This window comes from Nicotiana tabacum, chromosome 19, assembly GCF_000715075.1.
Source record: "Nicotiana tabacum cultivar K326 chromosome 19, ASM71507v2, whole genome shotgun sequence".
NCBI classification, from domain to species: Eukaryota; Viridiplantae; Streptophyta; class Magnoliopsida; order Solanales; family Solanaceae; genus Nicotiana; species Nicotiana tabacum.
In genome coordinates, this window is record NC_134098.1 from 90420200 (window position 1) to 90492288 (window position 72089).

The 72089-nt window shown below is 37.3% G+C and overlaps 6 protein-coding genes and 1 pseudogene across 10 annotated transcripts; 4 read left to right on the forward strand and 3 right to left on the reverse strand.

The window, feature by feature from the left end:
* The first annotated feature begins 6737 nt into the window (after window positions 1-6737).
* LOC107771257 (uncharacterized) lies at window positions 6738-11644 on the forward strand. Its single transcript, XM_016590598.2, has 5 exons — window positions 6738-7121; window positions 7932-8090; window positions 8182-8354; window positions 9069-10962; window positions 11070-11644. The coding sequence occupies exons 1-5, from the start codon at window positions 7005-7007 to the stop codon at window positions 11124-11126; spliced, it is 2400 nt and encodes a 799-aa protein (XP_016446084.1). The 5' UTR covers window positions 6738-7004; the 3' UTR covers window positions 11127-11644.
* A 1230-nt stretch (window positions 11645-12874) lies between these two features.
* On the forward strand, window positions 12875-15905 carry LOC107771258 (leucine-rich repeat protein 2). Of its 2 annotated transcripts, XM_016590599.2 has the most exons (7): window positions 12875-13032; window positions 13275-13407; window positions 13514-13585; window positions 13837-13980; window positions 14074-14145; window positions 14289-14360; window positions 15571-15905. In XM_016590599.2, exons 1-7 carry the CDS (start codon window positions 12951-12953, stop codon window positions 15650-15652), a joined length of 657 nt encoding a protein of 218 aa, XP_016446085.1. In that variant the 5' UTR covers window positions 12875-12950; the 3' UTR covers window positions 15653-15905. The 2 variants fall into 2 exon arrangements, with proteins under 2 accessions (XP_016446085.1, XP_016446086.1); XM_016590600.2 differs by lacking the exon at window positions 14289-14360.
* Window positions 15906-18078: 2173 nt separating this feature from the next.
* Window positions 18079-22065, forward strand: LOC107771259 (uncharacterized). Its single transcript, XM_016590601.2, has 4 exons — window positions 18079-18614; window positions 20381-20609; window positions 21284-21408; window positions 21616-22065. Exons 1-4 carry the CDS (start codon window positions 18279-18281, stop codon window positions 21697-21699), a joined length of 774 nt encoding a protein of 257 aa, XP_016446087.1. The 5' UTR covers window positions 18079-18278; the 3' UTR covers window positions 21700-22065.
* A 1027-nt stretch (window positions 22066-23092) lies between these two features.
* LOC107771265 (uncharacterized) lies at window positions 23093-24382 on the forward strand. The gene has a single exon (XM_016590606.2). The coding sequence runs from the start codon at window positions 23121-23123 to the stop codon at window positions 24132-24134; it is 1014 nt and encodes a 337-aa protein (XP_016446092.2). The 5' UTR covers window positions 23093-23120; the 3' UTR covers window positions 24135-24382.
* A 1303-nt stretch (window positions 24383-25685) lies between these two features.
* On the reverse strand, window positions 25686-29660 carry LOC107771260 (uncharacterized). Of its 4 annotated transcripts, XM_075238183.1 has the most exons (4): window positions 29503-29660; window positions 26843-28893; window positions 26448-26573; window positions 25686-26323 (listed from the first exon to the last, which is right to left on the reverse strand). In XM_075238183.1, exon 2 carries the CDS (start codon window positions 28876-28878, stop codon window positions 27817-27819), a length of 1062 nt encoding a protein of 353 aa, XP_075094284.1. In that variant the 5' UTR covers window positions 28879-28893; window positions 29503-29660; the 3' UTR covers window positions 25686-26323; window positions 26448-26573; window positions 26843-27816. The 4 variants fall into 4 exon arrangements, with proteins under 4 accessions (XP_075094284.1, XP_016446089.2, XP_016446088.2 ...); XM_016590603.2 differs by having other exon boundaries at window positions 25686-26315; window positions 26448-28893; XM_016590602.2 differs by having other exon boundaries at window positions 26448-28893.
* A 1608-nt stretch (window positions 29661-31268) lies between these two features.
* On the reverse strand, window positions 31269-35507 carry LOC107771261 (putative polyamine transporter At3g19553; annotated as a pseudogene).
* On the reverse strand, window positions 34331-35152 carry LOC107771262 (uncharacterized). The gene has a single exon (XM_016590604.1). The coding sequence runs from the start codon at window positions 35150-35152 to the stop codon at window positions 34331-34333; it is 822 nt and encodes a 273-aa protein (XP_016446090.1).
* Window positions 35508-72089: the final 36582 nt, after the last annotated feature.

A 72089-nucleotide genomic window follows, 5' to 3' on the forward strand; every position in this document is an offset into this window, starting at 1 on the left:
TGTATAGTTTAGTGGCATATCTGGCCCTTTTCCCTTGTTAAAATCACACGTAGTGATATATTTTTTAGCCAAAAAAAATTTAAGTAGAAAAAATGTGCTCCTAATGTTGGCAATCGTTATGATTAATTGTCAGCGATGGAACATCATTAGGCATTATTATTGAAGAGACACCATTATGTCAATGACGAGATATCATGATCAGATTCATTATTGTAGTTTTTCACCTTTAATTTTGCATGATTATATTCTCAACTCGCTGGTCCATGCGAGGGTACATTAAACATAACATGAAAGCATGAATGGGAATATATAAAAGTTCAGTTCACTTCGATAATTAAGTAAAGTAGAATATTTTTTTTTACAGTGATTGCAAAATACGTAACATAAATGATTTAAATCGGGAGCAGGAATTAGGAAAAATAGCGTTGTAGAAAAGCATACTCCATTGTATAACATTGACAAATCCAGGATTTTAATTTGGTTTGTGTGGGTGCTAAACATTTTTGATGTAAAGTACTATCAATCATATTGTATAAGTACAAAAGTATTGAATATGACGATAAAAAAAAATTAATAAGAAAACTCATTATTTTAATATTATGAACGCCGCAAAATTATTATGAATAAGGCAACAAACGAGGAAAAAAATAGGTGAGTTTTACCGCTCTAGAGGACCACTTCGTCTTCAAACGAACTTTGGAGTACATTTTTAAGTAGATTTTCTTTTTCTTTCTTTACAACAATAAAAAAAAGTTCAGTGTAATTTCACAAGTGAGAATCTCTCAATTTTTCTTTCTTTGTTATAGTAAATTAAATAAAGTAGAAAAATAAAAAAAATAAAAAAAGAGTTAAAACAAAAGTCAACGGAAAAAAAACTAAAAAAATAAGTAGTATTAGATCAAGATAGTAGCTAGTGAAAGAAAAAAAACTAATTGGAATGGGGCAAAAGAAAGAAGCTCGACGATATACAAGGAAAATACCTATTAAAAAGGACCTGTTAGAAGTGAGAATCTAACTCTCACGGCCAACTTTCATAGCCTTCTAGGCTCTTAGCACCTTCTCTTTACCAAAGCACCCATCAAACATTTTGTTATATTTATTTCGTTAATTTTTTAATATAATTACACATACTCTTTGCAAAGGTGAATGGGTGTTTAAGCCCCCAAATTTAATATGTAGATCCGCCCCTAACTATATACTGTATTAGAATATACAATATAGTGCTCCGTTGCAATGTAGTGTTGGGAAGTGGTAAGTTTTTCAGCGGCTAGCATGATTAGCAGCTGCTAATTTAATTTGTGCTTTCTAATTCATGAAAACCTGAAATTAGGGTTTCAATTTGAGCATGCATGTCTCATTCTATGAACATTTTGCTGGCCGCCTACTGTAGTGATATAAGTCAATTCTCTGCCGTTTTGTTTATCTTATTTATGTAGACCAGTGAAACAAATAAATAAATCTTCGAATATTTGCATGAATGATTAGTATCCATGTATTGTGTCTTGTATTATATGTAACCACATTATAACATTCTATTTGTCCCTCCTTCAACATGACAAACCACTAACTCTTAAGTTCTACTACATCTATTAGCTTAACTAAAATAGTATGAGCGGGGTGGCACGATTTTACAGTTTAGACTGATTATAATTAACAAACATTATACAGAACCTAGATGGTCTGGTTAATTAGTAACAAAAAGCTGATATAATAAAAGGATCAATTGCACGTGAATGTGGATACGTAGACGAAGCTTGTACTTTTGTTTCAACTAAACTATTTAGTGTCCGCGTTTTATTTGTCGATTAATTCAAATTCGTATTAAATTCTAAATAGGTTCATCAACAGGATAAAAATATCTATCATAGGTTCTTTAGTTTAAATTTGAATTCGAATCCTATAGTTAAAATTAGTAAAAAAAATCTCAACCATATCAGCACTTATTAATTTAATAGTATATATACTTGACAATAGTAATAAAGGGTCAATTCGTAGTTGATGGATTCTGAATTCTACTACCAATCATATCATGAAAGAATAGTACATGTTCTTTATGTACTTTAAAGAACAACATTGATGATAAAGAGTATCGAAAATCTTCTTTATCTCCGTCCTCTGATGGTGCCCCTGGGTATCCGCGTACCAAAAGTGAAAGGTCTATAATCTCCAATTCAAAACATATGGTACTGATTATTTGACACAATAATACCTTCCTCATTCTATCCATGTACGGAAAACATTTAGGTGTCGTATAAATATCTTTTTAAATAAAAGGACTTAAAGTTTACGAAAATAATTAAAATATATGGTGAACACTCCAAAGCGTTTGAGGTTGAAATTTGAAAGAAAAAAAAGAAGAAGTATTTAAAGTTGAAGTTAAAAAAAAGTACTTATTTGTAACTTGTGAAAATACGCTTAGACATGAATTTTACTTGGAAAAAAGTTAAAATTTCTTGAATAAAAGCTAAGTATTATTTTACTATGAAATACTTCTCAAATCAGTTTATCAAATTAAACTTTTTTCAAGTTGTAATTAAAATAATTGCTTAAATTGTAAAGCAAATAGTATTTATCTACAGATAATACCTAAATTTGAAACCATGTATGTCCAAACGGTTAAAGAACAACAACAACAACAACAACAAACCCAGTGCAATCCCACATGTATGATTTGAGGAGGGTAATGTGTACGCAGACCTTACCTCTACCTTATGAAGGAAGAAATGTTGTTTTCGATAGATCCTCGACTCAAGAACAGTAAAAATGACACAATAAACCAACACTGACAATGGCAAGAAAATAAGATAACAGAAACAAATAGCACAACATGTAATAGCAAAAAAACTAGGAATACAAAGCTATAAGAGAAGTGCAAAAACTACAGACAATAATGCCACGTCGTCTAACAACAAGGAACTCAGAATAGGAGAATACAAGACTAGCTAGTACTAATACTACTAGTACGACTAGAAGAAACTCTCGACTACCTGTCAACCCACAACTCTAATTCTCGACCTCCACACCTTCCTATCAAGGGTCATGTCCTCAGTAAGTTGATGTAGTGCCATGTCCTGCCTAATCACCTCTCCTCAGGACTTTCTAGGCCTCCTTCCGTCTCTCCTCTGACCCGCCATGGTCAACCTCTCACATCTCCTCATCCGGGCATCGGTGTCTCTCCTCTTCACATGCCCGAACCATCGCAGCCTCGATTCCCGCAACTTGTCTTCCACGGGGACCACACTCACCTTGTCCCTAATAATTTCATTCGTAATCTGTTCTTTCCTAGTATGCCCACACATCCATCTCAACATCCTCATCTCTACTACTTTCATCTTCTAGACATGTGATTTCTTGACTAGCCAACACTCGGCTCCATACAACATAGTCGCCCTAACTACTACTTTGTAGAACTTGCCTTTAAGTCTAGGTGGCACATTCCTATCATACAAAAAACCAAACGCAAGCCTCTAATTCATTTACCTCGCTCCAATACGATGCGTAACATCCTCGTCAATCTCCACGTTCCCTTGAATAACAGACCCAAAATATTTGAAGCTATCTCTCTTGGGGATGACTTGTGTATCAAGGGCCACCTCCGCTTTTGTTTCCTGCGTCCCCACACTGAACTTGTACTCCAAGTATTCAGTTTTTGTCTTGCTCAACTTGAAATCTTTAGACTCCAGGGTCTACCTCCACAAATCCAGTCGATTGTTAACCCCACAACGCATATCATCTATTAGCACTATGTCATGATCTGCAAATAAGATACACCATGGCACCTCCCCTTAATGTGGCGCGTCAGCACGTTCATCGCCAGTGCAAGAATTAAACTTGTACTTTATCATAACAAACAAAAAAAAAAAAGACGAGATTACAAATAACCACATAGAAAAGTGCCTTTGCCTTTTTACTTTTTTTGTGGCTTTCAAGATTAGCAAACTTCATTAGGAACCTTCACCCTAGAGTAGCACAGAATCATATTCTTTTCCTTCGACATAACACTTGAAATATAGCTTAGCTTGTCAATTAATGTGTCCTGTATATATATATAAGCGCCTTAATACCCTACAAACATTACATTGCTACAGCTTTCTAGTTCGGTTTATCAAGCGGAGCAGATGCCTATAACTGCAGCTGGAATCACTACGTTTCCACAGAGATTACGACTAATTAGGTTAGACTGCTTATTTCTTGTTCTCTCAATTGGCCTGCTTAGAAATTTTTTTTCCTTATGCATCGTACTATCTTAGTTAGTGGTACTATTAGCTCTTTAATCTTAAATCATTCACAAATGCTAGCAGGATATATATCTTCCTTGAGTTCACAATAATTGATATACAAGTACCTCAATTCTTGCAATTAGCACTGACATGACATTCTATGCTAAACGCCATCCTTAGCCTGGATATACAAACACCTATATATTTTGCATGTTGATTAACTTAATTTTGACAAATTTACTATAAGAAAAAAGAAACGTACACTAAAACTATTGGATATCTCAGATTGCTTCCAACTTACGATTCTTTTTAAACAAAAGTCACTAAACTAATTTTTGTCACTTTCTTCGGAACATAAATTTGGTGGGAAAAACTCATTAAGTTTGACCAAAAAGCCAAGTAGGGATGCCAAATAAGTTTAAACGTAAACGTGGCTTTTATCGTCAATAAGCATAGCCAAATATTTACCCTCGTATACATATATATACTTGTGACTAAAAAAGTTAGAATGGTTGATGCAGGTCACAGCAAATGCATCAAATTAAACGTAGGATGAGCAGTACGTTTTCAGGGAGGGAGGAAATATGGAGGAATGAGGAGGAGGAGGAAGAGGAGGAGATAAAGAAAGGGTCGACGTGGTGGATGCCACATCCTCGAACAGGAATATATTTTCCAGTAGGCCAAGAACGAGTAATGGATGACATACCAAATGGTGCTGCCTCTCTTCCTCAGACTTATTGGCTTAGGAGTGAAGATGGTGTTGACAAACCTGATCCTGATTTTCCCATTGCCCATCACTTTACCAATTATACGCATCGCTATTGATTTAAGGCCAAAACATTTTCCTATCTTCCAAAAATAACCAGTGCTAGCTCTTACTACTACTAAATACTACGTGACAAAATAATGTATTATTACATGGTTTCATAAGTAATCCACTGTATGTATGTTTTGAAAGAATAAATAGTCAGATACATATCGTAATACAGTCAAACTTCTTTATAATAACCTCGTTTATTCCGATATTTTTTTATTGCTATAATAAAGTGTTATTATAGATGACATATATTATAACATAATATAAAAATCGATTCCGAGCAAAACTTGACTTTTATAATGAATAAGTCCATTATTCAAATGGCCAGTTAATTATTTGAAATTACCTAGTAAAGTTTTTTTCTTTTCTTTTTTTTTGTAAAAAAAGTCACTTAACTATTTCTATAACACTCAAAAGCTTACTCAACTAGATTTCTCAAACTTTCGGTGGCCAAATACCTTACCCTTTAAAGTTTAAATTCATAAAGTAAAAAATGAGAAAATAGTATTCAAGCCTATATAACGCTAATGTATATTAAAAACATACATCTATCCTAAATAATTATTTTTTTGTATTACATGCATGAAATATATCCTTGATAGGACGAAGTTTTAAAGTAAGTTATATAAAATTAAATATTATTATATCTCAGTAAGTAGACTTGATCGAGTGAATTACACTAGGATATAGTGATTAAGAGACGCAAAGAAAAAGACAAAAAAAAACTATAAGCAAAATGCGAACCTTGCAAATCACTTGATTATGAATGAAATTACAACCACTATGAAATTGTAACACTAATCTTACACTCTCTGAATATAATAAAACAAACAAAATACGAAATAGTATTTCGTCAATATCTATTTGTTTGTCTTAATCTGATTTGATAGGACGAAATTTTAAAGTGAGTTATATATTTTATTAAATATTATTATATTGCGTAAGTAGACTTGATCGAGTGAGTTACACTAGGATATACTAGTGATTAAGAGACGCAAAAAAAAGGCGAAAAAACCACTTGACTATGAATGAAATTACAACCACTATGAAATTGTAACACTAATCTTACACTCCCTAAATATAATAAAACAAACAAAATACAAAATAGTATTTCGTAAATATCTATTTGTTTGTCTTAATCTGACTTGATAGGATGAAATTTTAAAGTAAGTAGACTTGATCGAGTGAATTATACTAGGATATACTAGTGATTAAGAGACGCAAAAAAAATAAAAAGACGAAAAAATTATAAGCAAAATGTGAACCTTGCAAATCACTTGACTATGAATGAAATTACAACCACTATGAAATTGTAACACTTATCTTACACACCCTAAATATAATAAAACAAACAAAATACAAAATAGTATTTCGTCAATATTTATTTGTTTGTCTTAATCTGACTTGATAGGACGAAATTTTAAAGTAAGTAGATTTGATTAAGTGAATTACACTAGGATTAACTAGTGATTAAGAGACGAAAAAAAAAAAGACTAAAAAACTATAAGCAAAATGTGAACCTTGCAAATCACTTGATTGGGAATGAAATTATAACCATTTTGAAATTGTAACACTAATCTCACACTCCCTGTTTTATTAATAGGAGTATGTTTTTTTAATTCCTGAATTTATTAGGAGTGTCTATTTATTTAATTTTAGATGAAATTATAAGGGGAAAAAGAGGGGGGAAAAATATAGTAGCGTAGTACTATATAGAAAAAGGACCGTTGCGAGCGAAAGGATCGGTTGTAACGGATAGTTTCCTTCAAAAGCTATACCCTCTCCTTGGAATCCAAGAGTCTCAGCCCAACAATTTCTTCACTCCCTCTTTCTTCAGAAATCAATATCAATTCATATTCAAGAAACGCTCTAATTTCTCTGTGTCTCTGCTCCATTTGATCAATTACTTTTTTATACTTCTACAAGCATAGTAAAGATTTTATTTCCATCAACTTAATTATTGGAGAATGGATTTGGGCTGTTTTGATATGGGTTGCATTGAAAAGAAGCCGATGAATGACACTGTTTCTAGTTCGGAGAACAGTCCCTCCGCTTCTACAACGGCTACTTCCAAACTCGGAAAGGTACCACCCGTTACCCTTAGGTTTTTCCAGCTCTTAGATAGTAATTCTCTTTAGTTTTAGAAGATAATTTTCAAATTTCCTTATGTGTTTTTATAGTTAGGTCTGTTTCTGATTCTGGGGGATTTTCCAAAACCCTTGTTCTTAATTAGGAAGAAAGATTTAATTTGACCCCCCCCCCCCCCCCCAATGTTAATCTTGATTCTAATCTATCGTTAGCCACTTGGTTAAAAAATGTGATTTTGTATGTGGGTATAACGGTAATGACGAAACTTAACTCTTCGGTGTGATCGATTATGAGTGGGAAAGAAGTCAGTTGTTAAGTAGGCTTCATGAAAATGTAATTATGTAAGTTTAGGTATATAGTATGATATATCAAGTCTTCACTTTAAAGGTGTATTTCCGTTGTTCATTTATATTCTTGTTTTTGAGGAGTGCACAACAAGGCTATCAAAGTAAGCGACCAAATGAGAATATTTGCTTTGAATTTTTTTTTAGATTTTCACTTAGGTTGGTGTTTTCCAATTTTGGTTTTTAGTTTTGTTTTTTTTGCATAGTGCAGATTAAGGCAACGAAAGAAAGTGGCCGGTCAAATTTAATTACTTTTAAACAAAATCACATAAATGATCACTTTGATTGGTATATTTACAACTTTGGTATTTTCATTTTCTTGCTTTCGGGTAGTGCAAAATAAGGCAATCAAAGAAGGTTGCCTGTCGAATCTAGTTGCATTGAAAGTTTTTCTCAGATGTTCGCTTTGTTTGGTGTTTGTTCAGTTTTGGTTTTTCATTTTGTTGTTTTGGAATTGTGCAGACTAAGGCAACGAAAGAAGGTGGCCAGTCAAATTTAGTTTCTTTAAACAAATCTGCATCACAAATTAGAAAGCCCCCTCATCGCAAAACTTCGCCTATAAATTGGTTCCCTCGCAAGAAAGTGGATTCGTATTTGAAGAGGAAAATAAAAATGCTCCAGGTATATTTATATGCTTGTGCATTCTTTTTTTTTAATCGTCAATATACAGAAGGGTACTGATGGTGTTTTTGGCCTGTTACGAAATTTTCAGGAAGTGGATGGAATGAACTCAACCCTTGATGAGACTTTAGGGGATGCTAATCCTCACTACTCTAGAGTATTGAGAGAAAAAATTGCAGTAAGGGAAGCTGCTCAAAGAGCTGTGGAAGCTCGGAAGGCTGCACTGATTGAAGCATCATGGTGCCGAATACTTCAAGCAGCAAGGTGAGCTTTTTAATATTCACATACGCGTAGTTGTTGTTACACTTACGTTAGATCTGGAGATTGAGGCTCCAAAAACGGTTCTTCCTGATACTATATCTGAAGCAGTTGTTTCAATTCCTTAAGGATATGCTACTGAAACAGGTTCTTGCTAATGGGAGAAAAGGGGGGTTAGAACATGGGGGCTATTCTTATTTTACCGGAGGGGTTAGTAGTGTTTTTGGTTAGTAGGTAATCGTGTGTTTTCCTTGTCCAACACAGTAGTATTAGGATTAGTCTTGTACTTCTTATTTTTCGAGATTTTCTATTACTGCATGTTGTTTCCTTCGCTTAAGTTTTCTTGTTATCCTGTTGATGTTATGGTCGGTTGCTACTGCTTCTTTTTGCATCTTTCCTTGTGCCGAGGGTCTATTGGAAACAACCTTCTCCACCTTCTCAAGATAGTATACGCAGACTCCACTCATGAGATTACATTGGGTTTGTTGTTGTTGTTTGAATTAGCTACTCCTCATCGTATTTTATTCTGGTTAGAGATTTGTATATCTGTATAAGAAGAAGTTTGAATTTTAAGTAAATTGATTTGCTAATTATTTGGTATTGGAGTGAAATGTGCAAATTGGATACATAAAATTTATATAGCCAATCCTAACTTGTTTGTGATAGAGACATTGTTGAATGATTGAAACAGAACTTACCTTTTCCGTATCTGCCATCCAGGATTGATTGTAAAGAAGCAGAACAACTGCTGATAAAGGCAGAAAGATTTTCTGCAGAAGCTTTTGAAGCTGCAACAGCTATTGGAGTAATCTTGTATGACATTCCTGATTGCTCACAGAAGCATTACAAAATAGAAAAGTCACCGGCAAAAGGAGGAGGACCTACAACTCATACAGTTGGAACATCTTTTGAAACTGCATTTGAGGTGGATAAACAAGTAGCAACTGCACTTAAGGCTGCCCTTCTTAAGCTTGCTAATTGCCCTTCCATGAATAAAGATGAAGTCAAGGAACTGCTGCTCAGAATAAGTCAGAACCCTGAAACAGACGATAATCATCAAGAACTGTCCGAGTTCTCTTCAGAATGTGAATCAGATACGGCTTCTGAATTTGAGAGCCTTTGTTCTGAGGTCACCCTTTGTTCTGAGGTCACAGATTCAGAGACAAAATCTGTGCAAAGGAAATATAAAAAGAGGCAAGCATGTGAAAAGTTTAATATGCCAAATCTTGAGGAAATGATGCTGGAAAGACTTAGATGTTTGCAAGAAGATGAACTTGCATCTCTTGCCACTATAGTTGCAACTTGTGGGTTGAACGCTGCTCTAGCTGAAGCAGAAAAGAGCAAACCGCATGTTTCAGGGTCCGCTGCTAATGACAAATCAGAATTATCCATTGGAGAAGGAGCAGTTGAGGGATATAATTTGGATGGGAAGACAAGCAGGACAAATGAGGAACTTCCGAGCCTGGATAAGTTTCTGGTGAAGCGGTTAACAAGACTCGAAAGGGAGGTATTAGAAGCCAAAAATGCTAGGAGTGAAGCTGCTGAAAAAAGTGAACAAACGCGAGATAAATCTGGCAATAAAGTGGTTCATGATTCAGGCCATGATCTGGCAAGTATTCTCAAAAAGCCTTCTTCAAAATTTGAAAAGGAAATTGAAGAGGCCAAGAACAACTCCGAAGTGTTGTTAAAAAGCAAGTGTAAAGCTTCAAATAGCAATGTGCATTCATATGAGGTTCCTGACTTTGGCAGTGTGCTTGTTAAGCACTCCTCGAAGCTTGAGAAAGAGATTGAAGAGGCTAAGAGGAAAATTGGTGAAATAGAGGGCGATAATTCGAACAGATTGGGTATTGTGGCAATTGGTCGAAAAAAGGAACATGAAATGGAAGTTCCTAGACTAGAAGATTATCTGGTGAAACATATGACAAGACTTGAAAAGGAAGTTCAAGAAGCAAAAAATAGGAAAAACACTGCAGAACCGATTGCCAATGTGTCTGAAACTACCTCATTGGTAGGAAAAGAAAATGTTGACCAGAATGTAAATCATGATACAAATACAGATGGAAATCCTTGTAATGGAGAACAACCATTAAAGGCAGCAGGCAAATTGTCAATCGAAGATGAAAACAAAGAAGCAGCGGATAGTCTGGACAAGATCCTAGTAAAGCCAGTTCATCGTTTGCAAAGGCTTAAAATGCAAGAATCATCCACAAGAAGTGAATACGTTGCACAGAGACGTCAAAGAAAGATTGAAGCTAATGGTGCAACAGACTGCGAAAGTTTGGATAAGATTTTAGTGAAGCACGTCTCGAAGCTTGAAAAAGAGAAAATGTCTCTTCATGCAAAGGAAGAAGACAATTTGATGAATGTAAAGAAGAGGGACACGATTGGTAAACAAATGGGGAGCAGTGAAGGCAGTTTGGACCAGATTTTGGTGAAACACAAGTCCAGACTTGAGAGAGAAAAGATGGCCGCTGTTAAGCAGGAGGATGATGATCAGGTAAGACATTCAGTTACTCGGAAAGAGAAAAGGGAGAGAGAGTTGCAAGAAGCTTGGGGAGGCTTAAGTCTTGGGAACTCTATGCGTCCTCATATGTCTAGACTTCAGCGGGACAAGGCAAGTGCACTATTCTTTATTTTATCATATACTGATTTATAACCAAAACTACTGCAAATTATGTTCTTTTTGCAGCCTCCTATGACATTTTCATGTTCTTTCTGTAGGCTGCCTGGCAAAAGGCTGAAGAAGAGGAGAGGAAGAGAACCGTGGAGGAAGTGTGAAACTCTGAGCCATTTCACTTTCTTTTAATTATGCTTGTGCGACAGATTAAAGGATGAGCATACAGAACCATGATATGTTTTTTAGATTAGAAATTTCGTAAATTCTTTGTTTTCCTTCTCCCATGCTTTTGTACATTCTCGTATAGTGGTCTCGTGCTAGATGGACTTTTTTGAGGTCAATACAGTTAGAATGCTACTTTGTTTCGCTTCAGAATGTGTCACTGAAGGTTACAATTTAGAGAAGAGTGCTGCAAATCTGTACAGAACTGGTAAAGCTGTTGCCATGTGACCAGGAGGTCACGGGTTCGAGCGTTGGAAACAACCTCTTGCAGGAATGCAGACTCTTGTGGTCCCGGCACATAGCGGTAGCTTAGTGCACCGGGCTATCAGTTTTTATTTATTTATGAATGAGTTGTGAAACCAGTAGAGATGTTTGTCTTCATCCCTGTGAACTAACAAACCTGCTTTTATTACGGCAGTTATGAAAGCAAAGTATGAATTTATAAACTTGAATGAGCTGAACTTGGCTGAATTGATTCTGATAAGCTTTTTGACGTGTCATCACTTTTTTTGTAACATTTGTTCGCTTTCTTTTGGGAATCAACCCGTTAAGTCAGCGTCCTCACCAGTGACATGTTAAGGCCTAATATCAGAAATAATTGCATCACATAAAGGATAAAGTGAGAAAATTTTGGCTGTATCTCATGTAGGCATTCTACTATAATGATCCAAAGTTGAAGTAAACCTAAAAATCATGTCTTGAACAAAAAATTTAAATCATGTAAAGGAAATTTTCTCAAAGAACGTGGCAATCTCTTGAAATCAAAATGGACTTAACCAAGAATAGAAGTTATAGAACGCCATGAAACCAAATGATTCATATCCTTTTAGTCTCGCAAGCTAGTGAGATTAACTCTTAGTTGTTGTTTATACACTTACAAAGTATGATGTTTGGCAAGAGTTTTTTAGGAATTAATGTGATCTTTCCCTTTTATGAAAGTCGGTATCTTACTTTCGAAAGAAAGTCTCAACTCACTTGAAGTTAGTGTAGGAAGAAATGTGAGTTTCTTGTAACCTTTAATTTTAAGAGAACTCATAATTTTCTCCGGGGAACAAATTACTCAGCATGGGACATCAGATATAGTAGAATAAATAAAGAAGCTTCATATAATCAAATCTAGCCAATTTGAAACTAAGACATCATTATTTGATTTCATCAATTTGGGTCCTATAAAAGTTAGTACTAAAAGATTAATTTCTACTTTAAGGAGTATCTTTTTCCAAAATGATCATTAAATATAAATACTTACTATAAAATCCAACTTTTAACTTACAATACATTTTTCAGGGTGGAGAATTACATGATAAAGTTAAAAAAGAAATCTTTTAGCTGGCACTCTGTTTTTTCCTCATCTTTTGCCAGTTAGTTCTTAATATTAATAAACCTTAAATGTTCCAAAAGATTTTTTTTTTAAAAAAGGTTCCGACTTATAGGGTAGAAACAAATTTTTTATTTAATTAACTAAGAAATATTATTGAGTTTGAAATTTCAGTTGAGAGTTGAGAGTTTGTTACACACAAAAGTCATAATCATGAATTGATGAAAGGTAGCCCCTACTTGACACGCTTAGAAAAAGCTCACAGTGATAGTGTGAACATTCATCCCCAGTACAAACAAACACTGTCAATAGTAACAAGTAAGGACAGCTTCCAAATTTGACTTGACTTCTCATATAACACACTCTTATTGGTTTTACTTTTACTACTACCTGTACTTTTGCCTAGTTCTTGACTTCTCACTTCCACCAATTTTCTTCTCTCTCAATGGCTTTTCCTTCCTCCTTTCTCTTCTTCTTTGTCACCATCCTTCTATCTCTGTCCCCTGCTTTCTCCACAAATTCTGAAGGTAAATTCACTAAAACTTAGCTATTCTACCCCATGTATTTCTTTTGTCATTCCTAGGGTTTAAAGCTTTTAGCTTTATGTTACCATGTGAACCCCTCTTTGGTTTTCTTTTCTTTTCATTCATTAGTGTATACCTTTTTTTCAGTTCAAGGGACTTGAGTTAAATCTTGAAATGAACTTATATAAACGTAGAATAAAGGTTAAATCTTGAAATGGAAAAATCTTGTTGTGTTCATCTTTCAGGAAATGCGCTACATGCTTTGAGAAGTAGACTCTCTGACCCCACAAATGTTCTACAAAGCTGGGACCCTACTCTTGTTAATCCTTGTACCTGGTTTCATATCACCTGCGACTCTAATAATCATGTTATTCGCCTGTAAGATGCAACACCAGTTTCTAATTTCTGTCACTTTTTTCTTTTGTTTTGTGTTCCCTATTGGCAATTCATATAAGTAATTCTTTTTATGTTGAATTTTTTGCAGGGATTTGGGCAATACTAATATTTCTGGAACATTAGGACCAGAGCTTGGTGAACTCAAGAATCTACAGTACCTGTAATTTTTTCTTTTTACCTCTTTTTTTTTGTTTCTTGTCTCAGCTTTAGTATCTCCTGTTGGCTGAACTGAAACCGTGGAAAAAGTAACTGAAAAGGGGCTTTTGTTAGACAAAGAAATGCGTATAGATTATTGTCACAAGATTAATGTTGTTTCTGTCTTCAAGTTTCTTGTGTGCTTCTTAACTTGCAAGTTTACTACTTTGTTGTGTGTCTTGAAGGTGACGGGCAAACTTTTTTCCTAAATTGCAGGGAACTTTATAGGAATAACTTTGGAGGCAAAATCCCAAAGGAATTGGGTAATTTGGAAAATCTTATTAGCATGGATCTATATGGCAATAGATTTGAAGGCAACATTCCCAAGTCTTTTGCTAAATTGAAGTCTCTTAGATTTTTGTAAGTATTGTCATTCAACGATTCATGAGTTTGACAATTTTTGGCAGGCATTGATGTACTAAAGATTGAATTTTTTTCATGTTATGACTACAGGCGGTTAAACGACAACAAACTAAGTGGTCCGATTCCAAGGGAACTCACCACCCTCCCCAACCTTAAAGTTTTGTAAGTTCTGTTTTAAATGCAAACCTCGAGCCGCTTGAAACCTTCTTTTTAGTTTCATATTTTGCTACGAAACAGGAAAAGACAATCAAACAATGTGGTACTGATTTCTGCTTGAGTGAATCTTTTAAATCTCATTGTTGCAGTGATGTTTCTAACAATGATCTTTGTGGAACTATCCCTGTTGATGGCCCCTTTGGAAGCTTTCCTATGGAAGGGTATTCGCTCCTGTCATTTTTTCTTCCTTCTTGAATATTCACTTACAACATGTAACATGCTCTAGCTATCCCCGGATATGGAAGTGGTTCATTCTATTGGTGAAAGTTATTTTAAGCTTCATTTTGTTAGCTGTTTCACTTTTGGGGGGGGGGGGGGGCAGTTCTATTAAAAGGCCAGTTGCATCATGCAATAATTGTGTTTTATGGTTCATAGACACAGGTTCTAAATGCAGAGCCTTGCATTATTGATCTGATCTAACCTATTGCAAAGATAATCTTCTCTCAAGTCATTAGTTAGTAGTTTGGTAAATTTGGTTGATTGGTACTGATTGGTGAAACTCTTATCCTGGTTGGTGTGAGTGCAACTACATGACTTTATGAGACTGTCTAGCCTGTAAAATGTAAATTGCACATCTACTGTATGCCTCGGATCTTTATGGGACTATTGGTTGTTGGTCTCACAAACTATTTCTATTCACAGACTTGACTTGTTGAATTAGGATGATACAAACGACCCCAAGTGTACCAGTTCCTCAAATTTATCATCTTGGATCATGATAGATCATGGTAATAAGTAGAGATGTGATATTTGTGCCACAACCAGACTTATAAAATCAAAATCCAAATCCTAAACAGAAAAGAAAATGAGCTGCCCTGGTAGATTCATATGTTTTCTTAATGTTGTGTAATGTTATGAGTTCTACTACTTCTAGTGAAATGAGCAAATCAATGGTTCTGCTTTATACTATGCATTTTTCTTTTTGGGAAATCGGTGGTCTCCAAGCTAGCTTGCCCCTCGATTAATCTACCATGTACCTACTATCTCCTACCAGCACAGGTACTAGGCTTCAAACAACTTGGTCATTATAGTTTAGACAGATGGGAAGAAACCACCCGACATTTTTTGCATCTAGTGGGATTTGAATCCTGGACTTCCATGGCCTTTTGAAATCTAATTCTTTTAGTCTGAAATAGTAAGGTCCTCTCTGTCGGGAACATCCTCTCTACCTTCTCAAGGTAGGGGTAAGGTCTGCGGACGCACTACCCTCCCCAGATCCCGCTTGTGGGATTACTGTATTTGTTGTTGTTGTAGTAAGGTCCTTTCTGATGAGAGTCTGAACTGCCTTCTGACTTTACCTTCTTATGTGATCATGATTCAAAATTTGTGCTTTGAGACCTAACAAGTGATAACATTTTCCTCTTGTTTCAGTTTTGCACACAACAGGCTCAATGGACCTGAGCTGAAAGGACTAGCGCCCTATGACTTTGGATGCAAAGAGGTCAAACTATAGTTTGATAGCAGCCCTCGGAAGGCTGCTTTACGGTATCATAACATACCTACAATATTTTATGTATTGTATATGTAGTTTGACAGTGTTAAAAACCTGAAGCCCAATACAGGTCATGTTAGCATCAGCTAGCATATAATGTTCTTTAAAACCATCTCTAAAACTCAACTTCCATCTGTAACTTGGCACCAGAAAATGGCGCTGTCTAGCTGAGTTTTAAACTTGTTAAATTAAGTGGTCGATGGTTTTGAAATGAGTTTTCTTCTCAAAGTGTCATTAGACTTTAGTCGGATCAATGATCTCAAGTATAATTTATCTTTGTTTTGTGCCAGAGAGGTACAATGTAACAGCCTAGCCCGCCACCCCTGACTTTACACATAGTCTCACACACAAGAGGCATGTTGGGCATAGAAGTTAACAAGTCTTAGACCCTAGTGACGCGTTTTAAACCGGTGAGGGCATGGGCCCAAAGCGGACAATATCACTAGCGGGCTGGGCTGTGACCTACAACGTCAATACCCCATATCCATGGTTGAATTGATAATTTCAATGGTAGACATAATGCTATTGGTCATAGCATAAGAAGAAAAATTGAAGCTAAACATACAAATCATTTCTTCCCATTTAACTGAACCGTTAGACGACTAGAGTTAGAATATCATTTGTAAAAATTGCTAGTCTAAAGCGGATGGAAGAAATGTACTTTTTAAATTGTCAAATTGACTAATTTCCTAGGGAAATTTTGATGTAAATCAATCAAAATGTCGACATAAAAGAACAGATTCCGCATTAGTTTGTAATCACAAAGTTGACCCTTTATAAAAGTAACAAAGTTTATAAATCACAAAACAAGATTCCCATGTTAATAAGTACGTGACTACTATCAAGTATGAACAAGACAAAAGTAAAATAATTCTTGAACGCGGGGGACTACAATTTGGCAAGTGAAGTGAAGCTAACTTAAAGAACGGGGGTCGTCCTAGAATTTTGCAAGACTTAGAGGACTCAGAAAGCAACGAATGAAGTGAGCTGGAAGTCCTAAACACGTGTTAAAAGGAGGATGGAAGTACGGAATCATGTCTTGTTGATGACGTGGCTGTTACCTTAAATGCTGGAAACCCTTCAATGCGATTCGGCGTGTGAGCCGATTTTCTGTAATCGCTGTTCTAAACAAATTGTTTACTCTCGGGTATTGCCTTTTCTTTTTTCCTTCTCTTTCTTTAAGTAAATATTTTAATTTAATTTAAGTAATTGCATTAGCATACCAAATTGCTATCACTATAGAAATAACGAACGTGATTATATAGTTCATCATCCACCCAACTTCTTTTATTTCGCAAAAGAGATAGGACAATGGACTTTTTCCCACTTTTAATTGGAGAAAAAAAGGGAGTCAAATAATTTTGATAAAAGGTGTAAAAAGTAATACAAACACATGTTTTTGTTTTGCAAAAGAGATGGACGATATATATATTTTTTCATTTTTGAAATTTTGCACTTTTAATTGGAGAAAAAAGGGAGTCAAATAATTTGGACAAAAGGTGTCAAAAGCAATACAATGATATATATGTCTTGTGCATACGCACATAATTAACAAATTGTAGCATGTGTAATACTATTATTTGTGCATGTCGATGTGTTCTATTAAAACTATATTTTTATTGAGTGAGTTATGTGTAAATTAGTCTACTACCATATAGAAGCTCAACAGTTTCCTTCAAATGTGTATATTATATCTTAGGTCATTATTCACAATCTAAAGGTTTGAACAAAAATGTAATACTGTATAATAATATCAAGTGAACGCAACAATATGAAGCCACTATTAAATTTTTGACGCCTAGAGAATTATGATGTCATAAAATATTTTAAAATAAGTATCTCGAAAATAAAGTCCAAGTTAAAAGTTCAATTGTAATTACTTTTCATTTTTCGATCCTTATAAGATACTATTTGTAATTTCTAATTCTGTGAATGAATAAATTCCTCCTAAATCCTAATTCCTAATCACTCATTCATTTAGAAAATCAAAATGTTATTCATTGTTCAAGCGCCATTTTAGTAGATAGAATTTAAAAATAAAGTCCAAGTTAAAATTACTCCTTTATCTCAAAATATGATCCAATTACTCGTATATATTGAGAAAAGCAAAATATCACTCCGTTCGTTTCAATTTGGTGTACATTTGAATAAGCATGAAACTTATGAAATTTAAGAAAAATATAAAAAAAATTAAAACTTGTAGCTTTAAATATATCATAATATTTATATGCTATTATAAAAGTTAACTTAATTTAAATTTAAAAATGTCATTGAGCCCTAATGTTAAGTGCGAGTGGGGATGTACATGTGAATGTAAATAAGGGAAGTGCTAGGTAAACGACGATGACCTTACCTTATTTTGTCTTCTACACTTCGCTCCTATTTATTGGCGGCCATCTTTGTAGCAAAATTGCTTACTAGTTCCCTTCCTCTGCTACACATCTGACCACTGACCGCTCCCCTTCTCTTCCCCTTCTCTTTCCTACTACAAAATATATACCCTTTTTCAACAACTCAGCCTCTTCTCTTAAATACAAACCACAAAATACACCTGGGATTTCTCCATTTCTTCTCCACAAATACAAAGATGTGTGCTTTTTTCCTCAGAAATGGTTCTAAAGCCCTCCACCATCTCTGTAAAAAAAACCCCATTGAACCTTTGATTTTCAAGAACCATATTGTTCATCACCAACTTCAACATTCTAAAGTCTATTCAAGATTACCTCAATCTTTTTACAGGAAAAATAAGGAACTTGTTGAGTTGTCAAATCCTAGTTTTCTGTCTTTCTTTTCAGGGGTTTCAGCCTCTGCTTCAAAAGTTGGGTTCGTGGGTTGGTACTTAGAGAAAATAAACTCTCGACCCATTCTCACCAAGAGTATTACTTGTGGCCTTATTCTCACTGCCGCTGATTTCTCCTCACAGGTACTTTATTCTCAGCAAAGCATAAAGAAATTAAACAAAAAAAAAGATTCTTTATTTCAATGGATGTTTCTTGTTCTGGTTTGGCATAATGCTTCTGTTCTTGTTTACTTTATATATAGGTTTTAAGATTCTTTGGAAGTTACTTTGTTGAAAAAAGCATTATTAGGATTAAGAATCATGTATGCTGTATGAAAATAATTTTTGTCATGCCAAAAGCACCAAAATCGTCCAATTGTTGTGGTTTAGTGACAAAGGGTTTACAATTGCAGAGGGTTATGAAATAGTTGTTGCACATAATTTGTGTGTTCTTTCTTTTTAACTTCTTAATCAAACGAGAAAAATGATCTTCCTCCTCCGGATACCTTTTTCACCTTAGTTAAGCATATAGCTGAAATAGCGCGAACCGTTGTTCAACCAGGAAAAAGTAGCTAGATGATGCTAAGTTCCCATGGAGTTATCCTTACTATTATGTATAGGATAAGTGATCTTAAACCTATGAGTAAGGACTTATCCCAGCAGCTCTTAGATGTCTCTTCTGCATCTCAAATGTCAATGCATTTCTTTCATTCAGAGAATAGTGTGCTGTAGCAGCCACGGTCTATCCATACTGACCATACCTTCATTGAATCTTTCACCTATAAAGTTCAGAATTAACTTGCAATTACTTCCTAGTATTTTTCGGTTTTTTTACATTCCGAACTGTTATAGTCTCACGCAAATCCACTCTACCTAACATATGCACTATTCAAAGTCACTTTTGGCTTCTGATTCATCTTCATCTAGAAGTTCGAACTATAGGACATACACTATTCCTCCTGTTTGTGGCCTGTCTCCACTGTGGATCCAAGTGATAAAGGCATCTATAAGAATAGGACTTTTTGAACAAGTTCGTGAGGTGCTTCTGCCGCATTGGTTATCATACAATAACTGGAGCCGACTTAGGAAATGACTTTACTTAAATGTCAGATGTCACAGTGCGAGATGAGGATGCGACTTGTCTGGACTCTGGTCTTGCAGTGTGACATCCTGTTACTAGAATGAAACACAATCTTGACTTGTGATGAAGACTCCTTCGACTCGCTTGGCAAATGTGAACGTTAATATTAGAAAAAGATGCCTTAAAACATGTTATTGAATTGAGTTGGAGGTCCCTTTCTTTCCTACTACTTGACCTGAAGTTTATAGATTCTTTCGCCTGGGATTCCCTAAGTAACCAAACAAAAACCTTACACAGACGAGCTATTAGAGTACATAATTGAGCTTTTCGCCATTATGTCTTTCTGTCCAGCATCACTGGAAACCGCTCTTATGCATCTTGGTCGGTGGAGGACAAGAAAACCCGCCTAAAATTGGAGATTCCATTTTTCTTATTGTTGAAGGAGCATAAGCTTCAATTAATCTGCTTCATCTCCTTGCTTATTAGATATCTTCTAGGAGTAGCTGGAATAAGTACATTAAGCACGAAACTAGCTAGTTTCCCCTCTAGGCGTAATTGTTGTATCATGTATGGTGTAGTAATAGTACCTATAAATCTTACTTGTCCAAAAAAGAACCGGTAAATCTTGTTTAACGGCACTGCAAAATATCAAAATCTGTTAGTTCTCTTTCATTTTGCTCTATATATAAATATGTAATTTGCATCTCACCTGTTTTCTGCATCATCCACTCCCCTTTTAGTTTTCCTCTCTATTCTGGTTCACCTGTGGAATAAATCCTTACACGTTTTAATCTTTTTCCCCTTGTTCTTTGGATTCTCTATTCTGCAGACAATTGCTGGGTCATTGATGGAGCAGTATGATCTCGCACGAACATTGCGGATGGCTGGTTATGGAGCACTAATTGTTGGACCTTCACTTCATTTCTGGTTCAATTTTCTGTCAAGGTGCTTTCCAAAGCGTGACGTCATCACAACATTTAAGAAAATAGCTTTGGGACAGACAGTCTATGGCCCTGCAATTAACTCTATTTTCTTCTCCATGAATGCTGCAGCACAAGGTACAATTGGGTCCTGCTTTTAGATGTTCTGAGTTGCTTTAGTTAAAATATTTAATCAAAGCTGTAACTTACCGTCATCAACTAAATAAAGTATCAATGAAGCGCTCTAGACATTGGGCAATTTATCACACGTTTGAACCCTCAAAATGAAAGATAAAACTTGTACCAAACTTGTGTGAGAGTGTTGGAGAGGAGGGCGTAGGTTCAGTGACATGAGAGAAACCAACTGCTAACATCTGGGTTTGAGAGATAGTGTACCAAACTCTGTATCACATTATCTCAGAGGTCATGGACCAAAAGTAGCTACTGCAGAAACCAGTAAAAGAAATTTAAAATTAGATTAGGAAGATCTGTTTGTTAAAATTGATACAGCATAAGATCTCAGTCTCTTCGTTGGCAAGCCTTCTTATGCTTCATTCCCTTTTTTCCTTTTTCGTTTTTATTTGTCCGTCAATTTTTACAGGCAAATGGCTATCCATCATTCTTGGTGATTTGGAATTTGAATGTGTTGTCAGTTCTCTTTATTTGCTGAATGGATATGAACGAACTAGCAATAATTGTCAACATCTATTTGAACTCTTTGACTTTTCCTTCTTTTCTTTTTTCTGAATTACATTGAGCATTGACTTTGAATGTTTTTTTTCACTAATTCTAATTATCGGATGCTACACCAGGTGAAAGTAGTTCAGAGATTGTTGCCAGACTCAAGCGCGACTTGGTTCCCACTGTTGTCAATGGTCTTATGTACTGGCCAATATGTGATTTCATCACATTCAAATTTGTTCCCGTTCATTTACAGGTATGATCAAGGTCTCATCGACCTCTAATGTCACTATACATAACTTCGGATTAGGTTCAAATCCCTCAACTCTCAATTTGAAGAAAATGTTCTTTTTTCTACCTTCATTTTCAATAGAGGGCTATGTCTCTATCCTTCTCTATAAATAATATATATGTATGTCTATTTGAGATGGCAACTAACGAGATGTAATTACTATATTGACAGCCGCTTGTAAGCAACACATTTTCGTACTTATGGAATGTGTACCTAACGTACATGGCAAGCCAAGAGAAAGTCTCTACGACGTGATCCTGTATAAGAAGCTGTATCATCTCTGCGCTGCTAACAATTCAGATATTCTTCTTGCTAACAAACTGGTTGGAGGCATACCTTTGGAGTGATTTTCATTCCGTTGACAAGTTAGTGTGGTGGAGCAGATCTTCAACAGAAGCACAGAGGCAGTTGAATATGTTATTTAAGAGATACTTGGACTGTCATGATTCTTTGTGTAAATCCAAGTTCTAGTTACAGAAATCACATGTTACAATATTAGCTTTCAGAAAAGAGCAATATCTTACTACAACGGGCAGGCATAGTTATAGAAGATCTAATGAAGATTTTACGATTGTACTATCATTCTCTACTAGAGTCCAACTTAACAATTTTCGGATTAAATGGACCTCGATTACAATTTATTATTACACCAAATTGTTCTGAATATCAACGATGTATCTACATCATGCACATGATTCTCTAGTCGCGCTAACTATCCGACTGGAGTAATCAGGGTTGTCACCAAGCCTTCAAATCACTGCATAATAGGTTATGTGGCTTATTGTTCGTAGGTAAACGGATTAAAATTTTACAATTAACAGTTTATCGGTTTAGGGGCGGATTATTTATTTTTTTATAGGATAAACCGTTAACCTGTTAAGAATTATTATATTTATATTTTTATCCATTATGAAGCAACTTCTTAGCAGCTTGAGCTTCAACGTAACTTGTTTTTGGGGGTAGGACTAGGCAGATCTAGATAGTTTGATATCTTTCGGCTCAGATAAATCATTTAACTTGGTAACTGAAGCAAAACTATATCTAGAATTTATGTTAATTGAACTTCTATTATTGATTAAGGATCCCAAATTTGTATTTTAGCTTGCTTATTATAAAAGAATTAAAGAAGAAACTACCATTAGCAATGAGAGCTTCATTAGCGTACTTGATTGTGATTATGATTGGATCGTCCATCTATTGTTTAATGTCTTACTTATCAATGTAAATTTTTTTGTCTATTTGATTTAGCTGATAAACCGCTCGATAATCGCTAATCCGATATCAATCCGCTCAATATTTTATCGGGTAACTAACAGATTAGTACATTTACCAGTCAATAACCGATAAATCGAACCGTTAAGCGTAAATATTCGCTCGATAGCCCTAATGTCAATGTTAACTACTTTTTTGTATGCCTCTTTGTTTTTTCAGATATTTAATTTTTTCTGTTTTATTTAAGTTAATTTGTCACCAGAAAATGCCACCCACTTAGTACTGACCAAGTCTCTATTTGGACTTTGCTCTCATCTTAGTGGGTAACCATGAAGCCATTTTATCAATGTCAAGAAATATGTCACATTGCTGTATAAAACCAGAGCTCCCTTCTAAACTATGCAATACAAGTTTTCTAAGTTCTCTCCTTTTCTTCTCCAATTACAGTTGGTTTGCAGATCAAAATGAGAAGCTTAATGAAACTGGGGCAATGGCCTCTACTTGCACTTGCTTTGGCAATTTGCTTAGCAGCCAACTCTGTTTTTGCTGATTACTCTTATGGGTATACTTCTCCCTCATCTTCTTATAACTCTAAGAAGTACTACAAATCACCATCTCCATCTAAGTATCATGTACCCACCACTCCTTACTACAAGAAACCAGAAAAATCTGTTGAAAACTACAAATTGCCTGTACCTTCAAAGCACGACTATTACAAATCGCCATCACCAGTAAAATATTACAAATCTCCATCACCGGTGAAATATTACAAGTCAAAGCAATACTACAAGTCACCATCACCGATAAAATATTACAAGTCACCATCGCCGGTTAAGTACTACAAGTCGCCTACTCCTTCAAAGTACTACTACAAGTCACCATCGCCAGTAAAGTACTACAAGTCGCATGCTCCTTCAAAGCAATACTACAAGTCACCATCCCAAACAAAATATTATAAATCGCCTGCTCCTAAATACTACAACTCACCGCCGCCAACAAAATATTACAAGTCACCAATTTATTACAAGTCTCCACCACCACCACCTTATTACGGAAAATCACCTTCATACTATAAATCACCTCCACCTCCTCCTAAATACTATGAGAAATCACCTTCATACTACAAGTCGCCTCCACCTCCACCAAAATACTACGAGCAATCACCATCTTCTTACAAATCTCCACCACCTCCATCAAAATACAATGAGCAACTATCTGCATACTACTCTTCGCCGCCACCAGCACCATCAAAATACTACGAGCAATCACCAATTAATTATAAGTCTCCACCTCCACCTTATTATGAATCACCACCACCTCCACCAAAGACCTATGAACAATCGCCATCATACTACTCACCTCCACTTCCAACAAACTACGTTAAACAAATTCCCAACTTTGCCTCACCTCCACCACCTAAAAAGTACGAGCAATCTGCTACCTATGTTTCACCTCCACCCCCACCAGCCTACTACTAATATTCAAATCCTTCACTTCCATAATTTTCCACAACTTCCTTAGCATTTAACTCATTTTCATCCTTCTATTTGGAGCAATTCCATTGCCTCTGCCAAATGTTTTTTGTATGCTTCCCGAAATGATCGGCTTTGCTTGCTTTTGTGTTCTTTTCTTGTAATAATATGTAACTGTATTATTTGAGATTTAAGTAAGATCCTCGAGATCTCCATCTGTTTGGCTCGTTGAATCAAAATATTCTTTTGGTGTATTTCTTGAGAATTATATTAATGCTCATTACTATCTTCTTCCTTGTCTAATATTATTTGTGCTAATCGACTGAATTCTCTATCAGATCTCTGAGGTTGAGAGAGATCATCCCTCGCGGTGACCAGAACAGAGATTTACACAATCAAGTAGTTAGGACGAATGGTTATTTATATGTAGGAGTCTTAGATCTATGCACTAACTGTAAAAAGAGTTGCGCGATCAATCACTTAAAAGGAAATTACAAGTAAATCTCCGATAAACATCAATTTGTAACATGATAAAATAAGTAATATGCCATCACAGGTTAAATTACACTCATATGCAAATAATCTTTATATTGTCCGTGTATAATAACCTTTATTTTTTATGTCTCAAGATGGAGGATGATAGAAACTAAGGGTCCACCAAACTATATAGAGAACCAAGTTCTCTATTAGTTCCCACAGAACACACGCACACTGCAGTAGGTAAATGACACAAAGAAGTTTTACGCGAAAAACTCCCAGCTCACGGGATTAAAAATCACGACCTACCCTTGTAGGATTTCAACTTCACTACTGAGCAAACTTTAGATTACAACCTATTGTAACCTAGGAATTAACCTTTTAATCCCTCACTAACTTGTAATAACTCTATTACAAGACACTTTGTAATAACTCTATTACAAGACACTTTGTAATAACTCTATTACAAAGACTTACAACTCGACTAACTCTAGCCAAGACACAAACACAAGGGTTTATGATTTACAAAGGTTTCCTACATAATGCTTCTAACTAAGCTAAGTAGGAATTACAAGTAAAGAACTTTAACAAAGGTGCAACACAACTAAGGACATGTAATAACTCAATACAGGGAACTAGTCCATTGTTATGTTGTTCTTTGTTCTTGATGCTCTTGAGAATCGCTTGCCAAATTGATTGGTCACTTGAGAGAGGGATTGATGGATTCTTCCAAAAGTTCAAGTGATGTTTTGCCTTTGGTTTAATGTTAATATAACATTGGTGACGTCACTTGAATGATGCAAGCATGTTTGGTACAGGAGCATTCCCAATGAAGTTGACTGTTGCACTGTTGCGTGTGCAGGCAGCAACTTTACAGTTGTTGGAGAGTTGACTGGGTACGGTCACCAGGGGAACTGATGTCCATCTGTTCCCTTTGTTGTTTCTTTGTCGACTGAAGAGTTGATTTACATCTCCAGCTTGAGACTTATTATTCCCACGTACTTGAGGGTGTGTATCAGGTTCCTTATCTGGTTCTTGTCATTAAGTTTGTTAGATCATCAAAACATAACAAGGTACATATAACATATCAGAGGAGTTGGTCAATGTACTAAGGGGGTACCACTGTACCAATATGTACAATGTTTAAGTTTATCAAAAAATGAGAGAGAATCCCAATAGTCCCGTAGAGTGTGAAGGAACTCAAAAGGGCAATTGAAGTACAAGCATTTATATACAAGTGTGTGTATAGCTGCTACTGTGTTCTCAAAACGAGGAGTGTTTCTTTCCTTCCATATTACCCATAGGATGCGAGCAGGCATGGTGCATCAGAATATCTTGAGCTTTTATCCATTTTCCTCCCGAACCAGCTAATGAGAGCTTTCCTTAGTTCTCCTGGTATAGTTGATTTAACATCAAAGTGACAGGATCCATTGCAATGCCTGAGTATCTATTGAGCAGTGCAGAAAGTGATCATTGATATCCCCCACGAGTTACAGGAGCAAAGGTTAACATCTGCTGCACAATGCAAAACCTCTTCTCTGCAGATCAACTAAACCAGGCAACTGACCATGAAACAGACAACCTTGAGGGTAGCCATGATGCAACAAATTACAACAACTTCGTTAGTCCCAAGCCATGTCACTACATTTACAGCTGAGCTTCCACTCTTACTGCTCCTCGTATAGCTATCCTCCTATGCTGTTTTTACATCTACAGTACTAAACACGCAATGATAATCAGCTATTAGATGGATGCATAAACATAGATAGAAGAAAGTTCATCTTCATGTTGTGAAGGAATTATGAAGACAGAAGAGATGAGTCTGATATTTAATGTGCTTACCTTATGGAGCATGTTTCTATTCCTTTGGGTTCAAATTTGTTCGTGTACACATAGAATTTCTTAGATTGCCTTCATTGCAAGGCAACACAGAGTTTCCCTTGTGCGTGGATGTGCAGAATTCTGAAGCTGCAACAAGTCTGTCAGAATTTGTGCATACATACCACAGTAAACGTTTAGAGCAAGTTGATGTAGAGAAGTGTTAAGAGTAAACGTTGAAAGCTATGTATAGTAGCACTTCTCTACAATCTGATGGTAGCCAACAGGAAACTTTCAACGTGCTGACAACATGGTGGGATTGAAAATAAATAAATAAGAAACTACATCATAGCTTGAAGAATGAAGATAAACTTACAGAAGACTGCTAGAAGCAGCCAATCATTGAACTGCGATGTTACCTTTTGAAGCCAATAATGGAATCATATCACATGAAGGCTTGAAGCCACCAATCAGGCATCTCATTGGCCAAACTCAATTCAAACTCAAGACTTTAAGGGCAAGAAGTGCATACCTCAACCTCAAACATTTAAAGGGCTTTGTCATTTAGATGGACTAGAAAGGAAGGATGAAAAAGGAAAAAAGCCCCACCAACATACAGAAATGCACTAACAAGCAAACAACTAAGAAAGAGTAACAATTTGATATGCTAGCGACAGTAGACTGCCCAAAGAAAATCAATACTTGAAACATGATGTTAGAAAGCAGCCAATAACGGAAGCATATGTCACTTGAAGCCACTGATCAGGCATCACATTGGACAAAACGTCAGATCAACCTCAACAACTTTAAGGGAAAGAGTGCATGTCTCTCTATATTTTTTCGTTTGTACAGGAGGAATGCACTTAACACGTCAACATAGGAACAAGAAATACAATGTCCTCTTGACTTGAGATAGGAAAAACAATTGCTGCCTTTATGTCGCAAATGTCGATTCATGAAGAGACAGAAAACGGGAAAAAGCTTTGGAGCTGAAAGCACTCATTAAAGGTCAGAATTTGGGTCACTAGATAACTTCTCAGTCTTACAATAGTACAAAGCTGTTGGAACTATATGCTTTATTTCATGAAAACATTTCATAGAAAACCCTACCTGTAAAATGAAAAATGACTTAAGACCAAGAGCTTGTTAAACAATATCTATGAGTAATTTATGTAAACATGTCCCTCAAGGGACCAATCCTCCTAGAATACAAATCTCACCCCACACATATCCGACAACTTCCTACAATATTCACATGCTTAGTCCTTTGACAATTCCAACGGATTCTTCATTTCATGGGAAATCATGACAAGGACCTCATCATCAAATTAGACGCGAAAAGCCAGAAATCTCCACTTATCCATCAGATAACAAGTTGATGGCGATGAGTTGTTTATTCAGAAGCGCAAGCACAGACCTTCTCAAGTAGTGTGGACCAATCTCCCCCAAGTATACGAGGATTTCTCTCCATTGCCACTCGAAAATCCAACATCCTTGCACATGAGGATTTTATTTGTCTTTCTGTATGATTCCCAGGATATTGACCATACCATCCAGGCAGTATTTGGGCATTACGATGTCTGAGTTCATTTCTATGTTGTGAGCCAGCCAGTCCTATGCAAGGTTCAATCAGTCTTTTCAAGAATGCATCTAAACTATTATTTAGCAGGTTAGCACAGTCCAATGATATGCCAAGCCCCTCCGCCTCTAACTTCCGCTCCAAACGGCTTCTTAGTGATCTACTACCAGGCAATTCTCCACGGTATTGACAAGTCTCCAAACTAAAGTTATATATAGATCCACTATGGAGAGCTTTTCGAGCACCACCTGCATTCACAGAAATTCCAAAAGGGGCAGTGACAGGGCTTCTGCTTTGTATGCTTGGACTTCCAGCACATTGTTCAACTTCTTCCCCGTCTTCTACAGATACAACTTCAACTGGAGGTCTGCTACCAAGAGAATGCAATTCTGTGGCACTTTCCTGTTCTTGTATCCTAGGCGTTGCTTCTTCACAAGTAATAGTAGGACTCTTCCCAAGTGGTCCAGGAGGACTAGGACGGTCCCGGAACCTTCTGTCTCTACTTACTGGAGACCTGGTTTTGCGAGGTGATGAGGGAAATGCATCACCATGGAGAGACTGCAGACAACTCCTCTGATAACCATTCCCGACTCTGATGCTGAGAGATTCTTCAACCTTTTTAGGTTTCGGTGGAGGAACCTTAGCCAAAGAGGCATTTTTCAATATGGATAGAAGGAGACGATTATGTAGGTGGATATTCTCTCTTCCAATGGTACGAATGCAAGACTTATCGAAGTCAACCTTGCTAAGTTTTGAGCTAAAAAATCTTCTAAGCTCATTGAAGTACTTTTCAGCTCTCTGCTGTCCAATCTTCCTACATATTAGATTTCTGAGCTCTAATGTATCAACTCGAGTATAATGGTGGTTGGTCACCATGTTCACTTGAAACTCCTAACACACAAAATGCGAAGACCTTCGTGAATTCCAGCAAAGAACAGAAACAAATAGCATCATTTACTACCAGATACCCAATAATGCATTTTCCTAGTTTACATTGTAAAAAAGTCAACTTTTCCGGACAGATCAAAGGAAGGTAATTAAGTTGAAAGTCCACACTTAATTACCAATTAGCAGAATCTATGAATTAACTAGACCAAGACAATGTCAGCAATTCTTTGCTAGTTCCAAATTAAAATATGAAACCAATATGCATTCAAGATGAAGTTTTTACCAAATTTAGTAATTTCAAAGTACAATTAACCTCATGAACAAAAGTTAAGATTAACCATTTGAGATTACTATCAAGGAAGTAAAATTTATAAGAGAAAAAGGAAGCTAAACCCAAATTCAGATTAAGCGATCGAGGATCATAAAGAGCGAAAGCAGATAAGAATTAAGCAAAGAATAAAAGAATCTAACAAAAACTAAAGACAATTTTAACATTTGACAAGAATTAAAAAAAACCCTTTTGATGATAAAACGAGAAGATTAAAACCCAATTAACGAAACTGAATTGAATTAATGGCAGGAATGAAACAGAGACATAGAATAGGAATTGACCTGTGGGGGTCGAAGCGACGTCCAAGGTGTTTACTCAAAGCTGTCTCTTTTTTTTTTTTTTTTTTAAAATGTCTGTTTGAGGTATGCTTTTGCGATCTTGTCTGTCTTTTGTATATACTAATTTTTGTGGGTTTGTGTGGGGAGTAATGAACATAAGCCAAACACGAACTATTTTCTCATATATGTAAGCCTTAATTACACACGTGCGACTTTTGTACGTCATGTTTATAAAATGAAAGTGAATGATCACGTCTCATTAGGCCGTGTTTGGCTGTTTTGTATAAGGATCAACACGGTCCCGTTTTCTTCCTCAACCAAGTGGCGGCAAGTTTAGGCGCCGGTACAAGACTGACAATGGAGTTCTATGTATATTTGGAGAAGTTTTTATATTAATACCCCTTAATAACTAATTTTAAATATACTACGTACTTTGCTTCCATTTGATCCCAAAATAGTATCCATATGTTTTTTACTTGCTTCACATATATTTCGAATTCTAGCATTTCTTTACAAAACTAACCTACCACAATGGTAAAATGGTTCTCCATAGGGAACGGTGGCAGATAGGCGGGTTGGGTTGAATTTGGACGGGTCAAGATGGGCTAGGTCAATAAATGAGTCATTGTCCAACCCAGCCCAAAGTGTACTTGGGCTAAGATATGCTGGGTCAAGATGGGCTAAACAATGTATCATAGCCCAACCCGCTCAACTTGACCCATATTTTAGAATCATGCTCATCTTGCATAAACAAAGCTTTTTACCTTTATGTATAAAGGGTAAATAAATACTATTAGTATTTTGAGAATCAAAATATATTTTCTTAAATAACAAATTAGTATTTAAAATGTGTAAGTTGAAAAATATTTTGCGGGTGAGGTGGGTGGTGCAAAAAAATAAAAAAACAGAAAATTAAAAATACAAAAAAATAAAAAAAGTAAAAAATAAATTTGCGGGGTGGGTGGGTGGTGCAGATGGTGCAGAAAAACGAAAAAACAGATAACAAAAAATACGAAAAAAAAGTATAAAAAAAAAATTGCGGGGGTAGGGGTGGGTGGTGCAGAAAAACAAACAAAAAAGAAAACAGAAAATTGAAAATACAAATTTTTTTGTGGTGGGTGGGGGTGGTAACTAAGTAAATTTCTAGATAAGTTGGGTTGAAATCTCTTTGTTTTGGGATGAGCTTCATGAGCTGTAATTGGGTTACTTCATGGGTCAGAATAAGTTATAAAAAATAATGGGTTAACTTGGGCTCGACCCAAATTGACCCATGAGCTAAAATGTTATAGCCCAGCCCATTAATCTCTGGGCGAGTTGGACGGGTCGAATGAGTTTGGGATCAAATTACTCCAGTATCCATAGGTTGAACATGTTTCTTTTAACATAAATATCTATGCAAATCACATTTCAAAGCCAAGATGAAATAGGCTTAAAGTACAGGGAAAAATAGTCCAAGTAATGTGCTTCTTGTGTCAGAGAAAAAAACCATTATTTTTATATAGTACATGATTGATCAATCTGTTGACCTCCTTCAACAATATGCATGATTTGCTAAACTTGTTTTCTGTGAGTACTAATATAGTAATATGAAATAAATTAGCTGTTGTTGATTAAAGAAGGTGATAAACCAATAATCGTACACCAGATAAACTAAAAATATGTATGTTAGCGGATTATTATTATTATTATTATTATTATTATTATTATTATTATTATTATTATTGTGAATAGGAGATCAAAAACTTCAAAGTCTAACCAAATAGCCCTTCTTGACATGAAAGTACAAGAGTATATGGTATCACCTGTTTCAGTTGGCGACTAATGGCTTAAAATTTGAGGTAAAAATACCACCATTAATGCCATCCTTCAAAAAAAATAAAGTTTTTACAATTGTCAAATTAAAAAAATAAGAAAAAGGCAGGTGGAAAAGGCTCCGTGGTTGAAGAGAAAGAGCAAGTGCCCGAAATGTACACATTGCAGCTATCCAATTTAGTTAGACTTCATTTTGAACTTCAAAAATGTGGCTTGACAGGAACAAACTTTGCACGTAAAGAGGATCCAACTGCATTACTCTTCAGTTCTACAATCCAAAACTTCTAAACAGATGCTGAGATAGTTATCAATCAATTTTTAGTGAACAACCTAAAGAGTTAGATCAGGATCTGCAGTTCACAAGAACTTTGTACAGATGTAATATTCTTATTCAACACTGATTGCTGCCTACACATTTCACAGATGCCTACTTAGGTAATGCGCTGAGTTAATAGATACATCTTCCCCATATGTAAATTAATGACGAGTCTTCTTTCTTTTATGGCATATCTTAGTTAGCTTGAACTTTCTCTGTATCCCTTCTGATCCAATTGTAAAATATATGAATGTCTTCTACACTAGTTCTGAACTTTCTATTGTCAATGTTTCAGAATCTTGAATTTTTTTCGACTCCGCAAGTAGGCTAAGAAATGCTTCATCAGAAACACCTGGCTCATGCGCTTAAGGTCCTGACAGGTCCTCCAGATCATTAGGTGACAAGTTTGTTTCTTCTGGTCAAAGTTAATGCCCTTCGCAAAAAAGAAAAGATGCCAATAACTATGGTTTAGCATGTGATACTCTACATACAACTCGCAAGAGCAAGCATCTCTTTTTTTTTTCTTTTCTTTTCTTTGATAAGGTGAAGATTGCAAGAGCAAACATCTCTTTGAAATACATTTTGGTAACTATGTGAGCGTAACTAAGATAAAGTGGAATACTACTATTCTTCTGGGTTTAGAGGAGACTTGAAGCTCTAATATCTATGAAAAGGTCTTGTGAACAGAGGCGGATCCATGATTTAAAGTTTATGGGTTCCTATAACGACCTTAAGTAAATATACAATAAGTAACTGGGTTCACAATCAAATATTTATGAATATTTAGTGGATTCTTAATACATATACAGGGTATATGCAAAACTACTGGGTTCACGGGAACCCACATGTAATAGGCTGGATCCGCCCCTGCTTGTGAACTACAAGTGCTTAAGCATTAAAATTGTAGTACAATATGTGAAGAATCAATGGGATATCTGTCAAACCTTGAAGCAAATATAGAAGGAAGCATTCCCATTTCACTCATTCCAAGAAGCTGGAAGACATCACTGCTCGTTTCAGCTTTAAATAAATCCATATTAGTCATTGCAGCAGCAGCCTGGATCCACCATTTGGCGAGAAGCCAACAATCAGCATTCCAACTTTTGCGAAACCATCAGTCCACTCACTAGGAATTAGATCCAAAGCTCCTGTTGCTGAAAGAAGTCAAATAAGACATGAAGAAACCACAAAAACGACGGGCCTAAGCAGTGCCTTTAGAAACATTCTACCAGGGTAGTCTACCTCCCCTGCTACAGTACTGGCCTTCCCAACACATGGTATTGATGAATCCCCTCAATTCCACCTTGAAATCCACAATAGACCACTGACTTAGCTTAATCCCAGGAATTGAGAGAATTGCCATTACAGGAAATCAAAAAAGTGAAAAACTTGCAATAAAATAGCTGAAAACCTAAGAATATGCAGGCCTCTATCATTCAACTATTGCAGAGATTGTAAGTCTCAATATGGATGGAATTCTTTCGATGTAAGTGATTAAAGATGGGAATTGAATGTTTCAGGTGATCAAGGAACAATATCGGGTAAATAGCATAATCTGTGACACCACTAAGTCATTCCCAAAAGCCTTCTTGAAACCCCCAGAAAGGGCCAAAAGCTGATGAAATCCAAATACATATCCACCATTTTCAGGAAAGCATCTGTAACTAGAGCTTCAGATATGCTCGAAAATAAAGGGAGAATCAAGAAGCCAAGCAAAGATGTGCACACTGATCTCACTGAATCTTCAACAGCTGAAACTTCATAGAAAATCAAGCATAAAAGGCAACAAAGTTAACCTTGGATTTGTCATATTACTTGCATTGTTCTTGGTATCATTCACCATTCCCTCCTCATCTATCCACTGATAATCCGAAATGGGGAGTTGCAGTCTATTAAAAAGCTCCACTTGCCATGGATCCACTTCAGAGGAATTATGAATGGATAAACTGCATCTCACAAACTTAACTAAGGTTTGCAAGCTGCAGCTCCTTTAAAAACATTCAGAGAAGTCTTTGAAGTACTATACCTTGGTCCTCCAGGATTCAAATTCAAGGATATGAAATGGTTGCTCTGATGATGAATTTGATCATGGAGCATATAAGTTGAAAATGAATAAGTTCTGAATGCCAATAATATGTAGAGAACATTAGAACATGATGTATTATTTTTCTTCTTTTTCTTTCCCATTTGCGGAGAAATCAGACAAAAAATTGTTTATTTGGTTAACAGCTTGAATATATACTAACAGATCTTTTAAAAGAAAAACATCAATGGTGACAGCACAACAGAATCCGAAACAACATAACAGGAACAACCCAAAAGTGATAGACATAAATATTAACGCATAAGCGTTCGTCACTTAAAAGTAGGCTCTACCTCTACAGACCAACTACAAAAGCACTAATCGCCCATGACTTCAGAATCATATAAATCACAGTGCAGATTAGGTATATGTTTCATATTGGAATATAAAATGTGCACTAATCGAAAATGCCAAAGAGTATCCTGAGAATAAAGGATTTTAAGAAGAGACAGTAGTTGAAACAATTTTATTTATGCACAAATTTGATTGTACATTGGTGGAAGTAACTGCGGACTTATCTATATATTTTCAGGTATACTGGAATGAACAGAAGATGTAAACGATGAAGTGGAAAGGCAGGCATCGTGAGGGAACTGCAACACGTATAGTCCATTTGTAGCTTACTTTGTCTGATTAAAATGTGTTGGAAATCCATGGATCTTGTAGCATTTATCAATAGTATGACCTTGTTTCTTACAGTAATTGCACTCCACATTCATTTTTCTAGCATCATTCTTCATTTTCTGCCCAGATTGCACTTCCCTTTGCAAGCTCTCTTCTTGAAGAAGCAGAGAGTACGCTTGATAGAGCGATGGCAAGGGACTCATCATCAAAATTCTTCCTCTAACCCTATCGTAAGACTCATTTAACCCCATAAGGAATTGAAACAATTTTTTATCTTCTTCGGCCTTGTAAAATTGCAACTTAGTACCACATTTGCACTCACGGATACATTTCATGTGTATATTCAAACTATCTAATTCACTCCAGATACTACTCAATTTTGTGAAATATATAGCTATGCCGCTGCTTCCCTGTTTCAGTCCTACTAACTCCTTATATAATCGGAACATTTTGAGTCCATATGGTTCGTCAAACCTCAATTCCAACTTATGCCACATATCCTTCGCAGTTTCTGAATATATCACACTAGTTGCTATTTCATTAGACAGAGAATTTAATATCCATGACATGACCATAGCGTCGCACCTGATCCAAGCTCCGAGCAATGGCGATTCGGCACTCGGCATAGGGCAGCTGCCATCGACGAAGCCAACCTTGTTCTTCACGGTCAAAGCTAAGAGTAGAAGCCGTCTCCAAACACCATAGCCTGATCCATCGAACACCGAGTCTGAGCTCACTAGTCCCGTCCCTGTGGTCTCGAATTCGTCGAGATAGTAAGGATGAAAAAGATCGATTGTAGGTCGTGAAATATCCTCCATTTCAGAAGAAGAAAAATGCAGCGATTCAAATAAAATCGTGATTCTAAACTAGAGTTGAACGAAATTGATTTGTGTGAATCCCTGTTTTACGAAGAATTAAACTTCAGAAATCACAGAGATCTTATCGATTAGAAGCTACGATTACATGATAAAGGTTCAGATCCGAATCTCTGAAAGAACATTCTAGAGAGAATTCATGTGAGCGGGAAAAGATATATTCATCGAAATGAGAGTATGAGACTACAGTGGTTATATAGGAAAAAAGAAATTGACTAATTACTTAAATTCCATACCTGACACGTGTCAATATCTCATTGAAGTGAGCTAAACTAAGCGAAGCAATTAACTGTCCTAAATAAGTGGATTACAGCTGTACAAGTTCTTCGCAACTATGGTTCTCTGAAATGCTCAATTTGACTAAAATTAGGTTCAAATTCACCTGAAATAGAGGCCCAGTTGTCAAATCTATTTGGGCCTATAGATTACAAATAATAAGGGCCGATTATGGGATTTGAATGGGCCCGTTGAAAGCAAGATTACCAGTTTAGGCAGCATTACTAATCGTGAGAAATTGATAAAGATGAATTTTTAAGAAACCACTATTGTTTAGTGGTTATTAACTTCCTATAACAAGCATGTACATAATTACTTTCTCTAACTATTATTTAGTTATTACGTAACTGTATTCGATGTATTCGCGCTACTGTATTCATGAATACAGTAGCAAAATTCACCTAAAAAATAGGGGGAGTCTAGATGTGCGACTTTATTCATTGGATTCGCGCTACTGTATTCACGAATGTAGTAGCGGAATTCGCCTAACAAATAGGGGAATCCAACTGTTTAATAACGGAAAGAAAATAATTAGTGTATATCACTCCTAATTTAACTCAACAAAATCAATTCTACATAAATTTCGCTGCTACGCGACTATAAACGTTGTATTCGTGCTACTGTATTCATGAATACAGTAATATGGGAATCCAATTGTGCGACTGCATTCATTGTATTCGCGCTACTGTATTCATGAATACAGTAGCGGAATTCGCCTAAAAATAGGTGAGTCTGGTTGTTTAATAACAAAAAGAGGATCAATTAGCATGTATCACTCCTAATTTAACTCAACAAAATCAATTCTACATAAATTTCGCTGCTATCGTGCCGTATTCCATGTATTCGTGCGACTATATTTATAAATACAGTGAGATAATCAAGAAATAGGGTGTATACTGTTATATTCAATTCGATTGTATACATTATATTCAATTCAAAGATATTTATTATTCACTACTATATATTGTATTCAATTCACCGTATTTAATTCGACTGTATTCAAACAACAAAATATCACAAAAATATAGTGATATTCGACTGTATTAAAAAAATACAGACCTTAAGAATACATAAAAACAGGCTAAAAATGTATTTATATAAAAAATACAATGTATTTGAGTATATTTGTACATAATACAATGTATTTGTATAATTGTATATGACTAAAAAAGCAAAGAAGAGAAGAAAGTTCGTTGGAGATGGCTTTTTCCGGCCAACCAAAATATTGTATATATTGTATTAAAACTAAAAATAGAGACGAACAACAACCCGGCCCTTACGAGCGCAAAACACACATTTAAATATGCTCGCTAGTCGAATATAGTATAATATAATATCGTATCTACATGGATTGGAGTTAAACAGTATTTTCGTAGTTTATAGCTTGATTGCTATCCAAGATGATCAACAATTGAGATTTATGTAATTAAAACTAAAATTAACTAAGAGTCTAAACTATTGACTAATGACAATTGCAACAATGAGTAAGGAAAGATATCAATGGGAGAAAATAGGGTTTTGAAGGAATATGTGCAAGATAATTATTTGGGATCTAACTTTAGATAATTCACTTCTAATGTTCAAGTGAGTCTTTCGAATTCACTCAATAATTAGTTCACACGTTTAGAAGAAACTCCTCTCTCGATTAAGTCTGAGCCTCGCAAGATGAACTAAGTTAAGCTCAGTGAAGATATGTAAGAATTTGTAGTGGATTGGTCTTTAGGAGAACCTCTCTCGATTATCCTCCTAACTAAGTTTTATCAACAACTCAACTAGCCTCTTTCGATTACTAAGAAGAATCAATGAATTCAACCCACAAAATATTATGCACAAATATCACAAGTTATGCCTCTCTCGATTACATAAACTAGTGAATATAGATGCAACAATTAAAACATCCAAAACGATTCAATACATAAAAACTAGAGTCATAACCCACAAACAAGTATTAATACACCAAATCCATCAAACCCTAAAGAGAACTACTCCATAGATATGGAGTAATTCATCACAAATAAGTTTAAGTTAAAGGAGAACATAAACGATCCAAACTCTTGTCTTGAATGAGGACCGAATGATGAAATCCTTGTGCTCTTTCTTCTCCTATTTCTCCTTAGCCTCCTTAGGTCTTAGATGTGTCAAAAGTCCAAAAAATACTATTTTTCATGTATATATACCAAGTAGGATCGGGCCTAAACGAAAACACCTTTTCCTACACAAAATAGGACAATTTCGAGATTGGACGTGCGCGGCTGCGCACTTGGAGGTGTGCTCGCGCATATGGCCGTAGACTTTGAACAGTGTCCTGCTTGCCTTGCGCGCCCAGTGCACGCTCGCGCACCTGGGTGGCGTCCTGCTCAATTCTTCGTTTCTCTCGTTAAGTGCACTATTATCCGTTGATCCCTGAACACGATTCCGACTTAATCCTTGGGCTTTTACTCAAACTTTAAATCTCCAAAATAGCTTGAATTTATTCCAAAATATCTACATAGCTAAGAATCACTCCTACAAGGCATAAAACACACAATTAGTGCAAAACACTAGCAATTAAAGCTCAACTCAATCAAAGTCCAGTAAATTAGAGTGCAATAAGCGACTAAAATACGAGATTATAGCCTACCATCAACACCTCACAGTTAAACCATTGCTCGTCCTCGAGCAATCAAACTACACTTTATAAAGACACGACCTTTTTAAACAACTCTCATAACTCATCATACCAAGAGTATTTAAGATAGACTAAGCACAATAGTGTAACGTCCTAGTCTCAAGATTTGACTCACAAGTACCACACATTATTTATAACCCGCTCACTTACTCCAACATAGAGGTCAACGATATTACCTTTCCTTCATGAATCAAGTGCCCTTACACAACAAAAGATAGTAGTTCCACACACATTAGAGATTAAGAACAACTAGGAACTCAAGATAGAAAGAATTCATTCACTCTCAGAAATAACATTCATATGCCGCAAAAGATGAACCATAGGCTTGCCCGTAGCATACTACTCTACTAATTGAGCTCATTTAGTAGAGGATTAAGTAGGACTTTAATTGGTTGTAATGTAAGCTGCGGGACGGGTAGGATACATTTAGATATAATAGTGACTACACCTCCCTAAGCACTTTAATAGATACATTTTACCTTCCAAACCCCACACTTATGTCAAACCATAACTACACATCCATATCAATATATATTAACTCCCTACTTCTTTAAGCAAAATTACATCAAGAGTTGCCACTATGAAGGAATATTTTTCACAACCATACAATAAATTATTTTCCTTTCTTTTTCAATTCAAGTGGCTCTTACTTTTTTTTAAAAAAAACAATGCACATTTCTCCTTATTTCAATAGCTCCACTCAAAAGCCAAACCAATCACCCCCACACTTCAACTTTTACACAGTTCATAACAATTTCAAGTGCTCATGAGAGATACAAGGTTCAAATAGATGGTCAATTTAGACAAATGGGTAAGGCTTGTAATGTGGGTGCCAAAGAAACATGATTACAGGATTAAAGGGGTTAACTAAGATACATACCAATTAGGTGGGTGAAAGCATATAACTGGCTCAACAAAGAAATGCCTATATCACTTCCAAGACTGAACATAACTACTATTTCGCTTTGCAAACACACGGGACAAGTTCTAGACATCAAATGCCATGCACAGAATAACATAAAATCCCACACACACATGGCACATAACTCACTCAGGATCGGACTCATCAAGACACTCTAGTCAAAGCAGTTATGCAAAGTTAAGATCATACAATTTAAGGTACTTATACAAGAGTCAAAAACTGAGCATAAACATCACAACTAAAGCATTCACTATTCTCAAGGCAGGATAGACTCAAGATATATTGCTTTCATTTCAAATCATAGCACAAGGTTTTCTACTACTAACTAAAGTAAAAACTAACTACACCCGGTTCAAACAAAACCCTTGGAAAAGAACCGCGGCACAAAGAAAAACCAAGGAAAAATTATTACACTACCTTCAAAAGAAATTTTTTTGTCTTTTTCCTTCGACTTAATCCCTCAAGAAATCTATCGAATGATATCCATCGTCGGGAAAAATAAAAATAAAATAAAATTTTTATGGTTTTTGTTTTTCGATTTTTTTTTTTTAACTATTAAAAAGCAAAACAAACTAAAACTAATATACATACAACATACAAATATCCCCCACCCCCACACTTTAAGTTGTGGCATATCCCCATGACACACAATTAAAAAGCATAAGGTAAAGGAAACTTCCCTGAATATCTAGTCGGGGTCTGAATCAAAGTCGGGCTCCATTCTTCTTGCCTGAACTAGTGCGTACATCCATGCAAACAGTTTCTTATCAGCCTTCTTGGGGTACACCCCACACTTATCTTGTTCACTAACTGTAGCCTTCTCTTTTGAGCTCTTCACCTTCCACTCAATACTTGCAGCTGGCTTCTCCTTTTTCACCTCCGTCTCTACATTCATCTCGAAAGTCACCATCTCCTCACCCACTCTAAGCATGGTTTTTCTATCATGTATGTCTAATATTGCTCTGCTCGTTGCTAAGAATGGTCTTCCTAAGATGAGGGGGACCTACATATTCTCCTCCATTTTTACCACTATGAAATCTATAGGAAATACAAACTTATCTACCCGAACTAAAACATCTTCCACTATCCCCTCAGGTATGATAGTTGTTTGGTCTGCCAGCTGCAAAGATATTAGTGCAGACCTTATCTCTCCAATCTCATTCTCTAGCTTCCTGTAAATAGACAAAGGCATTAAATTAATTGAGGCACCGGAATCACATAAAGACTTATCAAAATTAAGAGTATCGAACGAGCAAGGTATAGTAAAACTCCCTGGATCTCCATACTTCTGTGGGAGTTTGTTTTGCAAGATTGCACTACAATGCTCTGTGAGCTTGACCACTGAGATTTCTTCTATCTCTATTTTCTTTATAAGAATCTCCTTCAAGAATTTGGCATAAGCTGGCATTTGTGAGAGCACTTCTGTGAATGAAAATTTTACATTAACCTGTTTTAGCACATCCAGAAACCTCTCAAATTGCTTATCAAGCTTTTATCTATATAGCTTTTGGGGAAACGGTAGAGCAGGCATGTGCTCACTCTCATTAATTTCCTCCCTTCTCGAAGTCTCCTCCTTATTCTTTTTCTCAGCTCCCTTCTTGCCTTTCTTCTTTTTATCAACTTCATTTTTCAGCTTCTCCTCACTTTCTTTTTCAGGTACCACCTCTTTTTGGACTGGAGTGGGATCTCTCATGTGATGACCCAAAATGTCATCTTTAAATATAATAATTAATTCTGTATTCTAAGACCTCAAAAAGCACTATTTGTTACTCCTCGACTTGCGTGTGTAGTCCGTAAAACTTTTTGAAAAGTTTTTATGTGAAAAATATATTAAAATGTGAAATAGGGCCTTAAAACTCAACTAAGTTAATTTTGGTCAATATTTTGAGCAAACAGACCCGGATCAGTGTTTGGATAGTTCCAGTAGGTTCGTGTCATGATTTGGGACTTGGGCGTATGCCCGGAATTTAATTTGGAGGTTCCTAGCTCAAGTTATGACCATTTAACGGAAACTAGTAATTTAAGGCTAAAGATTTTCAAGTTTAACCACGGGGTTGACTTTTTGATATCGGAGTCAGAATTCATTTCCAAAAATTTTTATAGCTCCGTTATGTCATTTATAACTCGTGTGCAAAATTTGAGGTCAATTGGACTTGATTCGATAGGTTTCGACATCGAATGTAGAAGTTGGAAATTTCATAAGATTAAAAGTTTCAAGTGAGTTCGCGCAAGACCTAACTTTAAATGAGCATAACTATCATGATACGGAGTTGTATATGGTGTATTACCTATCAAATGAAAGATCTTTAAGTTTAGTTTCTAATTCTCCAACCGTTCATCATTTGGACATTCCTACAAGAAGTTATGACCAAATTACCAAAAGTTGGAAAAATGCAATTATGCGACCACTATGCGACCATTATGGGATCACAAAATGGTTATGCGACCGCAAACTGGTCGCAAAATGGTCCAAAATAGCCCAGTTCTGGGCATCAATTTGTGCGATCATTTTGTGACCCGCACACCAATTGTGCGGTCCATATTGCGACTGCATAACTGAGTTCGGAGGGTTAATTTTTCTATTTTCATAACCTGACCCCATTTTTATAAATAGGCTTTGGGATTTATTTTGGGAAAATTATCTGATGATTTTAGAGAGAAGTGAGAGTGTTCTACAGAGAGGGAGTAGATAAAGTGTCTTGTTCATCAAATTCTTATCCAAGCCTTAAAAACCAACAAGAAATTCCTCAAGTTCTTCATCAAAGAGGTAAGGTTCTAATCCCTAATCTTCAATTTCGAGTTTGGGTAATGATGGGTGATTAAGAGTATGATTCTTGGGGTAACTGTTTCTTATCCTATATTGATTATATTTCTTGATTCTATAATCATTTACATCATGAATGCGTGAATTTAGGAAAAAAAAATTAGGTTTTTTTAAAATCTTCCAAAAACGAGAATTTAGATTTGAATGTCCATTTGATATTGGAATTGGATAATTTTTATATGGTTGAACTCGTAGCAGAACGGGTATTCGGATTTTGGGAGTTTTTTTTTGGGATTTGAGACGTGGATCCCACTGTTGAATATTTAAATAAATTTTAGATTTTTATCCAGAAAATTAGTAAATTCATATGGAATTAATTCCTATGATTCGTATTGAGTATATCGAATTGTTTGTGAATAGATTTGAAGCTTTTGGAGACAAATTTAAAAGGAAAAGTTGTGGTCGAGTAATTGATTGGAATTTGCAAAGCGAGGTAAGTGTCGTGGTTAACCTTGACTTGAGAGAATAGAACTCTTAAATTATTTGTTATGTGAAATGCATGTGAACGATGTATAGGCGAGGTGACGAGTGTCTATACGTCGTCAAATTAATTGTTTGCCTACTTACTTGAAAAATCATAAATTATTTTAAATCATGAATTAATTATTATAATAATTATTTCTCTCCTATTCTTTGTCAAATATTAATCCTTGAATTCTTGCATTAATTGTTACATACTATTTGAATTATGTGTCTTAATTATTATTTGACATTTAATATATTAAACTGCCTATTTTCTCTCTGATTTACATAATAACTTGCTATTTGTCATTGTTTGTTTCATAATTAAATCATAATTATTGTATGCTTATTGTCTTATAATTTTATATTAATTGTTGCATTTATTGGAAAAATTTCTTCTATAAAAATTGGTAAATGAATATATTGGAGGAGCGGGTTGCACGCCGCAACGGCATTGAATTGGTAAATGTATATATATATTGGAGGAGCGGGTTGCACGCCGCAACATAATTGATCGAAATGAATATATTGGAGGATCGGGTTGCACGCCACAACAGATTTATTAAAAAGTTCATATTGGAGGATCGGGTTGTACGCCGCAACAGATTTATTAAAAAAGTCCATATTGGAGGATCGGGTTGCATGCCGCAACAAACTTATTAAAATTTCATATTGGAGGATCGGGTTGCACGCCGCAACAGACTTATTAAAAGTCAATATTTGGGGGATCGGATTGCACGCCACAACAAACTTATTAAAAGTCAATATTTGGGGGATCGAATTACACACCACAATAGACTTATTTAAAAGTCAATATTTGGGGGATCGGATTGCACGCCGCAACAGACTTATTTAGAAGTCTATATATACTTGATTGGAATAAATATATGATAGACTTGATTAAAAGAAATATATTGGGAGAGCGGGTTGCACGATGCAACAGAATTGAATGTGAATATATTGTGAGAGCGGGTTGCACGCTACAACAGAATTGATGGAAATGATAATTGGTTATGACTGCTGAATTGGCTTCAATTATTATAAATGAGTTGCCTGATTTATTTCTATTATTTGTTATTTTTACTAATATTGTGTACAGGTTAATATAAGTGAACCGCCTTAGCCTCGTCACTACTTCGTCGAGGTTAGGCTTACCAGCACATGGGGTCGGTTGTACTGATACTACACTCTGCACTTCTTGTGAAGATTTTGGAGTTGGTCCCAGCGACGTACAATAGACTTGCTCGGATTTCAACTACTCAGAGGAGACTTGAGATATAACTGCATGGCGTTCGCAGATCTGAAGTCCCCGTCTAATTTACTTTAGCTGTGTGTTTGTTTCCAGACAACTTTAGTTTATTCAGACCTTTATTTGTATTATTCTAGAAGCTCGTGCACTTGTGACACCAATTCTGGGATGGTATTTAGACACCATTATTTTTAAGGATTATTCACTACATTTCAGACTTTACTTCCGTATTTGTTCTTTGTTATTAATAAACTTTAATTTTTTTTTAAAAAATGGATAATATTATTCTAACGTTGGCTTGCCTAGCAAGTGAAATGTTAGGCGCCATCACGTTCCGAAGGTGGGAATTCGGGTCGTGACAGTTGGTATTAGAGCACTAGGTTACATAGGTCTCACGAGTCATGAGCAAGCTTAGTAGAGTCTGAAGGATCGGTAAGGAGACGTCTGTACTTATCTTCCAAAGGCTACAGAGTTTAGGAATAATTCTACTTCTTTCATTCCTTTTCGTGCGGCATTGATTTATCTTTAAACATATATCTCATATTCCTTTGTATCCACTCGTGTATGACATTGCGCACTCGGTATTAGTTGTGCGTCAACGGTTCATGATGCCGCAGATGGACTACGAGAGAGCCAGATATGCTCAACATTGCTTCAACGTGTGGTTCCAACAGAAGACGCGGACGTATTGAGAGATCAACCAGTGATCATGTGAGGGGTGAAACGGACCTTGGCATATGGTTAATTTATATGAGCTGTGAAGGTTATTATTGTGGATTATCGGACATGGTGAACTATGACTTCGTGCTGAGTAGAGGGAAGTCCACTATCAATGGATGGATTGCGGGGTCATGTGTTATATCAGTTTTGGCCTGGAATGTATATATGTGGTACTGAAAGGTTCCCCAAAAATGTACACATGTTTAAGGCCTGCGATTTTGTAGAGGATAAGTTTGGGACTTGCGGTATGTCCGCATACTTAATAATCCTATACTTCAGTACAAAAGGAGTTAGAGAAACAACTTTAAATTTACAGAATGTCTCCTCGGCGTGGACGTCATGGTTGCGAATTTTGGGGTGCTTCGGAGGAACTACAGTGGTTGACGAGATTCTGGACTATGTAGTTCGTGCCAAGATTTGCCTGTATGGAGCTCTACTTTTTGTGATCGTTGTTTATAAATAGGGGTAAGGGTTACCCCAAAGAAGATTCGAAGAGTATGTTAAGAAATGGGTCAGCTCAACAGTGTTGAGTCAGCATAACAAAAGGAGAAATTGGCTTTGGGAGAGATAATTCTCCATAGGTGTCCGTGGAAAGCCTATGAAGAGGGCAGACCAGCCAATGCAACACCGCCCACTTGGCTCAATTCTCAAAATGCTTTTGAAAGAGTTTGTTTCCCAGACTCTCCATAATGCGTGGGCCCTAGGGTTTGAATGGTTGCGTCAAGTCACCATGACGGTGTCATAATATGCCATCGGGTTCAATAAGTTAGCCCGTCATATTCCTACTTTGCTTCCTACAGCCAGAGAGCAAGTCCACAGACTCACTAAATGACTCAATTATGATTGTAAAATTTTGTATAACTCAGGAGCTACATGCTGATACTTCATTTCCGCTAGTGGTAGAAATTGCCAAGATATTAGAATGTGTTCGGGGTGAGGAAAAAGGAAACTAAGGAGATCAAGACGTCTCGAGGTTCTAGGGGATTCAGTGGATTCTACTCTACGAGTATAAATTATTATGGCGGGGGCTCGGGCAGTCGGCCAGCCCAGTTCGCATATCGGATTAATCGAGGTGCTCCAGTAAGTTCTTTTAATGCACCACTGACATAAGTGTCCTACAATGGTTATTCCAGTTATCTGGCACAGACTCAGTATGAGCATCCAAACCCGCAAATAGGTTGTTATGAATGCGGTGATACTAGGCACATCATGAGAAATTTGTCCCAGACTTGGGAGAGACATATTTCATCAAAGCACTCAGGCTACGTGCCCCATTGCAGTTACTACACCACCCACATGACCAGTTAGGGGTGGAGGATAGGCAGGTAGAAGGCATCCTAGAGGTGGAGGCCCAACCGTTGATATATTTGTTTTATGATATGTTGGAGGTTGCTACATCAGATGGTGTTGTTACAGGTACGACCTCGATTTAATATAAAGGAATAATTTCCCTAACTTGATTCGGTTCTGAGTATCGAGACGAGTCCTCCTATTGTGCTCCACTTGTGAGTGAGCTTCATAATTCTATAATCTACTTATGTGTTTACTCCTGTTGGGAGATTATATGGAGATAACTACGCCTATCATTCCATGTTGGTTACTAATAAGAGCTATGAGGCTAAAGGTGGCTTTCTATTACTCATATCGATAAGTTTTGATGTAATTTCCGGATAATTAATTACAAATTATGAATTATATGCCCTACCGGTGTGGGGTTCATTATGTGTAACTGAAATTATTTAAAAGGAGAAAATGGAAATTTTTGATTGGCACGATGTGCATATTACTTGTGATTTAAAACTGAGGACGAGATCCTCGCATTTTAATATAAAATGATATGTTTAAATCGGGCTACGAGCTGCGATGGAAGTTATATAAGGACAAGATCCTTGTGAGGAAAATTCTTGTGTTTAAGTTCTCCCTTGTGAGATTAAATTTGTATTATAGTAACAATAAGGGAGTCATGCCTGTTAGGCTTATGTGAAAATTCTTGTATGAAATACTCTATGCATACTTGCCAAATTCGTGTTGTAATTATTGAGTTTTAACCTATGAGGTAGGATCCCGCCCAGGTGGCGTTAAAGGTAACCCGTTAATTCGGGTAAATAATTATGAGGTCTTCATACCTCGCATCTCCTTATCAGTATTGTGAAGGTGTGAAACGAGATTTTTGTTAACATGAAGTTATTTGGCGATTCTATAATTGATTATGAACAACTATTAAAACCAGATTGACCCAGAAGGGTGCCCCATTTAGATGGTCAGACGAGTGTGAGTTGAGCTTTCTGAAGCTCAATACAACTTTGACTACGACGCCAGTGTTGGTATTACCCACAGGTTCAAGATCTTATACGGTGTATTGTGATGTATCTCGCGTTGGGCTTGGTGCAGTATTGATGCAAGATGGCAGGGTGATTACATATGTGTCACGACAATTGAAAGTTCATAAGAAGAATTATCCTATTCATGACTTAGAATTGACGGCCATTGTTCATGCGCTGAAGATTTGGAGGCATTACCTCTACGGTGTCTCGTGTGAGGTATTTATCGATCATCATAGCCTTCAGTATCTGTTCAAACAAAAAGATCTTAATTTGAGGTAGAGAAGATGGTTGGAGTTGTTGAAAGACTGTGATATCACTATTTTGTATCACCCCGTAAAGGCCAATGTGGTGGCCGATGCTTTGAGTCGAAAGACTGTGAGTATGGGCAGCCTTGCTTATATTTCGGTTAGTGAGAGACTGTTAGCTGCAGATGTTCAGACCTTGGCTAATCAGTTCGTGAGGTTAGATGTTTCAGAACCCAGCCGGGTTCTAGCTTGTACATTCGCTCTGTGTTCTTTATATGAGCGTATCAGAGAGAGGCAGTATGATGATCCTCATTTACTTGTCCTTAAGGACATGGTGCAGCACGATGATGCCAAACAGGTTGTTGTGGGGGAAGATAGAGTTCTACGAATACAGGGTCGTATTTGTGTACCTAATATTGACGGACTTCGTGAATTAATTCTTGAATAGGCACACAGTTCCAGGTATTCTATTCATCCAGGTACCTCCAAAATGTATCAAGATTTGCGACAACATTATTGGTGGAGGAGAATGAAAAAGGATATAGTTGCATATGTAGCTCGGTGTCTGAATTGTCAGCAAGTTAAGTACGAGCATCAGAGACCTGGTGGTTTGTTTCAGAAGTTAGAAATTCCTGAGTGAAAATGGGAGCGTATCACTATAGATTTTGTTGTTGGACTCCCACGGACTCAGAGAAAATTTGACGCAGTTTGGGACATTGTGGACAGGTTGACCAAGTCAGCACATTTCATTCCAGTGGCAATTACCTATTCTTCTGAGAGGTTAGCTGAAATTTACATTCGTGAGATTGTTCGCCTTCATGGTATGCATGTGTCTATTATTTCAAATCGAGGTACGCAGTTTACCTCACACTTCTGGAGGGTAGTACAATGTGAGTTAGGCACGCGGGTTGAGTTGAGTACAACATTTCATCCACAGACAGACGGACAGTCAGAGCGCACCATTCAGATATTAGAAGATATGCTTCGTGCTTGTGTTATAGACTTTGGAGGTTCTTGGGATCAATTCTTGCCACTTCCTGAGTTTGCTTATAATAATAGCCGCCAGTCGAGCATTCAGATGGCTTCATATGAGGCATTATACGGAAGGCGATGCCGATCGCCAGTTGGTTGGTTTGAACCGGGAGAGGCTCAGTTGTTGGGTACCGATTTGGTTCAGGATGCTTTGGATAAGGTCAAAGTTATTCAGGATCGACTTCGTACAACCCAGTCTAGGCAAAAGAGTTATGCCGACCGTAAAGTTTGTGATATTGCATTCATGGTTGGAGAAAGAATATTACTCCGGGTTTCACCTATGAAAGGTGTAATGAGGTTCGGAAAGAAGGGAAAGTTGAGCCCTAGGTATATTGGACCCTTTGAATTTTTTGAAATAGTGGGTGAAGTAGCCTACAGGCTTGCATTACCACCTAGTTTATCAGCGGTTCATCCGGTGTTCCATGTGTCTATGCTCTAGAAATATCATGGTGATTCGTCCCATGTGTTAGATTTCAGCTCAGTCAAATTGGACAAAGATTTGACTTACGAGGAGGAGCTGGTGGCTATTCTAGTCCGGCAGGTCCGGCAGGTCCGGCAGTTGAGGTCTAAGAGTTATCCTTCAGTTCGAGTGTAATGGAGAGGTCAGCTGGTAGAGGCATCTACTTGGGAGTCCGAGTCGGACATGCAGAGTAAATATCTGTACTTATTCACCATCTCAGATACTTTTTCTAACTTCGTTCAAGGACGAATGTTTGTTTTAGAGGTGGAGAATGTGATGACCCAAAATGTCATCTTTAAATTTAATAATTAATTATGTATTTTATGACCTCGAAAAGCACTATTTATCACTCCTCGGCTTGCGTGCGTAGTCCGTAAAATTTTCCGAAAAGTTTTAATTTGAAAAATGGATTAAAATGTAAAATAGAGCCTTAAAACTCAACTGAGATGACTTTGGTCAACATTTTGAGCAAACGAACTTGGGTTATTATTTTGACAACTCCGATAGGTCCGTATCGTGATTTGGGACTTGGGCGTATGCCCGAAATTTAATTTGGAGGTCCCTAACTCAAGTTATGACCATTTAAAGGAAACTAGTAATTTAAAGGCTAAAGATTTCCAAGTTTGACCACGGGATTGATTTTTTGAAATCAAAGCCGGAATCCGATTCTGGAAATTGAAATAGCTCTGTTATGTCATTTAGGACTTGTGTGCCAAATTTGAAGTCATTCCGGATTCATTTAATATGTTTTGGCACGAGATTTGTAAATTGAAAAGTTTAAAACTCAAAAGTTCGAATCAGGGTGTGAATTATAATCTCAGCGTTGTTTGACGTGATATGAGACCCCGAGTAAATCCGTATTATGTTACGGGACTTTTTAGTATATTCAGACGGGGTCCCATGTACCCTGAGTGTGATTCGGATTGAAATCGGATCAAATTGTGAACTTAAGCAAATTCTGGAAATTTGCTGCCTCTGATATAATTGCACCTGCGAGGGTCTTGATTGCGTATGCGTCGCGATAATTGAAAGTTCACGAGAAGAATTATCTTATTCATGACTTAGAATTGGTAGCCATTGTTCATGCGCTGGAGATTTGGAGGCATTACCTCTACGATGTCTCGTGTGAGGTATTTACTGATCATCGTAGCCTTCGGTATCTGTTCAAACAAAAAGATCTTAATTTGAGGCAGAGAAGATGGTTGGAGTTGTTGAAAGACTATGATATCACCATTTTGTATCACCCCGGAAAAGCCAATGTGGTGGCCGATCCTTTGAGTAGAAAGGTTGTGACTATGTGCAGTCTTGCGTATATTCTGATTGGTGAGAGGCCATTAGCTGCAGATGTTCAGACTTTGGCTAATCAGTTCGTGAGGTTAGATGTTTCAGAACCCAGTCGGTTTCTAGCTTGCATAGTCGCTCGGTCTTCCTTATATGAGCGCATCAAAGGGAGGCAGTATGATGATCCTCATTTACTTGTCCTTAAGGACACGGTGCGGCATGATGATGCCAAATAGGTTGTTGTGGGGGAAGATGGAGTTCTGCGAATGCAGGGTCGTATTTGTGTGCCTAATATGGATGGGCTTCTTGAATTAATTCTGGAAGAGGCCCACCGCTCTAGGTATTCTATTCATCCAGGTATCGCCAAAATGTATCAAGATTTGCGGCAATATTATTGGCGAAGGAGAATGAAAAGGGATATAGTTGTATATGTAGCTCGGTGTCTGAATTGTCAGCAATTTAAGTACGAGCATCAGAGACCTGGTGGTTTGCTTCAAAAGTTAGAAATTCCTGAGTGGAAATAGGAACGTATCACTATGAATTTTATTGTTGGACTCCCACGGACTTAGAGAAAATTTGATGCAGTTTGGGTCATTGTGGATAGGTTGACCAAGTCAGCATATTTCATTCCAGTGGCAGTTACCTATTCTTCAGAAAGGTTAGCTGAAATTTACATTCGTGAGATTGTCCGCCTTCATGGTATGCCCGTGTCGATTATTTCAGATTGAGGTATGCAGTTTACCTTACACTTCTGGAGAGTTGTACAGCATGAGTTAGGCACGCGGGTTGAGTTGAGTACAATATTTCATCCATAGAAAGACGGACAATCAGAGCACACCATTCAGATATTAGAAGATATGCTTCGCGCTTGTGTTATGGACTTTTGGGGTTCTTAGGATCAATTCTTGCCACTTGCTGAGCTTGCCTATAATAATAGCTACCAGTCGAGCATTCAGATGGCTCCATATGAGGTATTATATGGAAGGCGATGTCGTTCGCCAGTTGGCTGGTTTGAACCAGGAGAGGCTCGGTTGTTAGGTACCAATTTGGTACAAGATGCCTTGGATAAGGTCAAAGTTATTCAAGATTGACTTCGCACAGCTCAGTCTAGGCAAAAGAGTTATGCCGAGCGTAAAGTTCGTGATATTGCATTCATGGTTGGAAAAAGAATATTACTTCGGGTTTCACCTGTGAAAGGTGTAATGAGGTTCGAAAAGAAGGGCAAGTTGAGCCCTAGGTATATTGGACCCTTTGAAATTCTTGAAAGGGTGGGTGAAGTAGCTTACCGGCTTGCATTACCACCTAGTTTATCAGCGGTTCATCAGGTGTTCCATGTGTCTATGCTTCAGAATTATCATGGTGATCCGTCCCATGTGTTAGATTTCAGCTCAGTCCAATTAGACAAAGATTTAACTTACGAGGAGGAGCCGATGGCTATTCTAGCCCGGTAGGTCCGACAGTTGAAGTCTAAGAGTTATCCTTCAGTTCGAGTGCATTGGAGAGGTCAGCCGGTAGAGGCATCTACCTGGGAGTTTGAGTCGGACATGCAGAGTAAATATCCACACTTATTCACCAGCTCAGGTACTTTTTCTAACTTCGTTCGAGGACGAACGTTTGTTTTAGAGGTGGAGAATGTGATGACCCAAAATGTCATCTTTAAATCTAATAATTAATTCTATATTTTAAGACCTCGAAAAGCACTATTTGTCACTCCTCGACTTGCGTGGATAGTTCGTAAAATTTTTCGGAAAGTTTTTATGTGAAAACTCCTTGTCCCTGGATTCTGGGGTTGTTTTGTTACCATGCATTTGCAGTACCCCCAGGTGAACTCCACGAAAAATCGGGGTGCTTCTGACCCATTGCATTGAAGTTATAATTCCCAACATCATTAACTTCCTCAATTGAGGCTTAACACTCATGAGTAGGGTGTCCTCTTCCACATATATCACAAGCTGTGTGGAGTTCACTATGTACTGAAGCTAAGGTTAGCTTCCTTATTTCCTTGGACATGGCATCAAGTTGTACCTACACAGATGTGTTAGCATCAACTTGGTGAACACATGTTGATCTTCTTCTTTCAGCAATTTTAGAGGGCCACTGATTTGCGTCTTCAGATAACTCATCTAGAATTATGAGTTTGTGACTATCTCTTCTGGAGTCTTCTTCATCAACGAGCCTCCAGCTGCATTACTCAATATTCTACGTGAGGCTGGTGTCAATCCATCCCAAAAATCTTGGAGTTGCATCCAGAGTTCAATTCCGCTATGTTGACACTTTCGCACTATCTCCTTAAACCTCTCCCAACCTTCAAACAAAATTTCAGTCTCTTTATGGCAAAAGTTATGGATTTCCATTCTAAACTTGCTCGTCTTAGCTGATGAGAAATATTTATCAAGAATATTTTTGGTAATCTCATCCCATGTTCTAATCGACCCATTAGGCAAGCTTCAAAGCCAGTGCTTTGCGTCATCTTTGAGTGTGAATGGGAATGCCCTTAAGTAAACTGTATCTTGTGACACACCATTATATTGAAAGGTATTCATAATCTCCTCGAAGTCCATTAGATGGTTGTTTGGGTCCTCGTTCATCTTTCCTCTAAAGACACAACTGTTTTGCAGAGTTTGAAGCAACCCCTGCTTCAACTCAAAATTGTTAGTTGCAACTGGAGGTGGTCTCACACTTGATAGCCTTCGTTGTTGACCGGTCTAGCATAATCACCAAGTGGTCTCCCAGCACTGGGAGCTATATTGCTGAACTGGTCTACAACCAAAGGTTGATTCTGAGCCGTGCTCCGAGCTCTCTCTTCTTCATAGACAATTTGTGCATTTCTTCTTCTAAGAGTCGTTTCCTCAGTATACCTTGCAGCGTTCTCTCGTTGTTGGGACACTTCTCTTGCAGCCAAATCTATATTATCATCATCTCCAGCCATAATTCCTTTGTTTGAGGATTGCCCAACCTTTTCTATATCCTCGGGGAGATTTCTTTCCTTCTTCAACTGTCACAGTTGTTTATCGATCTCTGATTCGTATGGTAGCACTTCCTTCCCAGAAGATTGAGTTATGCACCAATTTAACATGTAGCCTGCGCACAGTCAAGGAACACCAAACGTAAAAAGAGAAAAATAAAATAAAAATAAAAATTCCTGAATTAGCACTACAAACTATTTCCAACACTATTGATTGCCAATCCCCGGCAACAATGCCAAAATTTGACGAGCGCAAAACACACACTTAAATATGCTCGCTAGTTGAATATAGTATAATATAATATCGTATCCACATGTATTGGAGTTAAACAGTATTTTCAAAACTATGGTTCTCTGAAATGCTCAATTTGACGAACATTAGGTTAAAATTCACCTGTAATAGAGTCCAAGTTGCCAAATCTATTTGGGCCTATAGATTACAAATAATAAGGGTCGATTATGGGATTTGAACGGGCCCGTTGAAAGCAAGATTACCAGTTTAGGCAGCATTACTAATCGTGAGAAATTGATAAAGAGAAATTTTCAGAAACTACTATTGTTTAGTGGTTATTAACTTCCTATAGCTAGCATGTACATATTACTTTTTATAGCTATTATTTAGTTTTTACGCGACTGTATTCGATGTATTTGCGCTACTGTATTCATGAATACAGTAGTAGAATTCGCCTAAAAATAGGGGAGTCTAGATGTGCGACTTTATTCATTGTATTCGCGCTACTGTATTCATGAATATTGTAGCGGAATTCGCCTAACAAATTGGGGAATCCAATTTTTTAATAACGGAAAGAAATAAATTAGCGTGTATCACTCCTAATTTAACTCAACAAAATCAATTCTACATAAATTTTGCTGCTACGCGACTGTATTCATTGTATTCGTGATACTGTATTCATGAACACAGTAATATGGGAATCTAATTGTGCGATTGCATTCGCTGTATTCGAGCTACTGTATTCATGAATACAGTAGCGAAATTCGCCTAAAAATAGGCGAGTCCAGCTGTTTAATAACGGAAAGAGGATCAATTAGCTTGTATCACTCCTAATTTAACTCAACAAAATCGATTCTACATAAATTTCGCTGCTACCGTGCCGTATTCCATGTATTCGCGTGACTGTATTTATAAATACAGTGAGATAATAAAGAAATAGGGTGTATACTGTTCTATTTAATTCTACTGTATACATTGTATTCAATTCAAAGATATTCATTATTCACTACTATACATTGTATTCAATTCACCGTATTCAATTCGACTGTATTCAAACAATATAAAATCACAAAATATAATGATATTCTACTGTATTCAAAAAATACAGACCTTAAGAATACATAAATACAGTCTAAAAATGTATTTATATAAAAATATAATGTATTTGAGTGTATTTGTACATAATACAATATATTTGTATCATTGTATATGACTAAAAAAGCAAAGAAGAGAAGAAAGTTCGTTGGAGATGGCTTTTTCCTGCTAACCAAAATATTGTATACGTTGTATTAATACTAAAAATAGAGACGAACAACAACCCGGCCCTGACGAGTGCAAAACACATATTTAAATATGCTCGCTAGTCGAATATAGTATAATATAATATCGTATTGCTATCCAAGATGATCAACAATTGAGATTTATGTGATTAAAACTAAAATTAACTAAGAGTTTAAATTATTGACTAATGACAATTGCAACAATGAGTAAGGAAAGATATTAATGGGAGAAAACAGGGTTTTGATGGAATATGTGCAAGATAATTATTTGGGATCTAACTCTAGATAATTCACTTCTAATGTTCAAGTGAGTCTTTCGAATTCACTCAATTATTAGTTCACATGTTTGGAAGAAACTCCTCTCTCGATTAAGTCTGAGCCTCGCAAGATGAATCAAGTTAAGCTCAGTGAAGATATGCAAGAATTTGTAGTGGATTGATCTTTAGGAGAACCTCTCTCGATTATCTTCCTAACTAAGTTTTATCAACAACTCAACTAGCCTTTTTCGATTACTAAGAAGAATTAATAAATTCAACCAACAAAATATTATGCACAAATATCACAAGTTATGCCTTTCTCGAGTACATGAACTAGTGAATGTAGATGCAATAATTAAAACATCCAAAACGATTCAATACATAAAAACTAGAGTCATAGCCCACAAACAAGTATCAATACACCAAATCTGTCAAACCCTAAAGAGAACTACTCCATAGATATGGAGTAATTCATCACAAATAAGTTTAAGTTAAAGTAGAACATAAACGATCCAAACTCTTGTCTTGAGTGAGGACTGGATGATGAAATCCTTGTACTCTTGCTTCTCCCACTTCTCCTTAGCCTCCTTAGGTCTTAGATGTGTCAAAAGTCCAGAAAATGCCGTTTTTGCATGTATATATACCAAGTAGGGTCGGGCCCAAATGAAAACACCTTTTCCTACGCAAAATAGGACAATTTCGGGATTGAACGTGCGTGGCTGTGCACTGGAGGTGTGCTCGCGCATATGGCCGCACACTTTGAATAGTGTCCTGCCTGACTTGCACGCCCAGTGCGCGCTCGCGCACCTGGGTGGCGTCCTGCTCAATTCTTCGTTTCTCTCGTTAAGTGCACTATTGTCCGTTGATCACCGAACACGACCCCTACTTAATCCTTGGGCTTTTACTCAAACTTCAAAGCTTCAAAATAGCTTGAATTCATTCCAAAACATCTACATAGCTAGGAATCACTCCTACAAGGCATAAAATATACAATTAGTGTAAAATACTAGCTATTAAAGCTCAGCTCAATCAAAGTGCAGTAAATTAGAATGCAATACGCGACTAAAACACGAGATTATAGCCTACCATCAGGCCCTCAAATCTTCTCCAGCGTAGCCATAGCCAGATCTGTTCGCCTAAGAGGATGAGCCAATAGTGGATGATGACAACGACAATTCTGATGTGGACGATCAAAATTGAGTGCTTTAGTGGGTATACCTCGTGTAACCCTCTTCAGAGTTGTTGTAAAGCCCCATGAAAATTTTTATATTTAATTCGAGATAATTTTAAGCTTGAGAATACAATTTAACTAAATCCGAGTTATGCAAGATTACATGAATGGAATAAGTTATTGGAATGCTCAAGGATAATTATTTTATTGATGGTTAAGTATTGAATTAATGGGAATAAATAAGTCATCAAACTCACTAGAAAAATATTAAGTTACAAAGAAGTGAGTGTTTGGACTAATATTCATGGGAACACTTGGATATGATTTTTATACAATGGGATAAATGTTGAAACTATATCGAATCTTAAGGAAATTAAAATAAAAAGTAACGTGATGGTTGGCTAGAAGAGATGTTGAAGCTTTGAATTGTAATTTTTCACTTGAAACAAATGATATTTTATATGGAAAACTGAATGCAATATCTTGTACGTGAATTGGGGGACAACTTCACAAAAGATTGAAGAAGGAAAGATACTGAAATTATAAAGGGGTGGAACATGATTGGATACAGGGAATGATTGGTTGGCTAAACAAAGGAAATTAGGCAAAAGCCTTCAGGTATGCCATAGTGTAGGCAGTGAACTCAACTGAAAGCGCCAAAGTCAGCGTCCCAAAATATGACCGAAGAAGCAGGGACGCGCGCGATGGTCATGAGACGCATCCCCTGCAACGTGCTTCGACTGGAGCCTTTAATAGGCATTTCGGGTGAGAGCATTTAATATTATTTTGGTTCAATTCTTTGAAGGTTTAGAGGGAGGAAGAAGCTCTAGATCATAAATGATACTTCAAAGTGAGATCTTAATACACTCTTTGTTAAATTTGGTCCTTTAATTCCATCCCCTAACAATCCAACTACATGGGATTCGTTGATTCTTGAAGAATTTTTGAAAAGTATTTCAAGAACACAAGTTTTGAATTTGTAGGATTTGACAAAGAGGTAATTCTTTCACTCCAATTTTATACATTATAGTCCATGGACTTAGTAGAGTATATCTATAAAGAAAGATTTATATTTAAGTATCTATTCATGAAAAGGTAATCCCTCCACTCTAATGTTGGGTTTGTTTGAATAATGTCATTTTGAACTCCGAAAGTGAGCTGTCACTAGTGCCTGGTTTGGTAGGAGGTACTTGGATCTACACAAAAAGATTTACAGAAGCGTAGCATGAGTACACCACAATGGTACCCAGTAAGTACCAAACCTAACCTCGGTAGAGTAGTGACGAGGTCAGGTCAAGGCCCTACTGGAATAAATAAGTAGCTGAACATGTATATAACAATGAAATAATGATAGCAATAGAAATGAGACAATAAAGAAATACATCGAGATTAGCTACACTGAACTAAGACAAATAATGCATCATGGAAGGAAAACAAGGAATGCTATGACACGGAACAAGGCAACAAAACACAAGTGAAATAATGAAAAATTTTCAACAAGAGTCACTACTGAGGTACCGCCTCGTAGTCTCAAATCAGAAATTATTTCACAATCTTTCCTTATATCACCGCGGGATCTTCGCATTTAGTTTTGAAAATTATTTTTCCCAAAAAGCTTCCCATGTTTTAGCCCACCTTATCATACCGCGTGGCTTCTAGTAGCTTCCCTACTAGCAATGCGTATCGAGACTACCCTATCTCACCGCATGCGTTTCAACCCCAAATCCTTATGTCACCCCATGCGTATCAATATCACAACGTATCACAAATCGCACCTCAAGTGCCCAATATCACAACTTGCCAAAGAAATCAACAATAATGATGTTTCCACAATAATAGCCTATGGCTCGACCACAATATGAACAAGAGTATCAAGAATAACAACCGGGAATGAGTAACTCAATAAGAATAGTATTTCACAACTTTACAACTTTGCTTTAATGTAAATGATGACCTTTATAACTCAATACCCATTTTCAATGACAAGATATTCCAAAAGTAACAACTCCAAGTAAAGAGCTCAATGGTTAAATAATAAATAAGGAACAGAGGAAAATAATATTTCAATTAAACATGTAAAGGCAATTAACAAATAAAAGATAAGGCAAGTAGGACAAGTGAAGATAAACTAATGATGATGAATATAACATGTTAAGGTAACTCAATTAAGACATGAAAGGGATCTACATAGCTAAAACCGGTAAATTTTCACATTTAGCCCGTGTACATACTCGTCACTTTGCGTATACGGCTTTCACATATCACAATTATCACAAACCAACATCAATCCTAAGGGGTAATTCCCCCTCCCCCTCCCACAAAGTTAGGCAAGACACTTACCTCAAAACATGCTAACTCAATCTACTAGTAGTCCCTTCCCTCGATTATCCAACTCTGAACGGCTCGAATCTAGCCAAAATAACTTCATACCATAAATATAATTATAGAAAACTATTTCGAACAATAAAATTACGATCTTTACAAAGGAACAAAAAGTCAACTCAAAAGGTCAACCCGCGCCCGCGTCTCGGAACCCGACCAAAATTATAAAATACGAACACCCATTCGATAACGAGTCCAACCATATAAAATTTACCAAATCCGACCTCAAATTGCCTCTCAAACTCCCAAAATTTAGCTTAAGGAGTTTCACAAATTGTTCCCCAAATTTTCCAACTCAAAACACTAATTAAATGATGAAAATAATAATAGATTCATGAAATATAGTCAAAACTGAGTTAGAATCTCTCACCCCAATGATTTTTTTGAAAATCTCTCAAACAATCACCACAAATCGAGCTCTCTAGGTCCAAAAATAAAAATGAGATCAAACCCTCGAACTTAGGCCTTTTCTACCCAGAGAATTCGTATCTGCGAACCCACAACCACATCTGCGGTTCCGCACCTGCGCAATTTCCATCGCATGTTCAATTCTCACTAAGCCCAGCATCCTCTGCTTCTGCGAGAAAATAACCACATCTGCGCACATGCACCTATGGAGGAAATGTCATACATGCGACCAAAGCCCGCTCTTACGCTTCATTCCATCGCATAAGCGATTTCACTTCTGCGGAGACCTTCCCGCTTCTGTGATCCCAGCGTCCCCCACTCATTACCGCACATGCGCTCCTAAGGTTATACTTGTGGCGTCGCACCTGTGGCCACCCCCATCGCAGGTGCGATTACACCAGAAGCAGCAGTGCTTCAGCAATGCTTAAGGTCCAAAATTATTCTGAATTCAATCTGAATCACACCTAAGGCCCTCGGGATCCCGGCCGAATATACCAACAAATTCCAAAACATATAACGGACATACTCAAGGCCAAAAAGTACATAAAACTACATTGATTCAATGAATCACAACCTAATTCAAGCCTATTGAAACTATGAATTTTCAAATTCCAAAACTAATACCGACTGACCTATTGACTTCAAATTTTGCACACAAGTCATAAATGATATGACTGACCTATTCCAACTTTCGGAATCTGAATCCGACCCCGATATCAATAAAGTCAACTCCTGGTCAAACTTCTCAACCTTCCAAAATCTTAAACTTCCTAACTTTCGCCAATTCAAACCGTAACGACCTACGGACCTCCAAATCAATATCAGGACACACTCCTAAGTCTAAAATCTCCATACATAGCTATTGGAATTGTCAAAACTCTATTACAGAGTCGTATACACAAAAGTGAAACTACGATGAACCCTTTCAACTTAAAACTCCAGCTTAGGGACTATGTGTCCCATTTCACTTCGAAATTCTCCCAAAACCAAAACCAAACACCCCAGAAAGTCACCTAAGCACAATATAACATAGAGGAGGCAATATAGAGGATCGGGGTTGCATACTCAAAAATGATCGCAGGTCATTACATCATCTCCCTCTTAAAACAAACGTTCGTCCTCGAACGAGTATAGAGACATACCTGAAGTTGTGAAAAGATGAGGATAACGGCTACGCATATCATGCTCGGTCTTCCAAGTCACCTCCTCGACTGGATGACCCCTCTATTGAAACTTCATTGAAGCAATGTTCTTCGACCTCAACTTTTGGACCTACCTGTCCAAAATGGCCATCGGCTCCTCAACATAAGACAAATCCTTGTCCAAGCGGACTGAGCTGAAGTCTAACACATGAGACGTATCACCGTGATACTTTTGGAGCATAGAAACATGGAATATTGGATGAACTACAACTAAACTAGGTGACAATTCAAGCTTGTAGGCCACATCTCCAATCGTCTCAAGAATCTCAAAAGGGCCGATATACTTAGGGCTCAACTTGCCATTCTTCCCGAACCTCATAACACCCTTCATGAATGAAACGTCGCGAACCTTCTGATCCGCATAACTCTTCTATCTAAATTGGGCTATACAAAGTCGATCTTGAATCAATTTAACCTTTTCCAAAGCATCCTGAACCAGGCCAGTACCCAATAGCCTAGCCTCGCCTGGCTCAAAACAACCTATGAGAGACTGACATCGCCTCCCATATAAGGCCTCATACGGAGCCATCTGAATGCTCGACTGATAGCTGTTGTTGTAGGAAAACTCTGCAAGTGGCATGAACTGATCCCAAGAACCCCCGAACTCCATCACGTATGCACGAAGCATATCCTCTAATATCTGAATAGTGCGCTTGGGCTATCTGTTCGTCTGAGGGTGGAATATTTTACTCAACACCACCCGTGTGCCCAACCCTATACGACCTTCCAGAATCGTGATGTAAATTGCGTACCCCGGTCAGAGATAATGGATACCGGCACGCCATGAAGTCTGACAATCTCGCGAATGTAGACCTGGGCCAGCTGCTCTGAAGAATAAGTAGTTGCCACTGGAATAAAATGTGCCGAATCGGTTAATATATCCACAATCATCCATACTGCATCGAACTTCTTCTGAGTCCGTGGGAGCCCAAAGAAAAAATCCATAGTAACCCGCTCCCATTTCCACTCTGGAATCTCTAGCCTCTGAAGCAATCCACCTAGCCGTTGATTCTCATACTTCACCTGCTGACAATTTAGGCACTGAGCTACATACTCCACTATGTATTTCTTCATCCTCCTCCACCAATAGTATTGTCTCAAGTCCTGATACATCTTAGCGGCACCCGGATGAATGGAGTACCACGAGTTGTAGGCATCCTGAGGAATCAACTCACGCAAACCATCTACATTGGGTACACATAGCCGGCCCTGCATCCATAATGCACCGTCATCCCTAATAGTGACCTCTTTGACATCGCTGTGTTGAACCGTTTCCTTGAGTACAAACAAATGGGGGACGTCATACTGACTCTCTCTGATACGATCATATAGAGAAGATCGAGAAATCACACAAGCCAAAACTCGACTCGGCTCCGAAACATCCAATCTAACAAACTGGTTCACCAAGGCCTGAACATCCAATGCTAACGGCCTCTCCGCTGCCGATAGATATGCAAAACTGCCCAAGCTCTCTGCCTTTCGACTCAAGGCATCGGCCACGACATTGACCTTCCCGAGATTATACAGAATGGTGATATCATAGTCCTTAAGCAACTCCAACCACCTCAGCTGATGCAAGTTAAGATCCTTCTGTTTGAACAGATGATGTAGACTCTGGTGGTCGGTATCGACCTCACAAGGGACACCGTACGAATAATGCCGCCAAATCTTTAGGCATGAACAATAGCTGGTAACTCAAGGTTAAGTCTTCTCATATACTTTTAACTGCCTAGACACATAGGAAATCACCCTACCATTTTGCATCAACACTGCGCTGAGGCCAACACGCGACACATCACAATACACAGTATAAGACCCCAAACCCGTAGGCAACACCAACACTGGAGATATAGTCAAAGTAGTCTTGAGCTTTTGAAATCTCTCCTCGCTCCTCGGTCCACTTGAACGGAGCACCCTTCTGGGTCAATTTGGTCATAGGTGCAGAAATAGATGAGAAACCCTCTACGAATCGACGGTAATACCCTGCCAAACCAAGAAAACTTCGAATCTCAGTAGCTGAAGACGATCTGGCCAACTCTGCACTACTTCAATCTTCTTCGGATCTACCTTGATCCTCTCACTCGACATTACATCCCCCAAAATACCATTGAATCAAGCCAGAATTTACACTTTAAAATTTTTGCATACAACTTCTTTTCTCTCAAGGTCTGAAGCACGATCCTCAAGTGTTGCTCATGATCCTCCCGGCTCCGGGAGTACACCAAGATGTCGTCAATAAACACAATGACGAATGAGTCAAGATATGGCTGGAATACACTATTCATCAAGTGCATGAATGTTGTTGGGGCGTTGGTCAGACCAACTGACATCACAAGGAACTCGTAATGACTATATCGAGTCCTAAAGGCAGTCTTCGAAATATCTGGATCCCAAATCTTTAACTGATGATAAACCGACCACAAATCAATCTTGGAGAATACCCTGACACCCTGTAGCTGATCAAATAAGTCATTAATGTGTTGCAATAGATACATGTTCTTTACTGTAACCTTGGTCAACTGCCGATAAATACACATGCACATAGTACCATCCTTCTTCTTTACAAACAATACCGAAGCACCCCAATGGGACACACTGGGCCGAATGAAACCCTTATTAAGAAACTTTTGCAACTGCTCCTTTAAATCATCCAACTCCACCGGGGCCATACGATATGGTGGACTAGAAATGGGCTGAGTGCCCGACAAGAAATCAATACCAAAATCGATATCCTTATCGGGCAGCATGCCCAGAAGATCCGCCAGAAATGCATATGGATAATCCCTCACTACCGGAACCGACTCAATGGTAGGAGTATCAACACTGACATCTCTCATAAATGCTAGATATGCCTCCTCATACCCCTTCCCAACCATCTGATGTGCCTTAAGGAAAGACACCACCATACTAGGAACATAATCCAAGGTACCCATCCACTCCAACTGTGGCAGACCTGGCATAGCCAACGTCACCATCTTAGCGTGACAATCAAGAATAGCATGATAGGGTGACAACCAGTCCATGCCCAAGATAACATCAAAATCTATCATACTGAGCAACAATATATCAACTCTGGTCTCAAAACCACCAAGAACAACTAAACAGGACCGATAAACACGGTCAACAACAATGGAATCTCCTACTATCATGGACACATAAATAGGGGAACTCAAGGGATCACGGGATATACCCAAATATGTTGCAAAGTAAGATGATACATAGGAATAAGTGGAGCCTAGATCAAATAAGGGTGATGTATCTCTATGACAAACCGGAACAATACCTGTGATAACTGAGTCAGATGCAACCACCTTCGTCCTACTAGGAAGAGCATAACATCTGACCCGGCCTCCCCCTTTAAGGTGACCTCTACCCGCCTGACCTCCACCTCTAGCTGGTTGTGCAGGTGGAGTGGCAACTGGTGCGGTAACCACGACCTGAGAAGCTTGAGGACCCTGTGGAATACGTGGAGCCTGAGTAGTCTGGGGCAATGTCTCACCATATTACGAGTATCACCACACTCACGAGTGTCACCACACTCAAAACAACCCCTCGGAATGCGTGGCTACTGGAACTGGCTCGATGTTGGTCGGCTGGACTGACCACTGAAAGCACTCCGTGCAGGAGGTGCACTAGATATTAGCGGTGCATAATAGGCAACCTGAGACCTGGGAGTGGCCAGAATACTAGTAGAAGCTGGAAGTGCTGAATAAATAGGGCGGATCACATAACCTCTACTATGACGGGTTGCAACTGGGGCGCGGGCACCACTATATGTGCCAGAATCTCGTGGCCTCTTATCCTCCTCCTCCTTTCTCTTTTGACTCTACATACCCTCCAATCTCCTAGCGATCTCCACAACCTGCTGGTATGAGGTATAAGTCTCCAAATCTCGATCTATGCTGAATCTAGTACCAGTGTTGAGCCACTCGATAAATCGACAAACTCGCGCTCTGACAGTGGAGACTAAAGCTGATGCATGTTGGGACAACTCGCTGAACCTAACAGTATACCCCGACACAATCATAGCACCTTGGCACAACTGTTCAATCTCTGCGCGTCATGCATCATGAAGACTCTAGGAAACAAACTCTCTCATGAAAGTGAGCCCATGTGAGTGAAGTTGCCTTGGTTGGGCTACCCAACTCATACGCTTGCCACCACTGATAAGCCGTTCCCTTAAACTGGAACGTAGTGAAAGCAATCCCACTCGACTCCCCAATACCCATAGTACGGAGGGTACAGTTTCACTCCTTTAGAAAATCCTGTGCATCATCTGAAGCCAAACCACTGAAAGTAGGAGGGTGGTACTTCTTGTACCTCTTGAGCATGATATGCTCCTCCTCAGAAGCTGATGTCCTACCCTCGGGCTGAATTGGGATGGACGACTGCAGTGGTATGACCTCTGGGACCTGGTCAACCTAGACTCACTGCTCTGGGGTACGGGCGGCAGGAGTCTGTGCTCCCCCCCCCCCCGAGATGTGGTAGGAGCAAGTGGAATCATCCCCGCCTGAGCTAGAGTGCCAAACCTTTTTTTATGGAAAACTGAATGCAATATCATGTACGTGAATTGGGGGACAACTTCACAAAAGATTCAAGAAGGAAAAATACTCAAATTATAAAGGGGTGGAATGGGATTGGAAACAGGGAATGATTGGTTGGCTAAACAAAGGAAATTAGGCAAAAGCCTTCAGGTATGCCATAATGTAGGCAATGAACTCAATTAAAAACGTGAAAGTCGGTGTCCCAAAGTATGACTGAGCAAGCAAGGACGCGCGCAATGGTCATGCGACACATCTCCTACAACGTGCTTCCACTAGAGCCTTTAATAGACATTTCGGGTGAGAGCATTTTATATTATTTTGGTTCAAGTCTTTGAAGTTTTAGAGAGAGGGAGAAGCTCTAGACCATAAATGATACTTCAAGGTGAAAACTTGATACGCTTTTTGTTAAATTTGGTCCTTTAATTCCATCTCCTAATAATCCAACTACACGGGATTCATAGATTCTTTAAGAATTTCTCAAGAGTATTTCAAGAAAACAAGTTTTGAAATTTTAGAATTTGACAAAGAGGTAATCCCTCTACTCCAAGTTTATACATTATACTCCATGGACTTAGTAGAGTATATCCATGAAGAAAGATTTATATTTAAGCATCTATTCATGAAATCTTAGAAAGCTAGTCTTGAAATTAACAAGTTTGTAGGTAGAGAAGATGAATAGTGTTGGGTTTGTTTGAATGATGTCATTTTGAGCTTCTAATGGAACGACTAGATTCCATAAAATATTTAGTGTATGAATTAGAGTTAAAACCCAAGGATTAACCTTTAAATGACGAGAAAAGACTTTTTGTGAAACTTGTGAAATTGTACCAAGTGTTAGACACTTAGTTGATTTGGTTTGTATTGTTGCGACGCGTTATTGATATATGTGAGCTCATAAATGTAGATTATGAATTGTTGACGTCGTTGAGATTTTGGGTAAGATTTTGAAAACGACTTGAGGTAAGTTGATTAAAACTTACTCTACTTGAGGGATTTTCTCCAAACACATGTTTTGACTTGATACATGAGATTGTTCGTAAATGTGTATCCGTACTCGTGGGGACAAGCGAGAAAGGATGTCACCATGTGTTTTTGAGTCGTGTTGCATATGAAGTGGTGTCATGTTGTTTTGCAAAATCTTATTTTCAAAAACTTGTTAGAAAATGGCACTTGAGGCAAACGTTATAAGTTTTATTAAAAACTTATGTTGATAATAAAGAGATTAAACATTTGAGTTCTATTGTTACTTTTATTTTATAAAATGAGAAATGTAATATTTTTTAAATCTTTATATTTTGAAGTAGCACTTGTTAAACCTTTAAGGATTGAAATCCCATTTTTTATTGCTTCATATAAAATGAGAAAGGATACTCATTTGATTTATTCAAACAATTTGGATTGACTATGAATGTCATGATTTGATAAAATAGATACTTTAAGGCTACTTGGATATGAATTTATTTTTGGAGTATCAAATATTTTGGGAGTTACTTGTGTACCGAGATTGGCTTTGAATATATCGTGTTCGTCGTCATGAAACTACATGTGATGATGTATGCGTAGATGACCACTTTGTGGTATAGAGTACGACAGAGCATCCTCCTTGAGAGGGTGTTATTTGTGCTATTACTAGCATGGCCGAGTTGATTCGTATGACATTACGATGAGACGACCTGAGCAAGTAGGGTATATGATACTTGCCGCTAGTTACATAACCTAGTTGACCTTCTTGTTTCGGTGAAAGGTAAAAGATAATTTTGTTATGTATAGGCTTAAGGAGCCGAAAGTAATTTTAATGACTTAATAAAGTTGAAATGTTTTTGCATGATCTTATTAGAATCATCGGTTGATATAAATATTTAATAAGTTTGTATCATGTTTTATATTTTACTAATCTTTTTATTTAAAATAATAAAGTATGAATTGGTGTAAGGGTTTATCTCTTTATATAAAGTGTTGGTTGCATATGTTTTGTAAAGCTTTGTCCTAGGAACTCGAGTTAAAGAGAGTCTATGACACTTATTGAGTATCATGGTGGTGTACTCAGCCCTCAGGGACCCCTCTCTAGGGTGCCGCTTTCTTTTACAAACTTTCAGGATGAGATGTGGCATGTGATGGGCGGATGAGGTTAGGATGACTCTCTTTCCAAGGTATATATGACGAGCGCAAAGCACACACTTAAATATGCTCGCTATTCGAATATAGTAAAATATAATATCGTATCCACAGGGATTAGAGTTAAACAATATTATTGTAGTTTGTAGTTAAATTGCTATCCAAAATGATCAACAATTGAGAATTATATGAATTAAAACTAAAATTAACTAAGAATCTAGAGCTAATTGACTAATGACAATCAAACAATTGAGTGTCAACCTCGCAATATGAACCAATTGTCTAGGATTTAACTCTCGTTAATTCACTTTTAATGTTCAAGTGAGTCTCTCGAATTCACTCAATTATTAATTCAAACGTTTAGTAGAAACTCCTCTCTCGATTAAGTCTCAACCTCACAATATGAACCAATTTATGCTCGGTGAAGATATGCACGAATTCGTAGTGGATTGGTCTTTAGGAGAACCTCTTTCGATTATCCTCCTAACTAGGTTTAAACAATAATTCAACTAGCCTCTTTCGATTACTAAGAAGAATCAATGAATTCAACCAACAAGATGATGCAAAAACATCACAAGTTATGCCTCTCTAGATTACATGAACATGCGAATATAGATGCAATAATTAAAATACCTAAAATAATTCAATACATAAAAAGTAGAGTTAATATCCACAAACAATCATCAAAACACCAAATTCATCAATCCCTAAAGAGAACTACTCCATAGATATGGGGTAATTCATCACAAATATGAAGAAAAGCATTAAACGATGCAAACTCTTGTCTTGAGTGAGGATTGAATGATGGATTCCTTGTGCTTTGGATTCTCCCCCTTCTCTCTAGACTCCTTAGGTTTTAGATGTGTCAAAAGTTCAGAAAATTCCGTTTTCATGTATTTATACCAAGTAGGATCGGGCCCAAATGAAATCACTCTTTCCTAGCCGAAATAAAAAAACTTACAAACTCATTGTTTTTCATGCGTAACACTGTGCGTAGAAGGGTGCGTAGCATTAGTGCTTTTTCCTGACAGACCACAAAAACCCAGTCTCTGAAGTTTGCTAATTTTTGACCGAATTTTACCCTGATGCGTCACACTGTTTATCGCCAAGTGCACCGCACCAGTGTATGTTTTTAGCAGTTAATTCTTCCTTGAATTTTGATGCCCAGAAGTGATCCCCGACCCCCGAACATGATTCCGGCTTATTCCTTTGGGATTTTACTCATACTTCAAAGCTCCCATTAGCTCGAATTAGTTCCATAACATCTACATAGCTCGGAATCACTTCTACAAGGCATAAATCATACAATTAGTGCAAAACACTAGCAATTAATACTCAAACTCAATTAAAGTGCAGTAAATTGGAATGTAATAAGCGACTAAAACATGAGATTATAGCCTACCATCAACACCCCACACTTAAGCCATTGCTCGTCCTCGAGAAATCAAACCACACTTTATATAGACACAATTTTACTAAGCAACTCTCCTAACTCATTACACCAAGAATATTTAAAATAGACTAAGAATAATAGTGTAACATCTTCACCTCAAGAATTGACTCAAAAGCACCATGCATTATTTACAACTCACTCACTTAATCTAACATAGAGGTCAACAACATTTCCTTTCCTTAATGAATCAAGTGCCCTCACAATAATAGAGAGTAGTTCCACACACAATAAAAGTTAAGAATAATTAGGAACTCAAGATAGAAAGAATTCACTCACTCTCAGAAACAACATTCATATGCCACAAAAGATGCACCATAGGCTTTCCCATAGTATACTACTCAACTAATCGAGCTCATTCAGTCAAGGATCAAATAGGACTTTCATTGGTTGTAATGTAAGCTGCGGGACGGGTAGGATATATTTAGATATAAGAGTGACTACACTTTCCTAACCACTTTAATACATACATTTCATTGATCGAAACCCCACACTTATGTCAAACCATAACTCCACCTTTACATCAATATACATTAACTCCCAACTTATTTAAGCACAAATACATAAAGAGTTGCCACTATCAAGGAATATTTTTCACAATCATACACTTATTATTTTTCTTTCTTTTTTAATTCAATTGGCTCTTCTTTTTTTTTTAAAACCATGCACCTTTCTCCTTATTTCAATAATTCCACTCAAAAGCCAAACCAACCACCCCACACTTCAACTTTTACAAAGTTCATAATAATATTAAGATCTCACGAGAGGTAATTGGTTCAAATAAATGATCAATTCAAACAACTGGGTAATGTTTGTAATGTGGTTGCCAAAAGAAACAGGATTACAGGCTCAACGGGGTTAAATAAGATACATAACAATTAGGTGGTAAAAGCATATAACTGGCTCAATAAATAAATGCCTATATCACTTCTCAGACTGAACAAAACTACTATTTCGCTTTGCAAACACACGGGGCTAGTTCTAAACATCAAATGCAATGAACAGAATAACACAAAAACCTCACAACACATGGCACATAACTCACTCAAGATTGTATGATCAAGACTCTCTAGTCAAAGCAGTTAAGCAAAGTTAAACTTATACAATTTAAGGTGCTTATGCAAGAGTCAAAAACTGAGCCTAAGCATCACAACTAAAGAACTCACTATTCTCAAGGTATAATAAAGTCAAAATATATTGCTTCCAATTTAAATTATAGCACAAGGTTTTCTACTTCTAAAAATAAAAATAAAAACTAACTATACCTGGTTCAAACAAAACCCTTGGAAAAGAACCGCGACATAAAGAAAAACCAAGGGGAATTGTTACACTACCTATAAAAGAAAATCTTTTTGTCTTTTTCTTTTGACTTTACTCCCTCAAGAAACCCATCGAATGATATCCATCATCGGAAAAAATCAAAAATTTTACAATTTTTATGGTTTTTTTTCTATCAAACTACTACTAACCAAAAGAAACTAACCAAATTAATATACATACAACATACATACAAACGTATCCCCCACCCCACACTTTAAGTTGTGGCATGTCCCCATGACACACAATTAAAAAACATAAGGTAGAGAAAACTTCCCTGAATCTCTAGTCGGGGTCTGAGTCGAAGTCGGGCTCCATTCCACGCGCCCGAACCAGTGCACATATCCATGTAGACAACTTCTTATTAGCCTTTTTGGGGCATACCCCACACTTATCTTTTTCACTATCAGCAGCCTTCTCTTTCACGTCCTTCAATTTCCACTCTATACTTGCAGTTGGCTTCTCCTTTTTCACCCCCATTTCTACATTCATCTCGAAAGTCACCGTCTCCTCACCCACTCTAAGCATGAGTTTTCTATCATGTATATCCAGTATAGCTTTACTTGTTGCTAAAAATGGTCTTCCTAGGATGAGGGGCACCTCCTTGTTCTCCTCCATATTCACCACTATGAAATCTATAGGAAATACGAACTTATCCACCCGCACCAAAATATCTTCCACTATCCCCTCGGGTGTTATAGTCGTTAGGTCTGCCAGCTGCAAAGATATTGGCACCGACCTTATCTCTCTAATCTACTTCTCCAGTTTCCTGTAAATAGACAATGACATTAGACTAATTTAGGCACCAGAGTCACATAAAGATTTATCAAAGTTAAGAGTGACTAAAGAGCAAGGTATCGTAAAACTCCCTGGATCTCCACACTCTTGTGAGAGTTTGTTTTGCAATATTGCACTGCAATGCTCTGTGAATTTGACCACTGATGTCTCCTCGACCTTCCTTTTCTTTGTAAGGATCTCCTTCAAGAATTTTGCATAAGCTGGCATTTGGGAGAGCACCTCTGTGAATGGCAAGTTTACATTAACCTGTCTCAGCATATCTAAAAATTTCTCAAACTGCTTGTCCAGCTTTTCTCTATAGAGCTTTTAGGGAAAAGGTAGAGCAGGCATGTGCTTGCTCACATCATCAGATTCCTCCCTTCTTGAAGTTTCCTTCTCTTTTTTTTTCTCACCCCCCTTCTTGCCTTTCTTCTTCTCAATCTTTTTATCATCTTCAATTTTCATCTCCTTCCCATTTTCTTTTATAGGAGCAGCTTCTTTTTGAATTGGAGTGGGATCTTTCAACACTTCTCCACTTTTCAGAGTTACAACATTTATAGTTTCTTTGGGATTCTTTTCAGTGACAGCTGGCAGGGTACCTGGGATTCTCTCAGATAATATAGTTCTAATTTGTCCCACTTGTCTCTCTAAGTTACGCAAACCTGTCCTAAGTTCCTTGATAGCTGCACCATGAGCATCTAATCTTTCATCAGTCTGTACAATAAATGATTTCATAAGATCTTCTAACCCCGACTGAATTGGCTGTTGAGACTGACACTGTGACCTCTGTTGATTTACAAAACCAGGCACTCCTTGAAATATGAAGTTGTTTTGTTTCCATGCATTTGTTGTACCCCCGAGTGAACTCCATAAAAAATTGGGGTAGAGAGGGGTCCCATTAATTTCCTCCATTGAAGCTTGACACTCATGAGTAGGGTGTCCTCTTCCACATATGTCACATGTTGCATAAGGCTCATTATATATCGAAGCTAAGGTCAGCTTCCTTATTTCTTTTGTCATGGCATCAAGTTGTACCTGTACCGATGTGTTAGCATCAACTTGGTGAACTCCAGATATTCTTCTTCTTTCAGCAACTTCAGACGGCCAATAATTTGCATCCTCAAACAACTCATCTAAAATTGTGACTATCTCCTCTGGAGTTTTTTTCATCAATGGACCTCCAGCTGCGTTGCTCAATGTCCTATGTGAGGTTGGTGTCAATCCATCTCAAAAATCCTGGAGTTGCATCCAGAGTTCTATTCCACTATGCTGACACTTACGCACTATTTCTTTGAACCTCTTCCAAGCGTCAAACACTGTTTTAGTCTCATTCTGACAGAAGTTGTGGATATCCCTTCTAAACTTGCCCGTCTTTGCTGATGAGAAATATTTGTTAAGAAATTTTCTGGTCATCTCATCCCATGTTCTAATCAATCCATTAGGCAAGCTTCGAAGCCAGTGCTTTGCATCATCCTTGATAGTGAAGGGGAGTGCCCTTAAGTAGACTGCATTTTGTGACACACCATTATATTGGAAGGTGTTCATGATCTCCTCGAAGTCCATCAGATGATTGTTTGGATCTTCGTTCATCTTTCCTATGAAGACACAACTGTTTTGAAGGATTTTAATCAATCATTTCTTTAGCTCAAAATTGTTGGCTGCAACTGGAGGAGGTCTCACACTTGATAAACCTTGGTTGTAGACCGGCCTAGCGTAATCACCAAGTGGTCTCCCTTGGCCTAGAGCTATGTTTCTGAACTGGTTTGGATCCAAAGACTAATTTTGAGCTATTCTTCGAGCTCTCTCCTCCTCATAAGCAATTTGTGCATCTCTAAGAGCTGCTTCTTCAGCATCTCGTGCAGCTTATTTTCTAAGTTGGGCTGCCTCTCTCGCAGCCAAATCAACATTATCATCATCTCCCACCATCCTTTCTTTGGTTGAGGATTGCCTAGCCTTCTCTGTATTCTCGGGAAGATTTCTTTCCTTCCTCAACTGTCGTAGATGTTTCTCAATTTCTGATTCGTATGGTAGCAATTCCTTCCCAGAAGATCGGGTTATGCACCAATCTAACTTATAGCCTATGCACAGTCAAAGAGCACCCAAACGTAAAAAGAGAAAAATAAAATAAAATAAAAAATTCCTGAATTAGCACTACAAACTATTCCAACACTATTGATTGCCAATCCCCGGCAATGGCGCTAAAATTTGACGAGCGCGAAACACATACTTAAATATGCTCGCTAGTCGAATATAGTAAAATATAATACCGTATCCACATGGATTGGAGTTAAATAGTATTATTATAGTTTGTAGTTAG

Excerpts from the sequence above, each read along its gene's own strand:
- LOC107771258 (XM_016590599.2), top strand. The coding sequence starts at position 12,951 with ATGGCTTTTCCTTCCTCCTTTCTCTTCTTCTTTGTCACCATCCTTCTA. Across the intron at positions 13,586-13,836 it reads CTCAAGAATCTACAGTACCT|GGAACTTTATAGGAATAACT; the intron begins GTAATTTTTTCT and ends CCTAAATTGCAG. Across the intron at positions 13,981-14,073 it reads TTGAAGTCTCTTAGATTTTT|GCGGTTAAACGACAACAAAC; the intron begins GTAAGTATTGTC and ends TTATGACTACAG.
- LOC107771259 (XM_016590601.2), top strand. The coding sequence starts at position 18,279 with ATGTGTGCTTTTTTCCTCAGAAATGGTTCTAAAGCCCTCCACCATCTC. Across the intron at positions 20,610-21,283 it reads CATGAATGCTGCAGCACAAG|GTGAAAGTAGTTCAGAGATT; the intron begins GTACAATTGGGT and ends ATGCTACACCAG. Across the intron at positions 21,409-21,615 it reads TTGTTCCCGTTCATTTACAG|CCGCTTGTAAGCAACACATT; the intron begins GTATGATCAAGG and ends CTATATTGACAG.
- LOC107771265 (XM_016590606.2), top strand. The coding sequence starts at position 23,121 with ATGAGAAGCTTAATGAAACTGGGGCAATGGCCTCTACTTGCACTTGCT.
- LOC107771262 (XM_016590604.1), bottom strand. The coding sequence starts at position 35,152 with ATGGAGGATATTTCACGACCTACAATCGATCTTTTTCATCCTTACTAT.
- LOC107771260 (XM_075238183.1), bottom strand. The coding sequence starts at position 28,878 with ATGGTGACCAACCACCATTATACTCGAGTTGATACATTAGAGCTCAGA.
- LOC107771257 (XM_016590598.2), top strand. The coding sequence starts at position 7,005 with ATGGATTTGGGCTGTTTTGATATGGGTTGCATTGAAAAGAAGCCGATG. Across the intron at positions 8,091-8,181 it reads GGAAAATAAAAATGCTCCAG|GAAGTGGATGGAATGAACTC; the intron begins GTATATTTATAT and ends CGAAATTTTCAG. Across the intron at positions 8,355-9,068 it reads CGAATACTTCAAGCAGCAAG|GATTGATTGTAAAGAAGCAG; the intron begins GTGAGCTTTTTA and ends TCTGCCATCCAG.